The sequence below is a fragment of the Sinohyriopsis cumingii genome, chromosome 8, assembly GCF_028554795.1.
Source record: "Sinohyriopsis cumingii isolate HCF-2022 chromosome 8, ASM2855479v2, whole genome shotgun sequence".
NCBI lineage: Eukaryota > Metazoa > Mollusca > Bivalvia > Unionida > Unionidae > Sinohyriopsis > Sinohyriopsis cumingii.
In genome coordinates this window covers 9687837-9748784 of record NC_142968.1, presented here as the reverse complement: position 1 = coordinate 9748784, position 60948 = coordinate 9687837, and the positions used below count along the sequence as shown (strand labels likewise).

The following is a 60948-nucleotide window of genomic DNA, read 5'->3' as shown; positions in this document are numbered from 1 at the left end:
CCCACCAGTTCATTTTAAAGACTGAGGCATTTTAAAGAAAGTTGACACTGTTACCTTTGATTTAAATACACAGGTTGAAAGTGTATCGTGGCGCTGTTTAGATTTGGCATCAAGAAGACGATGCCATTACTTGCTCAGACCGAAAGAAATAACCCAAAGTTGTCTCTGTGTACAGGAAATGCAAGCGTATTGGTCAGGGACACTGAAAGAAATGAACAGGACCGATATATAAGCACGTACAGCCTTGAGACCAATTGCGTTGAGTTCAGTGTGTTCGATATGTATGGTCATCTTCAGTGCCAGCTATGGAAATGGACATGCTGCTTAAGTTAATTACACCTGAGTTGTAGTATCCACTGAAATTACTCGCCCATGGGTAATAAAATTAGTGCGTGTGCTCCTGGTTACAGGTAACGTTAATATCGTTTGTTTTCAAGGATCGTAGTTCTGAATTGTTTATTTCGTTCTGGTTGTGCCCTGAACAAGCGCGCACGCACCAAAATTTACATATGGCATAATTCGGAGAAAGCGAAAGTTAGTCTGGTTTTAGGGGGTGCTTTATTTTTTATATGTTTTTTAATTTTTTTTATGTGCTAACGTTCACTCTGATTGGGTGTTTTAGTTTCTTGTTGTTATAACGTTGAATTTGATTGGGGTTTTTAGTTTTTTGTTGTTATAACGTTCACTTTGATTGGGTGTTTCAGTTTTTTGTTGTTATGACGTTCACTTTGATTGGGTGTTTTAGTTTTTTGTTGTTATAACGTTCACTTTGATTGGGTGTAATTAACAGACGCTTTAGATGACTTAATTAAAGTACCGATTATTTTCATTCAGCTTTTAAAACATACATTAACAAGTTTATATGCCCATCCTAAATTTAAATTTTATTCCGAGGAATATTACATTTACAAAATACAAATCCATTCTGAATTTCACGAACGACAACATCAAATGCTATTCATTTACACACGCTAATGTCTGTCACCTTCAACACAACAAGATGAATTGTTATAAAAACTGAAAAAGATTGGGAATCAAATTAAGTTGACTGTATACATCAATCTGCATACCGACAATAAGGCTGAATTTAAAGCTTATAAAGAAGTTTTCTTCATTTGCTTTTACAAAGGACCCGGAACTCGCCCAGTATATCCCTGCCTGCCTGCCTAGCTCCAATTTCATCGGCATAAAATAATAATAATAATAATAATAATAATAATAATAAGAAGAAGAAGAAGAAGAAGAAGAAGAAGAATGTAGCCAATAATGTGTTCAAATTGCAGTTAAAAACCAACCAACCATGTTTTCCGATTATAAAAATGCGACACTTTTACCTAATAAGGCATACAAAAGAAGTTCATTCGCGTTACGTCACACAAGAATAAGAGTTTGATATAAAAACAGTATTTTAAAGTTGCGTTCCAATTTGATTAATCTTATGGGTTTGGTCGAATTTGATTAAGTTTATGTGTTCAGTCAAATTTGATTAATCGTATGGTTTCAGTCAAATTTGATTAATCTTATGCTTTCAGTCAAATTTGATTGGTATTATTAGTTTTCTTGTAAACAATTCAAAACAAGCGCCATTTTTTGGTTTAAAAGAATAAACCATTTCAAGCTGACTTATGAATGCATTCAAGTGAATCAATAAGACTCATAGTGCGGTCCTTTGGCTGTGATTGAAAGGTTTGGCAATTAGCTAATTGAAAGGTTTGATAATTATTTAATAAGAAAGAAGTGTGATTATCATAAGTTTTATCGTAAGTTTTAAACTTTTTAATATTCAATGATTAATTTCATCCACCCATCCATCCAGATCTGTTTGCATTGAGATAAATTAGACAATATGGATCGTTCCAAGAACCCTCATAGTAAAATGAGCATAACGTTGATTTAATTTGAGTGTGGATTATTGCAGGCACGATGATAATTAACATGGTCTCTATACTGTATTTCACCTTTTGATTAGGAACAAGACAGCTAATTTTCAACTTTGATTTCGTGTCAACACAATATGCATCACTTTCTGATGTTAATATTGATTCAATGACACGAGTCAAAGATCGATTGAATAGAGAATGTTTAATCCATCATGTCTGATTAGTACCAAATCAATCAAAAGAAACTGAGTTTGCTGGGCAACACCTCGAAATGACGCTCAAAACGTCTTGGACGAGTTGAGTATAACACGTAATCAACCAAATTAGTTCTTTTTGATAATGCTGCTGCTTCAGGTATATTCAACCCTAACGAAAGAGAAGGTCCAACCGTCCAAGTTATTCTGAACTAGTTCAAAATCGCGTCCCAGAATGTTTAATTCAAACGCAGTATTGACAGGATGTCTGCATATTTTTTGTTTAACATTTAAGTTATATGCAAAAATGTGTGATCTACTGTTACCTGCGCAATCATTTATAATGGTGAAATATTTCACAAGTTACAGTTTACACAAGTGGGAGTGGGATTTCAGTTGGAAGCCAGTTCACAACGACACCTGTCAAACGTTGGGAAATAAATAAAATGAACAAATGTAATGGCATTAAACGATCTGAATTCTTAAGTTTTGTTTGCAATGAAATATTACCTTACTGGTTATATTGTCAAGTTTGCGTTGATCAAGTGTGACCCTAACTTAGCTATCATGCTGTGTAATGCAATTTCTGTCAAGACACCGGCCCGTAATGTAAATGTTTGGCTGACACCCTTGTGATACCAATTTAAGACCCCACACGATATATGGTGATCGTCCTTTAGTTTTACTGTTTACTCAAGTTAATGACCTAGATCAGACTATTATACACTATCGTTACACACAACCTAGAGATTTTAGTCACGTTTGCTTCCAACATTTTCTAAAAACGCCCAAAGAAAAATTGCTTTGAATCTTAACAAAATAGCTATTTGATGCCAGGCAAATTATCAGTCTCCCCTTTTCGTTCAATCTCTCAGCCATTGTTAAAATCTCCTGCTGGTTTAGAGTTTATTTAAAGCCGTTGGGAGTTCACATAGTTTTAATGACAACTCCTTGGTGTGAAGGTTATTAAAGTCCCTTTGTCTCGGATGTCATTTAAACCAAATTATAGCCTATAGAACCTAACACATCTGCTATTTCTTTTAAAAGACTAAATATCTGGAGGGCTTCGTGAAAAACTATCCTTCCTTTATAATGAATACCTTCTTCGCAGGCTTTTGTTCGTCAAACAATTTTAAGGTTTCTGTTAGGAGATCACCACAAGTCATTTTGCATTAGTATTGTGAAACATGGAGGTTTCTTGTTGATGTTGTTTGTTTTTAAAGAACGTATACACAGTCTAAAGCTGAGATAAATTTTGAGTAAAATTTAGAGCATGTCAGTATAAGGAAATAAAGAAGGCTTTGTGATAAATTAATAATTGTAATTGATGAAGTGCACTTGAAATGAAAATAGTACATGTATTATTTATTCTACGGCACAGTGTGCATAGTTACATTGGTTATTAAGAACGCACCAAATTGTAATTTCAAAACTACAGCTGCGTGCACTATCATGGAGCTTAAATTATACAACAACACAAAAAACAACCTCGGAAACAATCAATTTGTGCCATGTTAGGGATATTTTGAAATTCCACTTTTTATTATTTTGTAACAATTCCTGCGTGACACAGTCACTGTGCCAGATGAATGTGATGTGACCCTGCGGAGTAGCCATTTTTCTGATTCAGTCAGTGTTTTCCCTTGACTATCAAATAAAGCCGTGTGCAAATTTTATATAAGGTCACTGGAAGCGCGATAATACATTTTTAATTGTAAAACTGCTCCGCTATTTGGCAGTAACTACAACACACTGTCAGCATTTCTTACTTTTACACGAAGCATTTACAAGTGCATACTTTCTATCCAATTTTGAAAGCAGAAATACATGAACACAATGATATTAATGAAATTAGTATCAACACAATATTTATACGTCCACAGAAAATCAACTTCAAAGTTTTGTGGTTACATTTGAAAAGAAGCAGTATTAAGGCACAATGTGCCCTGCATGGATGGCATGGCCGGAAGTACTCTGTCCATCTTGCCTCATTAATTTTCGATAAAACTCCGAAAAACAAGCAGGAAATAGGATGATGCGAAAATGACGCCGACTGAGAGGCGGTACTATTAAATTAAACATCACAATTTAAAGATGTTGGATAGAATTCGAGGTCAAATTAAAACTAACATCGTTTATGTAACTATAAAAAAATATATTGATAGAGAAACGAATTACAAACTATTAAATATGCTTTGTTCGAACTTTATCTTATAGCATTGTTAGCAAAATAATTTCTGAAACTTCCAATATATATCACGATATAAAATATATTCCCTCAAAAAGTATCCAAAATAGCCACTGGTCCCCAGTTGTTAGAAGGTGATCTTACTCTATCTATTGATCTTTCCCTCATTGTCCACTGTAACACGAGTGACTGAGTGTCTCACAAGGACTGGTGCTTAACTCTCCGGAATGAAATAACAGGAATTCATAAGCCAGTTTCTTCACCTGCTTTTAACTGTAATCTCAGATATAATAGTAAATTCCAACCAAAATTTAACAACAAGAATATTTTGTTATATGTGGATTACCATAGCCTTTAGCCAAATATCAAGCCCATTTACCTGGAAATCAAAGAGTGTTGACTATCAAATTGTTTATTGAGAATACATAAACACTAGCCCAAATATTTGCACAAGTACAAGTCGATGTTGTTTATAAGCTCGATGCAGAATATAGATACATGTATTTGCCTCTGACTTGACCCTAAAATCTACGAGGTGTGGTTTTCAAACTTGAGTACAGTAGCGTTTGCACGCTGGTGGTCAGAGCAGTACCATATTCCTTCAGCACCAGTTACATATTACAAGTAATCTTTTAGCAAACTTCCATGTCGTTGCCACCATTCGTTCAACAGGTGAACGATAATGTAATTTTTTGGATGAAATTCACATCCTCGAGATCAGACAAGCACCATTTTTAATTCAGGACCTGCCACACATTTTTATGGTGTTTTTGAAGAAAGCCCTTGTCAACAGAACTAACCAGGGGCGCCCACAAAACTAATTTTTTGGGAGGGGTAAACATGTAATGGTCAGCCATTAAGTTCTACGGACGTAGTCCAAAGTATGATATGGGGTGAAATCCGAGGTGAAGGGCAAGTGCACCCCACCTTCGCCCTATGTTCGGACGCCCACTTAACTAACCCTTAGGAGAAGCGTCAATGTGAATATTTTCAAGATGACCGTCCCAGCATCCATTTAGCTTAGGGCAACATATTTCATTTTAGAACCAAGTACATATCGCAATAAGTGTCTCGTGAAAACCACATGTCGCTATTCCGATCAAGTCATGTCGTTATCTCCATCAAGCCAGAAATACTCATAATATGAGTCTGACGATAACGCGATATTGTCGGCCATACTGGGGATCATATTTGGGATTTTTATATTCAGGATCAGCTAAATATCATAAGAAGTCTTTGGGTGAAAACTCATTACAGTATGAACATCCGTTCGTATAGCGATTAGGTTCTCAAGATGGCCACCTAGATGGCCACATTAAATGTCAGGTTCATTTCGGACTATCCATGTATCATAAAGGTCTTTTAGTGAATACACTACGGAGACTATATCAGAAGCCAGACAGGTACACTTTCCATGAGGACAATCTACGATTCACAAGTCTTCTAGTGAAAATCAATAATTGATTTGAGTATGCTTTCAAAAGCAATATCGATTTTAGTCAACACTTTGTGTCCACATGACTATCCATTCAACAGATATAGCAATAATAAGATTTTCAAGATGGTGACTATTTTGGATTTTTACGGGGCGCCATTTTTATTTAGTACCAAATAGAATTCAAAATGAAATTGTATGCTAAGTTTCGTGACTTTCCTTCTCGTAGATTAGGAGATGTAGCGATAATTTACAACTGCTGACGGACGACAGACGTTGTCCCATCGCATCAACTCTGCTGATCTTCAACAAGTACAACTAAAAACAGGCATGTGATGTGATTACCGACAAACTTTAGTTACTATGGTTACTACTGGATTTTCTTTTGTAGGAACCTAGTACAACAGCTGTTTAAATAATTACGATTTTTCTACATATTTGTGGCATGACATTTAAATCTTTTTAAATTTAAATATTTTTGAATATGCGTGTATTAAAAGTACCTCAAGGTACGTGAAAATTAAATGTTGCAAAATATGTACTTGCAAACAAAGGACAGGTATCGTTTCAGCCAGGTTTTAGGTCAACAATGTTCTTTTCAAGGTTCTGATTACGTAATATAACCAAATTAAAACAAGGTTCCAGCTTTGCAATTACATAATATTACCAAACTAAAACAGGCTCCAGTTTTGCAATTACATTTTCTTCACTGAGTGTCATTCTTGTTTAGGGAGCTCAAAAAACGTATAACGTACAATGGCTACAGAGTCAGAGGCTGTCGTACAAATGTGAATATTTGACATTTAGTTCTAAAAATCGTTCGCAGTCGAAACTCGGCAAATATCACTTTTGAAAATTACTTGTAACACATCCTGTGAATTCACACATATGGAAGTATGAACCCCTTACCATCTGTTCCAAATCGAACTTGAACAATGTCACAGTATAAGATGTCTTGAAATTTCATTCAAACTTAAGATTCTGTATTCCAAAAATAATGTGTATGCAACAAAGGCAAGAATCTCGGTGCTCTTGTTAACGTTCAACATCGAAATAGTTTGCACAGCCATTCAAATGTATAAGTTTTTTCCACATTAATGCATCATAGCACATAAAATCTCCTTAGTTAATATCACCACTTGTATTATCAGTTATACACTCTGGTCTGAAAATTTAATTAGAGACTAGAATTGAAACCTTGCACAATTCCCTTTCTTTCCATTGAATTCACAACTGCACTTGTGTTTTGTTGGTGCACAACCGTATTATGTCTCAAATCTGTGAATCTGTGAATCGAACCCACACACACACTCTCACTAAGTTGCAAAATCATAGGGCCAATATGTTTTTGGTCCACTACCAAAGACATTTCACCGTGTGCTTTTGTTTGCTGTGCTCTAACAGAATAATGCGTTGTGTGTGAGTAGCAGTCATAATTTCACCAATCTATAAACGCCCTCCAGGACGATGAATGCACTCACACGTTAAATCTTAAAATAATGCGTGCAATGTCGCTTTCAGCCACCTTTAGATCACGAAGCTGATCCAGAGGCATCGTTACATGAGAGAACAATTTCAGCCGCAGAAAACTGTGTTCAACACAAACAGATACAAGTTTTCCTTTGGTCATGTCTAGTCCTTGTAAAGCCATTCAGAAATAAATAGCACGCTTTCATATAGTATGTTTCAAAAAAGCGCGATGCATGGTTTAATTTTGCGGGCTTCACAGCTTTTCCAATTTGAAAGTTTGCACTTTTGGTGCATGCCAAAAATCTAATTTCAGATCACATCAAGCTGTCGTCTCAAACTGCTGAATTCTGTAAGCATGATGCAATAGTTTAGCATTGTTTGTGTTATGCAAGGGATATCTAACCCCTGCAATATGAGTCTGTCCCCCATTTTGTAGCTGAAGCACAGATTGGTTGCCCTGAGGTCTTGGTCCCTGTGGTGGGCCTCCATTTTGAAGATGAGCCAGGTTTGTTGTTTGGTACGCAGTATCGTGACTAGTACTAGGCGAAGACTGGTTTGCCGTATGAAGTGAACTGCCAGCGGAACTTGGTGCTTGAAGTCGGGAGTTCGTCGGCGTAGTCTGCGAACCTGTCTGAGTGGACCCATTGGTTGTCTGCAGCTGATGTCCTGATGCAGACCCTTGGGACTGATGGTGACTTGTTGAACCCTGGGACTGATGACGACCTATTGACCCGTGAGACTGGTGATGCCCATTATTCAGAACTTGCATTTGGTGGCTGGAAGAAGATACCTGATGATGGTGTTGACCTGCTTGTGAATTAAGAGCCTGTATGGCCTGGCTAGCTCCGGACGCTACACTTTGTGTCTGGTGGAGTCCGCCATTTCCAGAGTGTGCCATATGATGATTGGAAGATGTCGAAGTCAGATGATGGCCACCTCCTGCAATCAGTCCATGAAGCTGGTGAGGCGGTTGATAAGGTGGAGGAGGGTAGTCTTCGAAAATATAGGATGGAAACCTTGACCTATGTTCTCTTGGAACTGTTGATATATTAACCCCTCGCGGTGCATGTCCAGCAAGAGCTAGTTGGGTGTTAATGCTCTCATAGCTTCGTCTATCTGGTATAACTTCATAGTAATTTTCAGAGCTTGAACGACTGTATTGGCAGTCAGAGTGCTCCCGATCTGAGAGGGACGGGTTCACGTAGAATATATCTTGAGTCATGGTTGCTTGGCTCGAAGTTACAGAACCAGTCGTTTTTTGTTTGCTATTTCGTTTTCTGTTCAGATAATACAAGATCCCGAAAACAATCGCAACAATGATAGAAACACCAGCTATAATACCCAGAGCAATGGCAGCGTAAGTCATAGTGTCGTGTTGTGAAGATGAGTCTGATTTAGTTGTGAGAGGTGGAACATATACGTTTGCAAGAGGGTCGGTTTCACATTCGCCGTAATAACCACTTATATTAAAAAAATAATTTAAACTGAGTGGCGTGGATGAATCACATTTACTTGCAACAATGTACCACATACGAGGGCCACTTGACTTGAATGTCCTTTCACCAATACATACATACAGAGGTTCGTCTGATTCTGTCCAAACTTTGCAACCGACCGTTCCGTTGGTGGGAGACAAAGGTATTACTTGATTGTTATTTGCGGGCAAAATGGCCCGCCTTTCCTCACATGACATTTCTGGCTTCAGCTTGTCTATCTGACCGTCGTAGTAAATTAACAAACTAGGGCAGCACTCCGATACTGGGTAGGATATCTGGTATTGTATTTTGGCTAAATTTTCATGGAATGTCTTCTGCATTAAGAAGCCATACCAGTTCAAATGTGTGAAGATCTTGCCTTTGATGATGCATGGCTCTTCTCCCGAAGACTGAGACACTATCAGCACATTCCATAAAAGGAAGGCAAAAATCCAGCTTAGAAAGTCGAATTGTTGTCTGTGAACGCCTAGACCCGAAACCATGTTTGCACTGCTAAAACCCAGTGTCACTAGCAGATTATTCACTGTTTCCGCCGATAGTTAATGTCAGTATAATTGTGACAGTGCTTAAGCTTTGAGCGCCTCGTTTGGTCGCAGTGATAAACGTTGAATCGTAGACCGTAAATACTACACAAAGTTGGCGCTTAAGTCAAACAGGCTTATGTCTTACAACAATAAAATCAATAGCGATATCGTTCTCATCCAGCATTCGAATCGTCAGAAATTACTGCAAATCTAGGGAGCTTATTTATCACCGAAGCCTTGCAAATGAATCCACAGAATTGCCGGACTTTATTTCCTTAGGCTAATTTGGGGCGCCTCTCTTGATATTTATGCGAATAATGTTGACTGCTTAAACCAAAGGGTTTAGAGATGTCGGCTGATCATAGATCTCCCGTCTTCATGAACTTGCCAGGTTTCAGTCTGAAAATAAAGATGAAACATGTCCTTAGTACGATGCATACGGAAATCAAACGATAAGACACCAAGAAGCATGAATCAGTTTGCGTACTCGATAAAGATGAATTTTTGACGTAGCATGAGCATATCGATAAAGATGAATTTTGACGTAGCATGAACATATCGATAAAGAAGAATTTTGACGTAGCATGAACATATCGATAAAGATGAATTTTGACGTAGCATGAACATATCGATAAAGGTGAATTTTGACGTAGTATGAACATATTTGTGTGACTGATCAAGATGAATTTCGATGTAGCATGAGGTCGAACATGTTATTAATATATAACAACAGAATGCTTGGTCTGACTGCCCTGTATGTATGTATGTATGTATGTATGTATGTATGTATGTATGCATGAATACATGTATGTATGCATGCATGTATGTATGTATGTATGTATGTATGTATGTATGTATGTATGTATGTATGTATGTATGCATGAATACATGCATGTATGTATGCATGCATGTATATGTATGCATGTATGTAAGTAAGAATGTATGTATGTATGTATGTATGTATGCATGTATGTATGTATGTATATATGTATGTATGTAAGAATGTATATATGTATGTATGTATGTATGTATGTATGTATGTATGTATGCATGAATACATGTATGTATGCATGCATGTATGTGGATGGATGGATGGATGGATGGATGAATGTATATATGCATGTATGTATGTATGTATGCATGAATACATGTATGTATGCATGCATGTATGTGGATGGATGGATGAATGTATGCATGTATGTATGTATGTATGTATGTATGTATGTATGTATGTATGCATGAATACATGCATGTATGTATGCATGCATGTATATGTATGTATGTATGTATGTATGTATGTATGTAAGAATGTATGTATGTATGTATGTATGTATGTATGTATGTATGCATGAATACATGTATGTATGTATTCATGCATGTATGTGGATGGATGGATGGATGGATGGATGGATGAATGTATGTATGTATGTATGTATGTATGTATGTATGTATGTATGTATGTATGTATGTATGCATGCATGCATATATGTGGATAGATGGATGGATGGGAAGATAATAATGTGTGCCTGATTGCTGCAAAAACTTCCTGCTACTTTATTCAGTGTATTTCAATCTTTGACAAGACAATTGAATTGCAGCCATTCAGCTTGTGATAGTCAGACAGTTAAATTATTTTTCCACTCCTACTGTCGATGTTCTATAGGTTAGGGTCTAATAAAACCGACTTTTAATTAGATTTATACGAGTAATCACAGACGGTTCGTCACAGAAATCCCGAGCAATCGATGGAGCCAAAGTAGTGTTAAAGGAAAATTAATTGAATTCTTAGACAATGCATTGGCAAACCGACAGCAATGCAGTTATTCATAAAATCTGATGATCTTTCTTTTATTTTCTGATATTAACAGAGATATTTAGATCTGTTTGTCTGCCTTAAAGGAGGGCATGTTAGAAAAGCGACGAGGCAAACGATCTATGAAAATACTGAAAGCAGTAATTCACACACAGGGACTTAGTATAATGAATGTTACACGAGGGCCATTTCAGTTGCACGAAGCAGCACATTCAGAAGACTCTGACGATACGCGTATCCTGGGACTATTTCAAGAAGTTTTATGTACAATAAGCCAGCTGAAATTCATCGTTAGCAAGGTAATTACTGACACTAAGAAATGCCTGGAACCTGCAGAGTATTAATACATGGCGAGCATTACGCTTTTGACGTTTTAGCCCAAAATTTCCGGTCACCTGGTATTATCAACTTTCCAACCCAGTCTGCACGAGGTCCTTTCGTTTATTTTGACAACACGAAACAATTTAGCGGACAAAACCTTGGTGTCCACGGTGTATTTGTAAAATGTCACTCTCACCGCTTAAACAAAACACAAGGGAACATCGATTTTAGTGTACAAGTCCCAAGATACAAGTTCATAGATTATACGTCCTGTCCTGAGAAATTTCCTAGCAGTGGAGCAGCAAGGAATTATGCGCCCTCCCCCAGCTCCCAAAACTTAATTCTAGGGCCCCCTCCTAATAAAAATAGGGTGTTTCATGGGACGTTTAGCCGCCCTACCACCCCTCGACCAGCAGTTGTTGAGATTACCTGGGCTGTTGCTACGTAACTGTGTCCAAGAAATCGACTCGTTACCCATGGGATACGTGAACACCTGATGACTGCTACACCTGCATATCGAAAATTACAAACACTGGATGGACAAACTGATTTAGCTCTGCCATTGGCATGTAGTTTGCTAGAGAGATGACGTGATGTCAACCATAATGATTCACTATGCTCAAAAACACGAAAATTAATCTGACTTCAGGGATTCGAACATGATCGTTTTACTCGAGTCTGATATGATGTTGTTATCAACGGATGAATCATCAGAGTGGGATGCTAAAGCAAGAAGGAACCGCTGCTATTTTCACGAAGCAGCAACACGAACTACTTATCCAAGTGATAGAAAGAGAGGATAAATATATCTGAAAATTTGTGCATAACTCTCGACAGAAATCTGTGCATTGACAATGCAAACTAAATGGATCAAATGCAAATGTAATAGATGACTACCGGTTAGACCTGCGAAATGGATCAAATACAAATCCAATTGATGATTATTGGTTACACCTCCGAAATGCAAATTTAATTGATGATTACTGGCTTCAGGTGCGAAATAGATCAAATGCGAATGTAAATGATGATTAGTGGCGACATGTGCGAAGTGGATCAAATGCAAATGTAAATGATGATTACTGGCGAAACGTGCGAAATAGATCAAATGCAAATGTAAATGATGATTACTGGCGACACGTGCGATGTGGATCAAATGCAAATGTAATTGATGATTTCTGGTTACACCACCGAAATGAATCAAATACAAATGCAATTGATGATTACTGTTGCACATAAAGAAAAGACATTTTCTTGACAAACAAAACCATGACCACAAAGCAACGTCGTTACCTTCTTCTTGTTTTTCACGTGTTCGTGAAATTTATGAAAACAAATTTTTCGTTTTCTATTTTAGCAACAAGCTGATTATGTTTTGGAATGAATAATAAATCTTTCTCTCCATCTACCAAGCATGCGCATAAAATATTGTACGAATATTACCACTAATTTGATATATTATTTTCACTATAATGACGCAAGGTTTTCGTTCACAGTTTATACTAATTAAGGGAATCTGTCTCATAAAAATAAAAACAAAAGCGAAAGATAAATAAATAAAATAAATTATACACGTCATTTTCTCAAGAGGTCCACTATCTTCTTTTACAACGCGATATTAAACTTTGGAACAATTGCACATTGATATCGATCAAACACAAACACAGAATGGCCCCCAAGCGATTGAAGGCGTAAAGGACACACGGTACTAATGATATGGAAAAATGGAAAGCAGCCTGGAAGTGGGTGAACATGAAATAGAGTATATAATGGTTTAGCTGAACAGGATTGGTTAATAATGTAAGTTATGTTTTAGGAAAAAGAATCTTTTGAGAGTTGATCCTAGTTGTAAGTGGAAAAAGAAAATACAGACTGTTTTATTGATGAAATTTCAGTCCTTTAGCAGTCTTGAGTTTTGAACACTCATTACTAAAATTAGCACCTTGGTGCTAAATTGAAAGCACATGTTTCAAACACATGCAGGGCCAGAATATGCCGCGGCTCATATCCTTTCCTTTACACAGAAGCTGACATCCAGGTTTCATCTATACTGATAAATATAGATTTGATCATGAGCACTAAAAAAATTTAAAAGTTATTGAATTTTTAATATCATGGGGTTTGCAGAGGTTTACTATGGGAACTGAATTAGTACCGTGAGTCCTAAAGCGCCTTTCGGTTGCAAAACAAAGTATTTCACAAAACGAAATGAACGTGCTACTTGATGCACATATAATTAAACCCCGTTTATAGCAGTTATTCAAAATTTCAACTGCAAATATATATATATATATTCTGACAAAAAAGTATATCAATTAAACAATGTCGGGACGGCCATTTCGGATCAATGCTGCGGTGGCGCGTGGGTTTGAAGCACCCGCGTGCATTATTTTTTTTTTCCGCCGTACTTTGCTACTGATAACAGTCTTTGTTTTAGTTACCAAATTGCCTCATCCACCCCCACCCCCAACATGACGAAGAATTGTTCTCGTTACACAATGGTGACGGTGAGGTACTGCGAAAATCTCAACAGCACACACACACACACACACACATACACATTTATATATATATATATATATATATATATATATATATATATATATATATATATATATATATATATATATATATATATATATATATATATATATATATATATATATATATATTTACGACGGCGCCCTCAGCTACACATCCGGGGGCACTGGGTCAATGCCATGACTTTATGGAATAGCAAGTGTAAATGGAATTTGAAATGTATAACAAAGATGTGTCATGTGAAATACATAGCATATCCCCAAGATTAACTGTCCGTGTATTAAAGGGACTCGATTCAACAGCTGTCCACATACTAAAGGGACTTGATTCAAGAGATGGAATGCTGCTGATTGCACGGTAATATAAGATGTGTTGCTTTATCTTCCATTCAAGATACAGTGTAAATTGGATCAAAAACTACTGAAATAAAAAATGATGGACCATACGGGTCCGTCGAGGAACGTAGCCCGGTATGGCAAGTTAGCGGGTTTTGAAATTAAATTCTAAATATGCATTGAAGTGGGTGAGACTGCATTTAAACAAATTCGTAACAAAAACTTTACACAGTGTTCTATAACTCGACCCAGTGAGCCACAAGACAGATACAAAAGCCATGAAACAACAATAAGAAGAAAGGAAATACTTGATAATAGAAAATAACAAATATGAAGTGAGTTAAGTAAGTATTATAAATAAAAAAAAAAAAATAAACGTGTCTTAACACCACTGCCCCATCCAATAGCGTGACTCAAGTGAGAACAGCAGTATCGAGAAAAAGGGAAGTTTGGGATCATGTAATATTCCAAATTTGACATGAATTGAGTAAACGCTTATTAAAACATGGAGATGTAATTCAAACTTATTAGCTGGTTTTACACTTTAACTCCGTGGCCCCGCTGGTTGATTTGACACAGGTGCAGAAGTGGTAGAATTGACCCAGGCGTAGATGTGGTCAAGGGAGGATGATAAATATATGTTAATACACTCTCAGTATAAAGTGAACTGGGTAAAGTAATTTTAAAAATATATGTGACAGAAAATAACAACAAACAAAAAAACAACAAAAGGTAAAATATTTAAGAAATAATATAATGCATGTACTGCGTGATCCCGTGACCTCAACCGGAGACACAGAGTAGTAAAATTTATACTACTTGGGTTATAGAAATATATGTTAAGAAACGTTGTGATTAAAATAAGTCTCCAGAATACTTTTTGACCACGTGGCCCAACTCAAATGCACTACTGAGAGACGGGGAGCACGTGATTTTTTATTTCAAATTTGTAAAGTGAATTGGGTAAGAGATTATCGAAACAATTCACGAAAAAACTGCAGCCAAAATGTGTCCTTAACGTAATTCTTGACTCCACTGCCCCCTGTCAGGATCAGAAATAGGGGACAAAAGTGGTACTGATTGAAGGGGAGCACGTGATGATAGTATATTCCACTTACGAAGGAAATCAGGGATTCGGGTAAGGGATTAATGAGAAACAATTTTTGGGAAAGAAGCGAGATAAAACCCTTTAACCAAAATGTGTCACTAATTTAATTGGTGTTTCCATGACCCCATACAAAGGCAAAATTAGGGGAAACGAGTGATAACGAGAGAAGGAGAGTATGCGATGTTGTTATATTCCTAATGTCAAATGAATTGGTGTAGGGGCTATGAACATGTAGGTACTGAAAGAACTGTAGCCAGAAATATAACCATAATGGGTCCCCGTTACAAGTTTTGTCGCCATCACCCCCCACCAACTCCCAGGGGACGATTATGTCAGCAAGAGTCGCAATGATATTATTTTCTAAATATAAAGTTAATCCGGTAAGAGTTTACTTAAAAAAAAGTTTTGGAGATTACCCCCACCACCTGCCCACCACCACCCAAAACTGTCTTCCTGTTAAATTTGATGGCTCCGCCAGAGTGTGCGTAGGACTGAAGATCCGGGGTAGAAGATGAACAGAAAATATTCGAAAATAAGAATTTTACTGAATGAGCAATGCAAGAGCTGGAAATATTGTTTCAAAACCAAAATGTATCCAGTATAATCATTGAACTTACGGCAATTATCAGAGACAGAACCCATGGGTAAAACTGGTACGGACAGAACCATGGGTAAAACTGGTACGGACAGAACCATGGGTAAAACTGGTACGGACAGAACCATGGGTAAAACTGGTACGGACAGAACCATGGGTAAAACTGGTACGGAGAGAACAAATTGATAAAACTGGTACGGACAGAACATAAGTGTGTGATTATATTACGCTTCAGTTATGAAGAAAATCAGATAAGGAGTTACTGAATTACAAGTGCTGGGGGAAAATGAGAGTGCTGGAAAAATCAGGAAATAAAACAATATCTAAAGCTGGCTACAGACAGACAGACATAAATAACACAAACTCTAGATGCCCCCATCTCAAAGAACAAAATAAATCAATGCAAATTCTTCCATAAACGTGACAACGTATGCAAAAACCAACCAGGCTCAAAGAATGCATGCATAATTCATACGTTTTCGTCTAGGAAATGGTTTTCATTTGAATACTTTCTTGCCTCTAGGCCCTTCCACACATGCAAATATCGGCATTTTCACATGGTATTGACATTTGCAACAAACCAGTCCGCATTATAAAATCTACAGTGCTATATTCTTTGATCATGAATTATTGACCACTTATTTTTTAAACTTTATTCATTTTAACACCACTTTTGTGTTATTTATTAATTTCAATAATACGGAGAAAATATATGATGACAAGCATTGGAAACGGTGAAGGTATTAATTGTAGCCTAACATTTCATGTTAGGTAAGCTCCTACAACCATAAAACAAAAATTGTTAATAGATAAAATAATAGATAGAAGAAGAAAAAAGACAAAAAATATGACAGGGAAAAGTATTCAATGATGATACAAAACAATTGCTCTATGAAATGATTTTAGAAGGAATAAAAACTAATAGACTTAATCTACAAGGATTGCAATGAAATCTCCATTCGAGATCATTTTAAAACGAAACGTTCTTGCAATAATTAGCAATACTGAAGAAAACATACAATCAGAGTGTTATGATCACCCCGTCGACTTAGTTTTATGCTGGAAAACAAAGAATTGATGCTGTAGATATAACTAGAGCGCCCCCAATCGGCCTCGTTTCGCATTCGCTGATTTATGACTACTGTAAATGTAATCCTGGCAAAGAAGTCGAATAGAAATACAAGTATCTCTAACAATAGAAAAACTGTAGGAAACACTAAAATTTAACTTTCACAAATCATACTGAAAGATAACTCTAACATTTGGTAACAATAACAACAACAACAATACTACTACTACTACTACTACTACTACTACTACTAATAATAATAATAATAATAATGATAATAATAATAATAATAATAAGAAGAAGAAGAAGAAGAAGAAGAAGAAGAAGAAGAAAAAGAAAAAGAAGAACGTCTATCTATGAGGCGAGAGGAACAACACTGGGCATGCAAAATTTTGACCTTCAGGCCAGACTCTCAGATGTTTGAACTGCGGAATCAAATACATTTCAAGTCCAAGCCAGCCCATCCCTGCTTGGACTCAATTGGCAGAAAGTCAAGGGAGAAATGGCCAAGCGATGATTAACGAGTTTAGTGCCAAGTTGAATGCAAATATGGCACTTCTGGTTACTTGTTAGTTGTGAAGTCCACAATTTGATCAATGTACTGGACAGCACAGTGTGGCTAACATACTGGACAGCACATTTTGGCCAACATATTGGACAGCACAATGTGGCTAACATACTGGAAAGAACATTTGGGCCAGAATATTGGACAGCACAGTGTGGCTAACATACTGGAAAGTACATTTTGGCCAGAATATTGGACAGTACAGTTAGGTCAGCATATTGGACAGCACAATGTGGCTAACATACTGGACAGTACAGTTAGGTCAGCATACTGGACAGTACAGTTAGGTCAGCATATTGGACAGCACAGTGTGGCTAACATACTGGACAGTACAGTGTGGCTAACATACTGGACAGTACAGTTAGGTCAGCATATTGTATAATATACTTTGGGCAATTTAGGTACGCCTTTATATTCATAGTACATCAGATTTGTATCCCATATTTGCATCTTTTCTAGAAATAATAACAATCATCATTATGACACAGATGTAAAAAATAATAATAATAAGAATGACAGACGAAACAAAACAAGGGTTCAGTTGGATTCTTCTGCGTCCATTTTCGAACTGACGGTACCTTTCCACATTTAATTATGAATTCTATTCTTCATAACTTTTACAACAAGTGTTAGGACTATTATGTTTATTTATTTTCACTTTCATCGTCAACATTATTATCAAATTCGTGATAGTATATTACTTTTGCGATTGCTATACGCACCATACACTTTGTGTACAAAAATTGCCAATCAGTCTTATAGTTTTTATAAATAAAGTATCTTCAACGCGAATTCAATTTCGAAGCTCTATACATACAGAGTGAAACAACCGGAACAATTAAAGAGTCCAGTTACATACAGTACAGTTAGAGGGTTATCATTATGCCCTGGAAACGCTTAAAATGCAACAGCTTTTGAGGGTTTGCCCCTCCCCCTCTTCCAGGAAGATCTCGTCCCACAGACCACTCACCTACTATTTTACTCACCCTTACCCCTTCCGAAATGTCTGGATATGCCACTAACATTTGTAAAGGGTGTAAAACTTGAAAAGTGTCTTCAATTAAACTTTGACAACAAAAACCTACATGAATTTCCATGCAAAACTGTTGTTTTTGTTTATTACGTCCAACTCACTTCATCTCGCTTAGTGGGAAATACGGCTTATCTTCTTTTTGTCATTTCATCAGCCCCATGTTGGTAGAGCATCCCAATAGTAATCCCAGTTCAGATGCCTCGGTATGTCGTTGGGAAATACACTTAGATATCATTTCCATGCCATGATATATCCAGTCATTTTTAAAAGAACTATTTATTAAAACTAATTAAAACTCTTTGCTTATATGTATCAATGTAAACTCGCCTCCTTCGCTAAAGATTGATGTCATTTTTTCAAACAATGGAGAGGTGTTAAAAATATCTGAATCAAAAACTTCCTATTGATAAATATAGAGATGAAAATCTCTCTCTCTCTCTCTCTCTCTCTCTCTCTCTCTCTAGGGGCCCCGAGTGGCAGAGTAGTCTAAAGCGCTCTCCGTTAAGGATCACTGCCATCTCACCTCTCTCTGCGTGGGTTCGAGTCTCGGACTCGGCCAATGTGGGAATGTGAGAGAGCTTGCCAGTAGCTTCTCGTGGGTCGGTGGTTCTTTCCGGGTTTTCCGGGTTCTTCCTCCACCATTAATACTGGCCGCCATGTATAGCCTATCGTGTGCTGAAAAATGGCGTTAAAACCTACAACAACAACTACTCCCTCTCTCTCTCTCTCTCTCTCTCTCTCAATACTTAAATAAAGTGATACATATATTTACCTTCTCATCAAAGAAAACAGATTGAAACATCATAAATACCTTGCCCATCGTGCCGTATTCTAAACCCAAAGGCAAACAGGATGTATGTGATGAACAATATATGTTATTTTCCAGTCATTGTTGCTTACATCACACGATCGGGTATAAAAAAAAAAAAACCCCCACATATACCGCTTTTATCTCGGCACCTTTACAGGTGAGTAATGAGGGGAAAATGTATGGTATCTGTTACATGTACATATGACCAGGTACAAGCTGCGTTACAGACATTTTAAATAATAGAAGTAGTCCGCAGGCTATTATATTTTGTGATCTATATCGCACCAATAGTGTATTCAGAAATGTTGCCGTAAGGCTTACATTTAGAAGCTAATCTTCAATGTGTCATAGGGTTGGGTTAAGCAAATCTTATTTTAACGACTGGTAGCCAGCTCGTGTTCTTAATTTGTATATATTTTAGAATCCAAATTTTCCTGAATCGTCGATGAACGACGTTATATCAGCAGATCATACGATAAAGGCACCAATATTCAGCCAGTGTTATTTCAGCACATGTCCGAATGCAATGCGTACTAGGCTTGGTCGAAAGTCAAATTTAGCCGCACTAAAATCTAAGCTACGCTGTAGAAATCTTTGATATCATTTTCTCCTAAATACAAGCTTACATTGATATATTAAGTTAAGGACCAAACCAGAACCGGCGAAGAACACCCATTATGTTTAATACATTATGTACACTCAGCCCAATACAACACATTATTATTATTATTATTATTATTATTATTATTTCACATGGCAAGTCTGGATACATCCAAATGACAACTTCCCTGAACGGCAATGTACTCCATATACATACCTTACGTGTTTATATGAAAATTTCATACGTGCGATTGAACATTAGGTTGTCTATGGTGTACCGTTGATATGGCTGAGCAATCCTGTTTAGAAGGTTCAGTTCACACCTTTATATTACTTACTAAAAGTAGAACTCCAAACATGACGCATGGGTGATGTTGTAAAAATAGAATATGACTCCCAGGGTCTCTCAAAACTGCACCGAGTCTCCTTCTAAGAGCTAATTGCCCAAGAACCTATTTAAAAATCGCAGTAGTACATACACATTTTCAGAACAAGAAAATTATCAGATGGTGGTAAAGTGAGTCTTCAAAACCCACTTGCACTCGGCTTGTGTGACAGAAACACACTTTCTGAAGCACTGATGTATTATTCATAAAACTGAAAAACAAGCGATAGGACTATTCTGTTTATTTGTTCTGAATTTCATCATCACTATTATTATCACATTCGTTTATAGAGACGATGCGTCATAACTCTCTACATTGTTGGTGACAGGCGAAGGAATATCACCTCAACAGGCAACTTCCGATTTAGTTCTGCGTATGTCATGGTCAATTCTAACTTTCAAGACGGTATATTTTTCAAATCTACATACTGAATACAAAAACGAGGAAACCAACAAACTGAAAAATTTAAGAAAGCATTACGACAAGGATTTTAAAAATAACCCACAAAAAACAACACTTGCTGTTTCAAACTAGTAAGATCTCGACATATTTTAAAGCGATTCCCTTGTAACATATTCACTTACACAAAATGAAACGAAACGGTCAGCAGGGTGTTACCCTTGTTTTGTTCTTAAGAAATGATCGGTACAACAGACTCCTGATTTTATTTCTTTTTTTAGATGATTCATGGTTTAAGAACTTACCGGTAAATTAGATATCATGAAAATAATTAAAGGGTATCATATTTTAGACAGAACTTAGTCAGTTTAATCGTTTCACTCTTTCATCTTTATTCTATAAGAAATTGAAACGTATCATATTTAAGACAGAACTTTGTCAGTTTAATCGTTTCAGTCTTTTTTATTTTGTACTTCTCCTTTGTTCTTTTAAAGCCGACTTTTTCATGTCACAAAAACACTGTCCAAAAGAGGATTTATTTAAATAAAAAAATGAATGAAGCGTTCCAGACATTGTCTTGAATTTAAATAATTTACTCTAATGCTTAATATTTTTATGAATAAATAAATATGTGAAAGTCTTTATCTTCATCATAAAAATTAATTGCTGCGGTCAGATTCTGCACGTCATCAGATAACGAACGTAACAAATGTTAATTCAGTCGCCGGACACGTGAACGAGAAAATATCTTATCCCAGCTTGTGTCTTCTCCATAATTAATAAAGACCTTCATATTCGTAAAACAAATTGAAGTATGTTCTGTCGACATGTTTATGTCTGTCAGTTTTTCTTTATCATCACGCAATGGCTGCCAAATAAAGATTGATATTCTACATGAGAACTTGTCTCGAAAAAATAATAACGCTAGCATTTTGGATCGTCTTTTTATTGCTCCGAATGTACACCGCATATAGCCGCTTAACATTCCATGAGGAACTTTCTCCTTAATGCATCACACCCTTCAAAATGATTGACATTGTTTTGGAACAAGAAGTGACACAGCATAACCCCCTGTCTTAGCCTTCTTATTTTCTTAAACATTTTGACTGACATTATATTGGCATTTCCAGCCAAGCGTACAATATTCAGGTAATTTTATGGCAGCAATAACTTCTTCTTCTTCCCTTTAGGATTTACATTTGAAGACGTCACCATTGTTTTATTGGTAAAAAAGGCAAGTGAAAGCCATTGTGCCTTCAATCAGGATATCGAAATTACCATATTGTAAATTTAGATTACGCAAAATATTGACTGATAAAGGTATAATCAATGCTAAAACTAAAAATATATAACTATTTAAATTGATAGTAATACATTGTTAATAATAAACTGATAATACTAAATTAATAATATTACAGACATAAACGTTCTCTTGTTTAAGTCTTCTATATTAACGAAAACGCATTTTATTCCTGCACCCACCCAAAACCCGTTTCACTGATGCAGCTGTGATCAGAATATATTATGCATTTCCTTTTGCGAGATAAGGCAAGTATGTTGCTAACTAGATTTTGAATATAAAAAATGCATAAGTGATTAATCGTTTCAAAAAATTATACCATAAGTTTTCCATGTATGCCATGCTCATCATTAGATGTGTATATATGAAGCAATTAGCACATATGGTCAAGCAGCATCTAAAAACCGTGTTCTGATTGGTTGTTGGTGTACTATTTACTTCTACTGTTAAGTACTTAGGGTTAACAATGGTAATACGTAATAAAACATTTTAGAACCATCTTGAATATTCTAGTTTTCACTCTTGTCATACTTTCTTTTACATTTTCTTGCTTCTCCTTTCTGAAACAACATTTTAAAAAAATAATGAAAGAAAATATACAGCCACCCCCACCTCAAACATTGTTGTTTATAGAAATGTTCCCTCCCCCTTCCGTTTAATAGATGTTGTGATTTTGGGATCCCTACTTGAATGGACAGAAGAAGGCAGCACCGCACCCCACCCCCCACCCCGCTTACCACCCAAGTGAAAAGTATTATACTAGATATATAAATGTACCTGTGACTCTGTGACGGAGAACTAGCAATATTATTTCCCTATTTATTACTTTACAACACTACTTTCAGCACTATAATGACAGGCAGTGGGAGACACAATGTCGGTATTGTCATAAATTATGTATTGTAATGGCTATTAGTTTCGGATTTTAGCCAAGGTACGGGATTGACCATTCATGTACACAATATGATGTTTTGACCTGTCCTTTCATTGCAAAGTGTTGACAATGAGATTTCATGATTCATCTGTGGCATCCACCTTCCGTACTTTGGTAAAAATAACTTTCTGACATTTGTACAGACATTACCTTTGTCGAAGTTTAAACTGAGGACACCCTCCTGCAATACGTCGACTAGGCATTTTCAACGACTGAAGATCTACCAACTGACGTCATTCACATAAAATAATCTCTAGCGACCATATTGATGGACAACTGATAACGTTTACTTTCAATGTGTTATTTTGAAACATATATCAACAGGCACAAAGTGTAGACTATCTGAAAGTGTATATATTAGTAACTTGTGGCTGACTCGGCTTCTGTATGCCTTGCTAAAAATGGCAGATTTTGGTACATCACCTGCCTGTTTCTGCACCATACAGGAAGCATTATGAGCGATGAGACGAAATTCATCAGCATTTGACCTTAAGTAAACTGTCAATAATTATTTAGACCTGCGTATCTAAACATTAAATACAGTATATAAAAAATATATTGAATGACTATCCCCATAAAACTTTCTCTTCAATCAAACCGTCTTTCAAAAGAGGTCAAACTATAATTTCAACTAAATGATATGTAGGTCAAGAACTCGGTCTTGCAGGAAAACTACTGATTGCGACAGACCTACTTTATTAAATACGAAAATTGGAGTAAAATTGTGTTCTTATCCAAGGTTTTACCTATTAGCAATCTTGTCGGGATATATTCTCCGTTTCTTTTGTCAGTTGGAGACTTTTTCGATGAACATGATGCAGCCATATTTGAAAGCTGTTCATCTGTTCAATTAGTAATTTTCGGAACCTACGAGTTTGTTCGGTCCGTTCCAGTTAGGACACAACATGGCAATCTGTAGAATGAGACCCCAAATTTTGATAAATGTGATAAAGTTTGGATTTGTTTTGAATATAAACATACCTCAAGTGAAAAAGTACACGTCCGAGCAGAATGTTTGCTACGCAAAGAATTCAGTATAGTTATCATGCCGTAGTGAAAAGTGATAGGTTCTCGGAATAATTTATACAGATATGAACAGTCCGTCTTGTATCTTCATAACAATTTAAACAGATGTGATAGCCTTTCATTGCACAGATGTGACAGCCTTTCAAACTGGTGCAGCATGTATCTTCATAATAATTTCCACAGATCTGGCAGCCCTTCAAACTGGTCACTTGGGTATCTTCATAATAATTTCCACAGATCTGACATCCTTTCAAACCGGTTCCTCGTGTATCTTCGTAATAATTTCCACAGATCTGACAGCCTTTCAAAGTGGTCACTCGTGTATCTTCATAATAATTTCCACAGATCTGACAGCCTTTCAAACCGGTTCCTCATGTATCTTCATAATAATTTCCACAGATCTGACATCCTTTCAAACCGGTTCCTCGTGTATCTTCGTAATAATTTCAACAGATCTGACAGCCTTTCAAAGTGGTCACTCGTGTATCTTCATAATAATTTCCACAGATCTGACAGCCTTTCAAACCAGTTCCTCATGTATTTCCATTATCCGTATTTGTCTTCATTATTTACTACACTCTTTAAAATTACTGTTGTTGTTGTTAGTGGTGTAACTAGTGGTATTGGTGTGTGTGTGTGTGTGTGTGTGTGTGTGTGTGTGTGTGTGTACTTCTTGCAGTTCTAAAATGAACTTTGCGACCACAGCAGCAAATTGGTGGACCAATGTATCAGCGATAGAACAGATGTAACAAGATGACTTTAAAACATTAAGTATCATGGCAAATTTGTAGTCCAGATTATTAACGTTGACAGTAATTTTTGACGTCATGTTTCACTGTAGAAGAATCTATCACTACGAGAATATCTCTCTCTCTCTCTCTCTCTCTCTCTCTCTCTCTCTGCAAAGGAACACGTATTCGGGTACTGTTTCCAGGTTCTGTCCACACAATGCAGAAGAAAAGTAAATGAGGCGAGACCTTTTTTGTTTGGATAATAAATTCGTTTTGGTGATGATTGTAACGCGAGGAATGAGGCGTTCTTCACAGTAAATTACTGCTTACATGCTACGAAATACCACAGACTATCATATGTCGTGTTAATGCGAAATGGTTTGTACAACGAAAGTATAGGACAAAGGATACGTAAGAAAAACAGTCCCGGACCAGAGCGCCCCCTGTCTAACCACACGCGTAAGATTTAGGTGTCTTGTAGCTCTTATGTCAGGATAAAAATTCAGTTTACTGGCTAACTGTAGAGAGTTGTTGTTGTTGTTGTTGTAGGATTTAACGCCATTTTCAGCACACTATAGGCTATACATAGCGGCCAGTATTAATGGTGGAGGAAGAACCTGGGAAAACCCCGGAAACAACCACCGACCCACGAGAAGCTACTGGCAAGCTTTCTCACATACCCATATTGGCTGAATCCAAGACTCGAACCCATGCAGCGAGAGGTGAGATGGCAATGATCCGTAACGGAGAGAGCTTTAGACCACTCGGCCACTTGGGGCCCCAACTGTAGAGAGAGAGAGAGAGAGAGAGAGAGAGAGAGAGTATCAACATACGCCGAATAAAACGGAAAGTACTATCGCTGGATTCTACAGAAGAATGTTTGATAATACATAAATACTTTTTACACATACGAAAAATAGCATTATCACACAGGTTAGAGATTTTTATTTCGTACTGTACGGAGATTTGAACCCGGGTCCACGGCACCCATCGCCTTTCATGCAAGAGCCGACTTTTAATATATATATATATATATATATATATATATATATATATATATATATATATATATATATATATATATATATATATATATATATATCCAATAGAGGAAAACAGACATAACAACACTGGACACACAAGACACACGCACACGCCCGTGCACTAGCACGCACGCTCTCAAACCCCACCCCACTCCTATTTATTTGTGCTTCCCATTTTCACGATTGAGCGTCGCTACTGCAAGCTGCGGACTGTATGCTGACCAAGAAGTAAGTATAAGATGACACATGCACAAGGTCAGTGTAATCCTAGGAGTTATCGTTAGATTTCCTTAAGAAGGAGTTTGCATTATTTTACATAACGTGTTGACAGGCTCGTGTCTGCACTGTCTTCGTATATACAATTACAACACCATTCAGGACACCTTGACGATAACGCCAAAATTTAAATCCTTTATTCGGAACAGATGCGATGATCAGTTACCTTCCACGGCTTTCTCGTGAATTTTTAAAAAGATATCAACCACAATTCCTTGAATATGAAGAAGCCGGATATCATAACTCGTTTCTAATTAGGACGGATTAGTATGACTTGTTTTTTTTTTTAAACATGGAAACTTTGATTATTCGGAGTGTACAAAAATATCCAAAGCTTGCATACGAAAGGAACGACTGAAAGTATGCAGCGCTATTTCTAAACATATCCAACAACGAAGACATGAAATCTTTAAATGAAATGATTCATCTATATAACTCTATTCTTTATCGTCTAGTGTCCATACAACTCTATTCTTTATCGTCTAGTGTCTATACAACTCTATACTTTTATCGTCTAGTGTCTATACAACTATATTCTGTTATCGTCTAGTGTCAATATAACTCAGTCTATTAGCGTCTAGTGTCTTTTGGCATGAGGAGTCTTTTGGCGTCTAGTGTCAAACGTAATTACTACCTGGTGAAATACTCTTTGTCCCTTAAATTTAATATAAAACAAAATTACGTATTTATAGAAAACTTTCGCAATTACTGGTTGACCTCAAATGAATGGCGAGGTAAAACACCAAGTAGAGGAGTTTATTACGCTCCTCTAACATCGCTGAAATTTCGTATATCTTTGAACTAATACCCAACATCACGTGACCACATATCAAACTTAGTAACGTGCTGAGCTTATTGGTTAAAAGTATAAAATGTCTTCAATGGCCATTATTGTAAGCTGCCGCTAGTTCACCTGGCAAGATGAAAAAACAAAAACAAACAAAAACAACAAAAAAACCCACAACCAATATATTAATATAAAATAACACGCAATCGATTCGTGCTTTTGGTAGTCAGATTACTTTAATATAAAAAGATTCGAACTTTAATTACTCGAACAAAAATACTCGTATACCATTTTTATCTTTTCGAGTAGTATCGCCTCTACAAGCTAGAGAAACTCGAAACTGTCAAAACCTCCTTGTAAACCGTTGGTCCCGCAGCGGTTCGAGTTCTCGAAATTCTATGTTCGCTTGTTGTAGTTTTTTTATATATATTGTTTTGTTTCGTTTGGTTTCTTTGGGGGTGGAGTCGGTATACCGCTGTATTTAAGCTTGTATGACGATCTATGCATGAATATATATATATTCATTCATTCTCGAACCTTGATAAAGTAACATTTTATTAAAACGATTCAGTTCAGCATGAAATAATTAAACATGTCTTGCGTTTCTCCAAGTGACATTAGGTTAAATACCAGATTAATGTCAGAGATTTGTGTACATTCCAGGAAACCAAATAAATCTATCAGCATATGTGTGCAATATGTAACATTTTATGTCCGCCAATACTATATCGGCAAAGACTATTACATAGCCTATTTATTGAAATCCCAACACGAGGCTTACATAACTCGGACTTAATTTATCTTCTTTTCTGAAGAGTTTGTAAAAAGAGTCGAAATAGGTGTCGCCGGAGCGGAATGGGTATTATAAAAATTACAAAATACCGGTAGGTAAATGAACAGTATGTAGCATAATATTACATAAACACGCTTTGAGATGTCTGTAGTCTAGGGAATTACTGCATTTTCCTTCACAATAAAGTTGTATAATAGGCTTTGAAAATTACTCAAACGTTGTGCCCATGAAATGAGTTTGAAAAGCTTTTATTCTATAGCACACATTATATTCATGTCGCATGTATCTGTCAGGGACTAAAATGGTAGTTACAGTATCTATGCGCTTTCCAGTTTTAGTAGAGAAGCACAGATCAGATTGCCAAGGTAACACACACACACACACACACACACACACACACACACACATATATATATATATATATATATATATATATATATATATATATATATATATATATATATATATATATATATATATATATATATATATATATATATATATCAATAACCTTTGGAATACACGTGAACCTTGAAGATACAAGCTGCTGTGAGTAATTTTATGTAAGTGAGCTAGCAAACTTAACAACCATAGGTAATACATCTTAACTTAGCACTGTCCCTTTTAGTGTTTTAATCGATTATATATATATATATATATATATATATATATATATATATATATATATATATATATATATATATATATATATATATATATATATATATATATATAGAGAGAGAGAGAGAGAGAGAGAGAGAGAGAGAGAGAGAGAAAGAGAGAGAGAGAACTGCTACACTGATAACTCTTGATAATTCATTATTATTATTATCATTATTATCATTATTATTAGTAGTAGTAGTATAACTTAAGAATAATAGGTGGAGTAAATTAACACGATTTCTTGTCTTCTGTCAGATCTCTTGATAATATCAGCTAAATTATACTCTTGTCGCCCGAGTGGTGAACATTTCTTTGCTCCTGTAGATGACACCGACTGATTTTCCAAGTCAAACTAGCAACTGAATTAGCGCTTCTCATTAAGTTAGTCATCAACATCTTATCATTAAGTTATTATTATACCTTCAATACATAGCATAACTTATTAAGTGTATTAAACATAACAAAAAATTCGACTTACAGTCAGAAAACTCGTATAGTCTTTGATAAAGAATGTTACAGAAGTGAAATGAAATAATTACTAAATCCAGTAATATATATATATATATATATATATATATATATATATATATATATATATATATATATATATATATATATATAGTGTTATCAATATGTATTTATGAATTACGTAGACATCAGTATTTTATCTGGCTACTGAGATGGGGTTTTGTACTGTACAGTATCGTCATTTTCGTCGGCAAAGCATTTGTAAAGTATCGTCAATTTCGTCGTCGTTGCATTACATAAAGATAAAGCCAAACAACATTGCATGTGTTAGACTAGGTGTACATCCTCAATAACAGAATGCACAAAAAACAATTTCAATTAGTTTATGCCAATAATTGCATGTTAAGGACATTATACCTAACAGAGGGCATCAGTGTGGATGTTTCTGTCATTCTGACATATACAGTGTTATAGGTACACGTTAATAATGCCGGTGTTTTTGTATTTCTGTTACAACGGTTACTTCTGTGCAATGGAGGTAACCAACAAGAAATGATGTTGTTAGATATTATAATAAATAATTAAAAACATTCATTGCCATGATATACATTGTTCAGCTTGATTTAAATACATGCCGGTGCATTTAGAAAATTCGATATGAAGATTAACGGTTCTGACATGCGTGGCTCCAGGCATTAACCCCAACCACTGGTTGCCCTTATCTGACCTGTACGCACCGGCAAGCCAAAACTGGCAGGGAGCTATGGTAGATCATAAACTATCCTTGGGATTTCAGCAATAATACGGATATCTCCTTTCGAGTTTCCGATGTGAATCGCCTTAAAAATGTATACTTCAAATACCACAATGACACTCAATAAACTTAGCTATGGTCGTATGGTACTACAGGAAACTGCATATCACTAATGTGTTGGCGTATACAAACAACGTACATTAACTTAGCCTTTGCGGATGTATTGATGCAACTCCCCCCTCCTCTCTCTCTCTCTCTCTCTCTCTCTCTCTCTCTCTCTCACGCTGCGCGGGAAAGGGATGTTTTATCACAAAATTATACTCAACGAATACGTCAAACGTTAAAGTATTTTGAAGTATATATAACAGCTAAGGACACCCGACTGAGAAATAAGAAACAATATTTTTTACGTTCAAAGACGTTAGAAGTTCTGATAGAGACTTAAAAGTTAGTGCAAATAACCGTTTGAACGGTTGGTGAACATAATCATTCAGTTTATAGTCGAAGCAAAATTATATTAAAATTGAAACCATTTACTCACCTTGTATGAAATTAGACACATAACCCTGTCAAGGCAAGGAAACTCAAACATCACACGATATCAGCATAACTCACTTTCTTATGTCCAAACAGCTGAATGCTTTTCCAGGCACGTATCAAATCATATCCAAGATTTCAAGCATACCATGTAAGGGTGGAAATAGTAAATGATATTTGTAACATTTAGTGGTAGGACATTTAACGTTTTCTAAATACCTCTATTGTTGACTGAATACTTCCTTAGCCCTTTCGCTGTGTTTTCACATGTCTATGCATTTATCTCGTTTGACTGGGAATGCCCGGGGCTCTTACTAAAACTGAAAGACGATTCGGCTGACACCGTGCCGCCCCGAATCAATACGAACACAGGAAAGCAGGCATGACATCCATTTGTTCACGCAGTGGAGCGAGATTACTCGAGACTGGGGCGCTAAAGGAGTGAGCCTGCTGAGAAATTGCTTCGTACATTGTATGCCAAACAAGAGGTTTAATGTGAATAGCGATTGGACAAAAGAGGGAGCTAAATTATCACAGCGATCAAGGACTTTCCACAGTTGCCTGAGAACCCTTAAGGGTTATAATGTTTACATTGTGTTTCAATTGTTGGTAACGTTAGGAAAGGATCTAGTCGATAAGCCGTTGTGTGAAATTAGATGGATAATGTATATGTTTTTACTCCAATAAATGTCAAGTAAAAAAGGTCGCCGATCCATTAAATAACTATTGTTAACATGCATGTATTACAGGCTTAATTGAATATTTGTATTCATCTGGATTATGTAAACAAACCAATTTATTGTTCAATCATTTATGCGAGAAAATTCTGAACAATATCGTGTGATTTGTAACAGACCTGTTTGAAGCTACGTCAAGGGATTAATGTATTTCAATTATGTATTGAGAAGCAAAATGCACATGGCATTTTTAACATAAAATGAAAATCTTGCTGTAAAAATCCCAAAGTGTTGAAAATATACAGAAGTTAACAGTTTAATCACTATCTTGAATTTAGCATTCGTCTTCCCGTTCTTTTTAGTATTTGGGCCTCTAAAATACTTTGAAATTATCTCCATCATTTGCAGTACCGGAGGTGAAATTATTGTCTGCATTTTGCCCTTGAGCTGAATGTCGCATTATTGATATACGGGCAGTTAAATATCAACTTGCAGCTAGAATTCTTATTATATTTCAACCTTCATAAATATAATGCATCTACCGTATGGACAGGTTTAATAGTCCAATCTAACTTCAAACAACACATACCCTGATCTGCCGTCGCCTAATTTGCCAGCAGATCAGAGTATGTGTTGTTTGTTCTGATGATTACTTTTTTAAAAAAAAACTGCATACAGCCAAAACTGCTGTTACATTATACTACTGTCTGGGGTTTGCAGTTCGATCCGACTTCTACGCGAGTACATACAGTTTATGCTTTATGAGTTGGTGTTGGGACATGATCTATTGATTAGAATATCAGGCAGAGTATAAATTATGATAACTGATACGATGAAATGTCAAAATATAAAGATTTTAGTATGCGTTCACCTCTTTATACATTCATTCTGATGTGATCATGCATATTTCCGTGGTATTTTCCTCTTACACTCCCGCTACAAATCTCCAATATTCAGGGTAACATCAAAATAATAACTAACATTAATGTATATTTAATTTTTATTAAGTGCTTCAACTTTGTCCGTGATTGAGGTTAGGCCTATATGACTAATATCATGTTATGCTTTCCTCATCTTAATCTCATGATTATAAACGGTAAGCAAGTTCATTAAAATTTAAGTTCAAGGCCTAAACTTGTATTTGATGGAATTTTTCCACATCGTGGGCATTTTATTGTGAATTAGGTGAAGTGAAACAGTATGTACAGGGCTTGTAAACAGTATATACAAGGCTTATAAACAGTATATACAGGGCTTGTAAACAGTATATACAGGGCTTGTAAACAGAATATACAGGGCTTGTAAACAGTATATACAGGGATTGTAAACAGTATGTACAGGGCTTGTAACCAGTACGTACAAGGCTTGTAACCAGTATATACATGGCTTGTAAACAGTATGTACAGGGCATGTAACCAGCATATACATGGCTTGTAAACAGTATGTACAGGTCATGTAACCAGTATGTACGAGGCTTGTAAACAGTATATACAGGGCTTGTAAACAGTATATACAGGGCTTGTAAACAGTATGTACAGGGCTTGTAAACAGCGTGTACAGGGCTTGTAAACAGTATGTACAGGGCTTATAAACAGAGTCTTCAGTCCTGTTTCAAACGGTCTTTGGGAAGCTATGATCAAAGTATTTAGTTTTGCTCAAAGATAATTTGAGAGGAATAATTTATATAAATTATTAATGTTTACTTGCCATTATAAGAAAATAAATTTGTTGGTTGAAATTTACTAAGACATGTTGGTTTCTTTTCTGACTGTAACATTATTCTAATGGATGACATGGAAAGAGTTAAAATGACCACATAGTCTACTGTCTTCATTCTAATGGATGACATGGAAAGAGTTAAAATGACCACATAGTCTACTGTCTTCATTCTAATGGATGACATGGAAAGAGTTAAAATGACCACATAGTCTATTGTCTTCATTCTGATGGATGACATGGAAAGAGTTAAAATGACCACATAGTCTACTGTCTTCATTCTAATGGATGACATGAAAAGAGTTAAAATGACCACATAGTCTACTGTCTTCATTCTAATGGATGACATGGAAAGAGTTAAAATGACCACATAGTCTACTGTCTTCATTTTGATGGATGACATGGAAAGAGTTAAAATGACCACATAGTCTAATGTCTTCATTCTAATGGAGGACAAGGAAAAAGTTAAAATGAGCACATAGTCTACTGTCTTCTTTCTGATGGATGACATGGAAAGAGTTAAAATGACTACATAGTCTACTGTTTTCATTCTGATGGATGACATGGAAAGAGTTAAAATGACCACATATTCTAATGTCTTCATTCTAATGGATGACATGGAAAGAGTTAAAATGACCACATAGTCTACTGTCTTCATTCTAATGGATGACATAGAAAGAGTTAAAATGACCACATAGTCTACTGTCTTCATTCTAATGGAGGACAAGGAAAGAGTTACAATGACCACATAGTCTACTGTCTTCATTCTAATGGATGACATGGAAAGAGTTAAAATGACCACATAGTCTATTGTCTTCATTCTGATGGATGACATGGAAAGAGTTAAAATGACCACATAGTCTACTGTCTTCATTTTGATGGATGACATGGAAAGAGTTAAAATGACCACATAGTCTAATGTCTTCATTCTAATGGAGGACAAGGAAAAAGTTAAAATGAGCACATAGTCTACTGTCTTCTTTCTGATGGATGACATGGAAAGAGTTAAAATGACTACATAGTCTACTGTTTTCATTCTGATGGATGACATGGAAAGAGTTAAAATGACCACATATTCTAATGTCTTCATTCTAATGGATGACATGGAAAGAGTTAAAATGACCACATAGTCTACTGTCTTCATTCTAATGGATGACATAGAAAGAGTTAAAATGACCACATAGTCTACTGTCTTCATTCTAATGGAGGACAAGGAAAGAGTTACAATGACCACATAGTCTACTGTCTTCATTCTAATGGATGACATGGAAAGAGTTAAAATGACCACATAGTCTACTGTCTTCATTCTAATGGAGGACAAGGAAAGAGTTAAAATGACCACATAGCCTACTGTCTTCATTCTAATGGAGGACATGGAAAGAGTTAAAATGACCACATAGTCTACTGTCTTCATTCTAATGGATGACGTGGAAAGAGTTAAAATGACCACATAGTCTACTGTCTTCATTTTGATGGATGACATGGAAAGAGTTAAAATGACCACATAGTCTAATGTCTTCATTCTAATGGAGGACAAGGAAAAAGTTAAAATGACCACATAGTCTACTGTCTTCTTTCTGATGGATGACATGGAAAGAGTTAAAATGACTACATAGTCTACTGTTTTCATTCTGATGGATGACATGGAAAGAGTTAAAATGACCACATATTCTAATGTCTTCATTCTAATGGATGACATGGAAAGAGTTAAAATGACCACATAGTCTACTGTCTTCATTCTAATGGATGACATGGAAAGAGCTAAAATGACCACATAGTCTACTGTCTTCATTCTAATGGAGGACAAGGAAAGAGTTAAAATGACCACATAGTCTACTGTCTTCATTCTAATGGATGACATGGAAAGAGTTAAAATGACCACATAGTCTATTGTCTTCGTTCTGATGGATGACATGGAAAGAGTTAAAATGACCACATAGTCTACTGTCTTCATTCTAATGGAGGACAAGGAAAGAATTAAAATGACCACATAGCCTACTGTCTTCATTCTAATGGAGGACATGGAAAGAGTTAAAATGACCACATAGTCTACTGTCTTCATTCTAATGGATGACATGGAAAGAGTTAAAATGACCACATAGTCTACTGTCTTCATTTTGATGGATGACATGGAAAGAGTTAAAATGACCACATAGTCTAATGTCTTCATTCTAATGGAGGACAAGGAAAAAGTTAAAATGAGCACATAGTCTACTGTCTTCTTTCTGATGGATGACATGGAAAGAGTTAAAATGACTACATAGTCTACTGTTTTCATTCTGATGGATGACATGGAAAGAGTTAAAATGACCACATATTCTAATGTCTTCATTCTAATGGATGACATGGAAAGAGTTAAAATGACCACATAGTCTACTGTCTTCATTCTAATGGATGACATGGAAAGAGTTAAAATGACCACATGGTCTACTGTCTTCATTCTAATGGAGGACAAGGAAAGAGTTAAAATGACCACATAGTCTACTGTCTTCATTCTAATGGATGACATGGAAAGAGTTAAAATGACCACATAGTCTATTGTCTTCATTCTGATGGATGACATGGAAAGAGTTAAAATGACCACATAGTCTACTGTCTTCATTCTAATGGAGGACAAGGAAAGAGTTAAAATGACCACATAGCCTACTGTCTTCATTCTAATGGAGGACATGGAAAGAATTAAAATGACCACATAGTCTACTGTCTTCATTCTAATGGATGACATGAAAAGAGTTAAAATGACCACATAGTCTACTGTCTTCATTTTGATGGATGACATGGAAAGAGTTAAAATGACCACATAGTCTAATGTCTTCATTCTAATGGAGGACAAGGAAAAAGTTAAAATGAGCACATAGTCTACTGTCTTCTTTCTGATGGATGACATGGAAAGAGTTAAAATGACCACATAGTCTACCGTCTTCTTTCTGATGGATGACATGGAAAGAGTTAAAATGAGCACATAGTCTACTGTTTTCATTCTGATGGATGACATGGAAAGAGTTAAAATGACCACATATTCTAATGTCTTCATTCTAATGGATGACATGGAAAGAGTTAAAATGACCACATAGTATACTGTCTTCATTCTGATGGAGGACATGGAAAGAGTTAAAATGACCACATAGTCTACTGTCTTCATTCTAATGGAGGACAAGGAAAGAGTTAAAATGACCACATAGTATACTATCTTCATTCTGATGGAGGACATGGAAAGAGTTAAAATGACCACATAGTCTACTGTCTTCATTCTAATGGAGGACAAGGAAAGAGTTAAAATGACCACATAGTCTACTGTCTTCATTCTAATGGAGGTTCAGAACATCAGACTTATACGACTTCCAGGATAAATTTTCAAGCATTCGTCTTACCAAAAGAGTGATAAGAGATATATTTATATGTATGCGTGGTTGCGTGTGTATGACTGTAAACGCGAATATGTGTGTGTGTGTGTGTGTGTGTGTGTGTGAGTGAGTGTGCGCGCGCGCGCGTACGCTAGGTTAAGTAATTTGTATGTAATTTTTCTTTTCATCTACCTTCTTTCTGTCAGAAAAAGAAAAAAGAATATTCCTCTTGTTGAATGAAGTTACCAAAAGAAGACATCATATTTCTATTATTCATCAAACTAAGAGGAATGCTATACATTCTCGGAAAATACAGCAAAACAATTTCAGCAGGATGTTACGTTCTCATCTAAATCGTTAGTCCCTTTGTAATTGAACAAGATTGTCTCGGAGGATCAAAGTTAAAATAAGGAAGCCTCATTGAGCGGAATATGCTGGTTATTAATTATGTACCACGTGGCACACATCCCCTTCACAACGGCGGTTGAACTCGTATCCTTTCATTTAAAAGCTAATGATAACATGACAAAGAGGTGAATTACGATTCAGCTTTTTGTTACATTTTTAAGCAAACCAGACGGTTGCCATTAGTGTTCTACTGATAATTTTCCCTTCAGGAATGACATTTTGCTCAGGCTCAGGTGCTTTCTAACACGAACTAATCGCCATCATGGCCAATTTTCACAGCTACAACGTGTCCCAGGACCGTCTGACACAATGCCGCGCATTAGGAGCATCATCACGGTCATTGCACATTGTATTGCTGAGCGTGATTAGGTAGTTCATTGCCAATGCGACAATGCCATAGACACGAATTATAGACTTCGAATCACACGACTGTAGGGGTAGGGTGAGTCGGGTTGGTTTTCTATCTCAGTGTTGTTGGGGGTTCGTATGGTATTGGTGCTTGCTAAAGCGAGCAAGAATCAGTTATACGAGAACACGATGAGTTAGACATCTTTGTGCTAATTGGACGAACGCCAATATGACAAGTTACATGTATTCATCATTGAGATATTGAGTCGCGACATAATATTATATTAGAATTAAGATATTAAGCGAATGACATAATGTTATATTTGGCATTGAGATTGCGTCAATGACATAATACTATATTTGGCATTGAGATATTGCGTAATTGACATAATGTTATACTTGACAATGACATATTACGTCAGTGATATAATATTATACTTGGCATTGAAATATTGTGTCGATGATATATTGAAATGTTGCGTCAATGATATAATATCATGTTTGGCATTGAGATATTGTGTGAATAACATAATATTATACATGAGTCTGAAATATTGCGTCAGTGATATAATATTATATTTGGCATTGAGCTATTGCGTCAATGACATAATATTATAATTGGCATTGAGATATTGTGTCAATGATATAATACTATATTTGGCGTTGAAATATTGCGTCAGTGACATAATATTATAACTGACATTGAAATATTGCGTCAATGATGTAATATTATATTTTGCATTCAAATATTGCGTCAGTGATATAATATTATATTTTGCATTGAGATATTGAGTCAATTACATAATAATCTATTTAGCACTGAGATATTGCGTCAATGGCATAATATTATTTGGCACTGAGATATTGCGTCAATCACTGTTATATTTAGCATGGAGATATTGAGTCACTGATATATTGCGTAGCCAGATAAACTAACGTGTTCGCTATTATTTTATATTTTCTTCTCATAATTACTGAAAAGCTCGCTTCCTATCGAATAAATAAAATCAGTTTGATAAAGGGAAGCTACGTATTGATTAAACACAATCAAATTCAGATATGGAACATTTCAATCAGAGAAAAAATCTTTTCTAATGTTTTCATGAAAATATATACACCGCAGTACAATTGGGCCAAGATCAAATATTTACCTACCAACCCGACACAATGAATGCACCGAAACCGTCGCAAAATGAGAATTTGAGTTTTGTATTTCACACAATAAAATTGGCAAGTTACATAAATATTTACTAATCCAACAATTGGTTTTAGTTGCCCAGTCTGTTTGGTTATATTAACGTTAGTCCCCTGGATTTTACGGAATGATTTTGAATCTTGTAAAATAACATTTTTTAAAGCATAAAGAAATGTTATGAAGAGAACGACAACTCCATTGGATCATAATAAACCCTGGCAAAATATTTGTACATGCTTTACACCTGAAATTCCTTCGTGCTTATTACTTCTATCCGAAAATGTTTAGATTACTCTTCTACGAAGAAACCAATAATAACATATTCATTTTCCAGCCTCCTCGTCTGGAAAATACTGAAACAGCATTGAAGTACGCTGGCAATTGGCATGTAACAGTTCAACCAAAGATAGCCAGTCTACTCAGCTCAGTCCACTGGAATGAGACTATTGTATACACGCATACAGGGAACACATGCAGCCTATCTTTGTTCGAAACCCCCAGCGAGCAGGTGAACAAGCTCTTCAGTAAACAACGTGGTCTCCAAATAACAGGCAGACAATCCTTTAACTTTCTGCCATTGGTGAAATCTCAGTCTCCGTGGAGCATTAATAAAAATCCATTACTCTCTAATCAGCTCTTTATTGTTATGGAAATATAATCTGATTTCAAAGCATTCAGTACAGAGTGGGCTGCAGGTGAAAGAGTACACTGATCTGACCTTCACATTGGTTCACGACCTTTAACTTTGGTATGTACATACGAGTGAATGAGAAAAACGTACGTATGTAATTGAATTTAACTACAGATCAGCCGAATCATGATATTTACTGTTGAGGAAAACCTAGGTGGCAAAAATGACAAAGGCAAACACATTGCTAAATCCACAAAAAAACAAATCTCTCCAAGTAAAAATTAATTTGCACCGAAGACCACGAAACACTACTCTACCTCACCTCACCAATTCGGGGTCAATATTTTGTCTTCATTAACCGCACTCTTTTAAAAAAATCGAAGACCCTCTCAGTTTAAACTTTACAATGGAGCGCATCCCAGCGTAATTATGTTACCTCAATTATTCGTCTTTTACGACTTGAAATGGTTGTTTCACGCATATTTTACATTTGTTCTGCTGCAACTCTGGACACACAAAATATGGGGAGGTTGGTTGGGTAAGGGGGGGAGGGGTCGGTGGAAAAGAGCGAAAGACTAATATAAAAAACAAATACAATCATATTACATAATTCGTGTGTTTTTATATACTTAGTAATGCTGATATAATTATAAGAGGGAATCTCTCTCTCTCTCTCTCTCTCTCTCTCTCTCTCTCTCTCTCTCTCTATATATATATATATATATATAGATATATTGAATCTTTGATTATGGTTTACAAAACAGTAACGATCTCATCTAATCTTATTCTGAAAAAGAATAACATAATAGTATACGTATGTATTGTGGTATAATATATATTAGCAATGAACTAGTAACAGAATGCAAGTGGCATCTATCTCGCAAAACGTATTCATAAACACCCTATCTGTTCATTTGAACGTCCTAGCAAAGTGGAAATATTATTTCCAATACGAACAATACCCATAGGCAGATCCCTAAGAAACCATCACCCTACAGCGCAAACCTAAATATTCCACTGCAGTGTTAGTCTGGTGGATTTTTTTTTTTTTTTTTTTTTTTTTTTTTGCTGATGGTAAAAACATTTGAGTTAAATGAATGAAATTAAACCAAGAGAAAAAAGTCAAGGAAAGTGAATACCCCATTTCTGTCCATCATTTTTGAACCCGTTCACTAGATCAGAAATAAATTGAATAAAGCTACCCTCTCCATAATTAAAACTGGCAAATATACGTGCTTACACACCGATTAATTGAACGTCCGATTGGAAAAAAATTGTTAATAAATATGCAATATTCACTTTCAATTCGTATCTAAAATAAACTGCAAATCCATGATGGTAGGAAAATCCAGTTACCCCGGACGTGATGTGGTTAATAAAGGTCGAGCCAGAGGCCAAACTGAAGCTGTCCAATACAAAAACCAATAATTGAAAAATGGCCTTGCGACTTAAGCCGATATTCTGGCCATATTCAATTATGTAGTATTTAATAGTGCCTCGATGTTTGTGCATTAATGCCGCTTAACTTTGGAGCACCGCAACCGATTTGCCAAATGGTAGAGAAATTTAATTAATTTGACATTCATCTTTCCGATTAAAGTTCAATAATCCTGCATCTGGATTATTTCAAAATAAATGTGTGGAGATAAGGACTGGGAATTTTACTACTTGTAGCCTGCAATTAACCTGTGGCTGAAATGGAAGTGTTCAAGTATAAAGTTCAGTTGATTTAGGATTTTGGAATGCTATTGATTTCTGGTGTATTTTGTTGCCATATTTACAGCAAATGAGGTTTGTATAATTTTTTATTGCCAATCTTCAGATGATCATCATCAACAAAACAAAATTAAACGAATATATTTGCATGTGTTACTATAGTGCTTGCATATAATAGTCACACATAGTCATTCATGTTAAATATGTATGAATGAGTGTGACAATACCTGGTTATGTGCATGGTCTTGTATTTTTATTTTGTGTATTTTTTAGTTATTTTTTAATTTTTTTATACTTTTTTTAACATAGCCGATTATAAAAACTGAGGACCACATGGCAGATGGGTCAGTCATGACCAGATGTGTTATCCTTGTTAAAGACAGTTTGTTATTAATATTATTATTATTATTATTATTATTATTATTATTATTATTATTCTATTATTATTATTATTATTATTATTATTATTATTTATTATTATTATTATTATTATTATTATTATTATTATTATTGCATTGAAGAGATGAATGACACAGATAGTATTACCCTCAAAAAGTCAGGTAAGATGGAATTAAGATGGATTACGATGAGCATTTCAAGTTCGAGCTTGACCTGGGTTGAAGAAGAGATCAACCTTGATAACCAGAAGTGTTTGTTATCTCATTTATTTATTCTATATTTTCTCAATGTTGATATATTTGGATGTTATTTAACTTGTAGAAAGAGAGAAGTTTAACTGATATACATGATGATGTTTGTAAATGCGTCCTCTTCAAACCTTAAAAAAGGACAGAATGAAAGAGAGTGGGGCACAACAGTAAAGATTTGATGTTAAGTTATGCACCACGAATTTCAAACATTTTTTAACAAAACTTTCACTTTAATTAAAAGACAAAAAAGACGAAATAATATAAATATATTGAATTTCAAATTATGATCTTTACAGAACGATTAGGTTTTTGATACGTAATAAAAGTTTAATTTTAACATCATTAATAGTTTCCTCTAATGAATCCACGTTTCTAATCAGCATCTTAATAGAGTTCCCTCTCGTCAATTAATGTTTCCAGTCAGCATAATTATTAGTTTCCTCTAATCAATCCATGTTTCCAATCAGCATCATTAATAGTTTCCTCAAATCAATCCATGTTTCCAATCAGCATCATTAATAGTTTCCTCTAATCAATCCATGTTTCCAATCAGCGTTATTAATAGACTTTCCTCTAATCAATTAGTGTTACCAATTAACATCATTGATAGTTTCCTCTAATCAATCCATGTTTCCAATCAGCATTATTAATAGAGTTCCGTCTTTTCAATTCATTTTTCTTTATTGAAAGTTTTGATATAATACAAATACACTATGTCATTGTAAATATTGATTCGATGAGACTTTCGTGAGCATGAAAAACTTAAATAAACACGAAAAGGTCCATTATCGTACAGCCTTTTATTTATGTCCCACACCCAGGTCTAAAGCGTAACCTGTACCAGCTATTTTATGTTTGGGAAAGTCAAGCCGCCAATCAAAAAATTAATGTCTAAATGTATACAAATCTCTAAATTACCACAAAAATTGTACTGGAGTATATGCGTGGTGTATAAGAAATACCAAGAAGATAAAGGATGTACAATTTAAAATGAGGGTAATACGGTAACTTTATATTTACTGGTAATGTTTGGTTAGTCAATATTTGTTGTCGTGAGAATGCGCATTCAGATCTATTGAAAAATATAATTGATCAAGCGCCAAAGAAGGGCAAATAGAAAAATACTCCATAATGGAGCAAGTAAATTCTGATCTACCTAATACATGACGCGTATCAGATGAAAAATGATAAACCAAACAATATCAAAATGTGACAAAGGAAAAGGAAGTTTGCGTGAAGGACAAATCGAGAATAAACGCGGCGTTTCTACGCTGATACATGGATATGAATTACTACATGGTTTATTTTTAGGTTTTATAATGTGTGTGCGTCTGTATGTGGGTATGTTAATAAAATCATTTCTTTCTGTTTATACAATCATGAATTTTCTGAATTGCTCATATTAAATACACCTCGATGCATTCAAAATTGTAATACAAGCACATTAAAGGCTATTAAACAAATGAAAATGACAAATATAAATTAACATTGTTCTTTTTAACGATTTGAGCCCTATACAGCTTCATAAAGATCAGCCGAGATTCCCAACAACAGCGAAATATATGTTGGGGAGAATTTAGTAAGATGGCAGATAATGAGGAGTCTGATAAACATACCACTCTAAATTCGAGAATTTTGGAAATGGTCTTTCATATCAGCAGAAAGCGAAACAACATTTCGTGAAGAACTTTGCACAGTTTCGTACATAAACAGAATTTGTACTGTTTGAGTTTGATATCCGATCCATGCATACGAAAATTGATCTCTCATGCTCCTATTAAGAGAGAGGGAACATATTATTTATTAGGTAGGGCCTATGCATTTATGTGTTCAACCAAACAATTCGGTAAAATGAAGTGAAATCGATATATATATATATATATATATATATATATATATATATATATATATATACAAATTTACTTGACGATAACATAGAGAAGAATAAATATTAACTACACACATTGCACCTCAAGCAAAAACAAAAACAATCTTTTAACCCAAAAGGACGCCGAACCACACAAGCTATTGGCTAGCTTCTGCGCTTGTTGAGCAGATAAAATGTTGGGTGCATTAGGCCACGCGGATATCCTGTGGCTCCTACTGGGTCACAAAGCAGGTACATTTATGACAAGTGGTGATCGTTTTTTAAGATACGCGCTGCTATTTATGATTTTGTTGTCGTTTTGTGTTTGTATATTTCACGAAAAGTTCTAATTTGGAGATGCCTCAATGAATGAAGCGCGTTCTTTCAGCCATCTTCAAATTCATTTTATCAAATATCTTCCGTGTTCAGTGTTTGTAATGAAATGAGAGACCGAACTTCATCACAGGGTTATTTAGGATTCAGAATTTTCTTCCGGGTCTCGCTTTGAATAAATTCTGTTTTGTTTTAAATAGAGTCCTAAAACTGTGCAACTCATTAAAACAAAATTTCGGTTTCTCACTAAAGCTATTGGTAATTCTCTATTGCACTGACACGCGATTCGATAGGCATATATGAGGTTTGATAGGCATATAAGCGACTTGATATACATATACGCAATTCGATAGGCATATAAGCGACTTGATATACATATACGCGATTTGATAGGCATATAAGCGACTTGATATACATATATGAGGTTTGATAGGCATATAAGCGACTTGATATACATATATGAAGTTTGATAGGCATATAAGCGACTTGATATACATATATGAGGTTTGATAGGCATATAAGCGACTTGATATACATATATGAGGTTTGATAGGCATATAAGCGACTTGATATACATATATGAGGTTTGATAGGCATATAAGCGACTTGATATACATATATGAAGTTTGATAGGCATATAAGCGACTTGATATACATATATGAAGTTTGATAGGCATATAAGCGACTTGATATACATATACCCGACTTGATAGGCATATAAACGACTTGATCCCCATATGTCGGTCCCTCGTTTTACTACATGACGATTCTTTATCTGCTTTACCAAAAACTGAAAAGACGCTGAAAAGACGCCTTCTGCAAAGAAGCTCATTATAGACCACCTGTATTGCTTGTACAATGACTCCATTCTGCGTTTTATTTCATCTATATGTTTTGTCCAATATATATATATATATATATATATATATATATATATATATATATATATATATATATATATATATATATATATATATATATATATATATATATATATATATATATATGTGTGTGTGTGTGTGTGTGTGTGTGTGTGTGTTTTATACTTGATTCATATCGATCCCTTTGGTTATATTGAGCTTCGCTTCCAATCTCAAATTGCTGTAACTTTTAATTTATGAAAATACGAGCACTGCTATTATATACCTCCAAACTCATAAATATGCCATACTGGGAGTAGGTACATTTAGATAGTATTTATGTACCATACTGGGAGTAGGTACATTTAGATAGTATTTATGTACCATACTGGGAGTAGGTACATTTAGATAGTATTTATGTACCATACTGGGAGTAGGTACATTTAGATAGAATTTATGTACCATACTGGGAGTAGGTACATTTAGATAGAATTTATGTACCATACTGGGAGTAGGTACATTTAGATAGAATTTATGTACCATACTGGGAGTAGGTACATTTAGATAGTATTTATGTACCATACTGGGAGTAGGCACATTTAGATAGAATTTATGTACCATACTGGGAGTAGGTAGATTTAGATAGAATTTATGTACCATACTGGGAGTAAGTACATTTAGATAGAATTTATGTACCATACTGGGAGTAGGTATATTTAGATAGAATTTATGTACCATAATGGTAGTAGGTACATTTAGATAGTATTTATGTACCATACTGGTAGTAGGTATATTTAGATAGTATTTATGTTGTTGTTGTTGTTGTTTTTGTTGTGGGGTTTAACGCCATTTTTCAGCACGATAGGCTATACATGGCGGCCAGTATTAATGGTGGAGGAAGAACCCGGAAAACCCCGGAAAGAACCACCGACCCACGAGAAACTACTGGCAAGTTTTCTCACATGCCCACATTGGCTGAATCTTAGACTCGAACCGCCGCAGACAGAGGTGAGATGGCAGTGATCCGTAACGAAGAGCGCTTTAGACCACTCGGCCACTCGGGGCCCCTAGTATTTATGTACCATACTGGGAGTAGGTATGTGTAAATAATAACAGGTACGTTAGATATTTTTATTGAAACATATGTTGACTATAAAAATAGCTTTAGTGGTTATCATTTAGTAATGAAATTAACCTATATGGTCTCTGTTTGATCTGTCAAGTGAACCTGTGTATTTTACTCGGGAAAAAGAACATTTCTTCATATCCAAAGTACACATGTACACTTGCAATGAATTTAAAATGGACATTTCACTTAATTCGAATTTAAATAAACGTACCTGAAATGTGTTCTATTGTACGTCTCAGACCTGGTCTCCATTTATAGGTGTACTAAAAATGAAGTGAGTAAGTGGAGTTAATATTGCAAGTAAACCGCAAGCATGTGGGGAAGTATACCTGTAGTACTCGCTTCTAGCGTGGTGTATAGATTTATGATATGATTTGTACAATTTTTACCCCTGTCGAGAGAGTATGAATAGCTTGGTGTTAATAATATATTTACCGGTGTGTAAACTGCACCTGATGCATCAGGGTCTATGCTATTCACTCGAAATTGCAAATAGAAGGTACAAAATAGACCATGATTTGCCCACAGACTATTATGCCACGCGACGGTAGATATCAGCCTATGCTGTTCTTACGTAGGCAAGTACGGTAATTCCAACACGAGCTGTGGACACAGTGTGGAATTTGGAGTACCAGTCTGACACTGATTACATAGAGTTGATTTGGGTGTAAACCAGTCTATGACTAATGTCTTGAGGGCTATAAAAAGCTTAAATCAATTTCTATCATATGCGTTAACTTCACTTCCTATAAGAAAATCAATCGTGGATTTCAGTGAAGTTTCGGATACATATACAGAATGTATGTTTTCCTTTGTTATTCAAACGCTTTCTTCCACAGGGACACTAAAGCTTCTAAATTTCACCACGAGCGAAGACAAAATTTATATTTTTGCCGTAAATTATCTGCTTGTTCATTTATTTTTATATGGAGAGTCTAGTATATTTAGTTACCTGGTATAACGCAGACTTTGATATATACAGAAATGGGTAATAAATGCATCAATAATTAGTCAAAGTGCAAATGATTCACGGGAAAAAAATCTATAACAATATTGCAATATATAATATACTTCATTTAACCTGGCACTTTCTAGTCCCTCTACAGAGTAACTCGCTTTTGTATATATGTCATCACCTGGCAACGCCTGTATATCTTATTTATTTTTCCCATGACGTATTAGCGGGGCAAAACACGTGGTATAGGTGTGGACAGGCCCGGACCTAGGGCAAGGCGAACGAGGCAACCGCCTTGGGCCCCGCTCTTTCAGGCAATGCAGTTTTTTGCTTGTGGCCCCTCGCTCATCGCTTGCTGTCTTGGGCCCTGCACATCCTAGGACCGGGCCTTGGTGCGCACAGGTAATGGACTCACTTAACCTTACTGTTTCGGTAAAGTGTGTATTTTACGAATCTAGTCGCTGAAGATGGACTTTGTTTATTTACATTTTTCGCTAGGAAGAACGGTGGAAGAGAAGAATAAAGACTCGAAGTATCTCTCTTACATCCCTCATGTGTGTGTTTATTCTTCTTTTGCATCCCACACCCATACCTATTGCAGCCACTTAAAATTAATGTCCCACCCTATTACCTCTCCTCTTTCAAATGCATTGCATGTTCCCCTTGAGTTCCTCTCCTCTTCCAAATACACTGCATGTTCCCCTTGAGTTCTTCTCCTCTTTCAAACGCATTGTATATTCCCCTTGAGTTCTTCTCCTCTTTCCAGCGCGATATATGTTCCCCTTGAGTTCTTCTCCTCTTTCGAATGCATTGCATGTTCCCCTTGAGTCCTTCTCCTCTTTCAAACGCATTGCATGTTCCCCTTGAGTTCTTCTCCTCTTTCAAACGCATTGTATGTTCCCCTTGAGTTCCTCTCCTCTTTCAAACGCACTGCATGTTCCCCTTGAGTTCCTCTCCTCTTTCAAACACATTGTATGTTCCCTTTGAGTTCAGTGCCGGATTAAACCCTGTGGAGACCCTTATGCATTCGAAATCTTGGGGACCTCGCAAATTATCTCCTAATACGTTCATCAATATTATTTTGATCCGTTGTCGCGGGGACCCTAAAAGGCATGGGGCCCATAGGCCGGTGCCTACTCTGCCTATTTGGCAATCCAGCGCTGCTTGAGTTATTCTCTTCTTTCCAACGCATTGTGTGTTCCCCTTGAGTTCTTCTCCTCTCTTCAACGCATCGTGTGTTCCCCTTGAGTTCTTCTCCTCTGTCCAACGCATCGAATGTTCCACTTGAGTTCTTCTCCTCTTTCCAACGCATTGTATGTTTCAGTTCTTCTCCTATTCCTGTTATTATGACTTTGTTAGTAAAACTAGCAGTATCAAAGAGTGAGAACCAACACATTTTGTAAAATTCAACAAATAATTTATTTCTCTAGAATATTAAGTGAAAAATGTACGAAGAACTTACGATATTAAGAAATAAATCCCAAATAGTCATAGAATTTCGAATGCCAGCCAAGTGATCAAAGTTTTGAATACAATTTCGTGGTAATTTAAAATAGATCTAACGCTGGAAGTGTTGATCAGCCTGTGGAAGCCTACGCAGTAGTGATGTGCCAATAGTCTTTTCTTGAATCACAATAACATCATCAAAAGATATGTCCTTATTCGAAATTTCACTAAAAATCCATGTCTCTTTTTCCAAGAATGTTCTTTATGAGCATGTTTTTCCAGAAGAGTAACTTGAATTAAATTTGAATAAATAAGTTCCAGCCCAAATGAAACACTTGACACAACATTAATAAATTTGAATAAATAAGTTCCAGCCCAAATGAAACACTGGACACAACATTAATAAAATTGATTCTGCTCAGATCTTATAGCACGAATAAATAACTCCTACAAAAACAAGATCATATTATCCTCTACTTGACCTCAGGTCAAAATTAAGATTTTCTAAACTGTTGCCTACATGAAAATTTAATTATGAAAGGTACCAATGTTATCAAAAGATAAAGTTGTAGTTATAATTAGAAGTCTATTACTAAAATTATAATATAAAATGCAGTAAACAACAGGTTGCTCCGGCAATTCATGTGGAATTTCCAATGTTCTAGACTCCGACTGAGATAAACATGTTTGCGAAATAAAATCATAGTTATAATCAGAAGGTCTGTTACTAACATTATAATCAATAACATTGTAAACACAATGTTTTTGACTCAGGCAAAGATAATAATACTAACAGTTAACCCATACTCGTAGGGAAAATGTTAGCTATGTATTAGTTGCTTACAAAATTTTAAAAAATTTGAAGCATTAAGGTCAGGTAGAAAATGAACTTGATTTTGGACGAGGTCAAGTCCAACATACAATTACATATATCATATAATGGGGGGAAAAAAAAGAAATACAAACTAACAAGCAAACAAGATTAACTATACATGACACAGGTAAAGATTTTATTTAAATAAAAGTTAGATGCGAATCCACTATTTTAAATAGAAGTTGGGTCAAACTATGATTATCACTAAAGCGAGCTTATCAGTGACAGATATAACAAGTCAAAGTACCCGGTATCCAAAAGGGACACAATTATAATAATTATTTTCTAATAATCCTTACTGCTATTCTTAATCGATTATACCTGTCAAGCATAAACATTGAATGGATTTTGATAAAAACTGTGATATCCAAGACGGGTGTCTAGAACTATCAATCATGGAGCTAAATGTCAAAAATATCGGTGACTGACGCTGTAATAAACACCTACTCATATAGCACTTATTATGGTACAAAAACAGGGATATTTCCTTTATTTTCCCACGGAAGTCAATGTGTGCATTTTCCAAAAGCAACATTACTGTTGTGATACGGTCTCGTTCAGTGTTTTCTCCGTTACTAACCATTCAACATTATGTAGCTAAGATAAGCTACAAATCTGATAACCAGTCTAACATTTCATCGTATTTGCGAAGTAAATTGTTTAGACAATCTGGAAATGTTATCTCACTCACCATCGCCAAGAGAAAAGAAACTGTTTTAGATTACAGAGTTGTTTGCTTTATCGTTTTGTCCATCAAATGAGATCTGAAGTTGCTACATGGGGGAGCCACAAATGCACGTTTATCTACCCATGCAAACAAACGATTGGATCAAAAATTAGATTTACGGTCGTTCCCAACCTGTTGGTAGCGGACCCCATGGGGACCACGGGGTTGTTCCATGGAAGCATAAAAATACAACTTTTAGCATATAGGGACCATGCGAAATGTTTTCCAAGTTAAGCATTGGTCCTCATACTCGAACCACTTCATTAGAAGATGCGACTAGCAATTATTATTATTATTATTATTATTATTATTATTATTATTATTGACCGCTTCGGTGACCTAGTGGTTGGAGCGTCCGCCTCGGAAGTCTGAGGTCGTGGGTTCGAACCCCGGATGAGTCATACCAAAGACTTACAAAAATGGTACTAACAGTTGCCTCGCTAGGCGCTCGGCTTTAAGAGGTTAGTGTTAGGACTGGTCGGCCTGGTATCAGGATAATGTGACTGGGTGGGATATCATGCTACATGCCTGCGGCATGATGCCCCAGTGCTAGACATCACTATAAACTGCCACACTACAGACATCGTAGCGTTATGACTGAAAAATTGTTAAAGCTACGTTAAAAATCCTAATCACACATACACACATTATTATTATTATTATTATTATTATTATTATTATTATTATATAGTGGTAGTATTGTAGTTATTAATATTGTTATCATTATCATTATTATTGCTATTATTATTATTGTTCATGTTGTTTCTGTTATTATTTTTATTATTTTTATTATTATTATTATCATTATTATTATTATTATTAACTATCTAAGCATAAAAATGACATTATTTCACTATCTGATTGCTGTTCAAATAAAAATCCGTAAATATGTTGTATGGAAGGTTTCACTGTTGCGGTTGATACGGTTTTGTCCTCTTTACCCCATTAATCCTAATAATTATTTCTAAATATGACTTGCAACTGGAGAGTACATAAAAACTACAAATATAAGAATTTCGGAGTCTTTACATAACCAACTCTCTAAGTCGCAAAAATATATGAGAATGATTTTTGCGGGTTGCCACGTGGTTTGTGTCAAGGGAAATCTTCAACACTTATACGTTCCTGTGTTTTTCAAAACTTCTCGCTTCCAGTTAGACTTTAATTGGCTTATGGACTACATGCAAGATTGACTCACCTCTGAAATCGAAGAGCTTGACAACTTGCACAAATAATACACTTCCGAAACTGTCGATTTGATAAGAAAAGTACTTATTGTATATTCAAAATGGAAACATAACTACGATGGTTTTAAAATTCTAATTCTAATTTCAAACTTTGAGACTACTTAAGCGGTATATATACCATATTCTTCCTCGAGTTTTCTTTCATTCTAATTTGGTGCCAGTTCCATGGATTTATGGATTTATTTTTCATGCGCATCATATAACCACATGTATCTGACTTCAAAGAGAAGAACTCTAATCCCAACCGTGTTAAGAACTCTAATCCCAACCGTTTTACTGGTGTTATCTTGATTCTGATTGGCTTATAAGACTTTTGTTTTCTTACCATCCCGTCTCTTTGGTCACAAAAGACCATTTCTGACGACGCCTTGTCTTTCTTCAACATGTTTTGACTATACATCTGGTAACTTTCCAAACAGTGCAAAGGTAAATATTAGAATATATAAAGGGAAGTGTACGGTAATACCATAATACATTAATTCTATTTATCAAGTTGGGAAAATGAGGGGAAATTCAGATAAGAAAAGATATATATATAGAAACTGCAATTTATATTTGGAAATGGCACATTTACAAAACAGTTTCCCAAATTTGTAGCTAATCAACCTAGAGGTTTTGATTCCGTTTCATTTTTATTGTTTCTTCTTTCCTTCCTTTCCTCATTACTTGGAATATATATATAAGATTTAGACTGCTAGTCATATTTCCGCGAAGTATACAAATCTTGTATTGTAGTTACTAGCAGTTCCTTGAAAAGAATTCAACAAGAAATCACTCTTTTGTCACGAGTACCTTGAAAGGGATTCATTAAGGTAGCACTCATCTTGTCACGGATACCTTGAAAGGAATTCATTATGGTAGCGCTGCCCTTGTTCTGGGTACATTGAAAGGAATTCAAAGGGTAGCACTCACCTTGTCCTTGCTACCTTGAAAGGGAATTCATTAAGGTAGCACTCCCCATGTTATAGGTACCTAAAATGAATTCATTAAGGTAGCATCCCCTTTGTCGTGGTTACCTAGAAAGGAATTCAGTAAGGTAGCGCTCTCTTACTGCCTTTATTTTTTTCACGTTGCCTGCCTGCGATTACGTAAGTCAAGAACAAAGGAACTAGTTAAAAGCCATGTACATATGTTAGACCCCGCGGCTATAGTGGTCCCGTTCGTAATTGTTACGAGATACAGCTTTGTTGGGTGTCAAAAATCACACGTGGACGTTGAAAGCCATGTTCAAGAACAAAGGACCCTTACTGGCGTCGTAAATCTTGCCACGTTGACAGACGGCCGAAGCATTGCCTGCTGAGTTGAATAGAACAAGGTAAAATCGATATCCAATCGGAACTGAGAGAGGGTGTGGTCGCCGAATTTAACTGAGTAATTTAGACTAGAAACTTCAGTAATTGTGAAACATCGTGCTGGAAAGTTAAAGCAATAACACCGGGAAAACTTAGGAAATTCTAAAGAAAAACAAAGCTTCGTAAAGGAAGCTTTTAGGGGTCATACTTCCGGTGTGGTTAGTCCCGAGTCTCTAGGAGAGAGACGGAATATAGACTAATGGAGAAGTTTATTGTGAATCAAAGGCTAGTCGGAGAGCAGAGTCAAGGATGAGTAGGAAAATGAATAAAGGAGGAGGAATTGGAGAAGGATCAGCCGAGGAGAAAGAATTAGGAGGGAAGTCGAAAGTAGAGAAGAAATTGGCGTGATAGAAGAGATACAGATGAGCAGAAAACAAGGACAGGTGGAAAAGCGATCTCACGCTATAAATCAAAGGATGCAATAGGCTATCACTTGGTTGAGAGGAAGAAGAGTGATTGGGAAATAATTATCATTTGAATATTGAATTGTATTACGTTGTTATTTTGTTAAATTTCACCTTTTGTGTTCTCAATAATTTAAATGTCGGCATTGCTGACTTGGGGCTCGGAGCCTTACCTCTCTCTGTCATTAATTTCTCTCCCTACAAAATCGGGCCCGGAGTGGGACTTCTATGGTAATTTAAATAATATATTTGGAGCACCCCTCCCCAACCCTACCAAACCCCACAATTTTCTGTGGTATCCCTGCCCTTCTTTGGTGTCATGGGTTTATGCCCTGTAATATCTGGATAACATGGTTTGTTTTTTAAGGAGTTCTTGTTTTCATTTTGAAGTGAAAAAATGATAAGAAATAAATGGATATTGTGTGAGAATTACCTTTAATATGAACAACAATTTGAATTTAAATGTGTATAGTATACATCAAACCTGTTACAGAAATAATCTCTGTACATACAAGTCAGTTACAAAACGTCCCTTCCAGGCAAAATTTATTGTCCATTTAACCATATAAAGGTCAGTTACAAAGATTAGTCTCTGGACATAACTTGTTGTTCATTTACATGTATATGAAAATCAGTTACAACAAACCACTTCTGGGCACAACTTAGTAAATATCCATATTCCTGTATAAAGGTCAGTTTCAAAGTATCTTACAGCCACAACTGTGTGTCCATTCACCTGTATATAAGGTCAGTTACAAAGTTCTTATAGACACAATTTAGCGTCGATTCACCTGTATATAAAGGTCATTTACAAAGTCTCTTATAGACACAACTTAAAGGTCAGTTGGAAGAAGATATGTCTGGACACAACATTGTAATCATTTAACTTTATATCAAAGTCAGTTACAATATTCGGGACATCGCCTTTTCTTCTCTTTCCTATATATTTGGAGTTTCATAATAGGCTCGATACGCACTCCTACATATGCAAGAAAGGATCGGTGCGGTCAGCCAATTTGCCGTAGGTTGCGTGGTGTCGTGGCCTGCGTCCCGTGGCGTTGGAGAAGAGGATTCTAGTTGTCGGGCAGAGAAAAGGCTGTGTTGTTGCCAGTCTGATCCATGTAATTAATTGATCTAGATGGGTTGTCATTACTTGATCAAGACGGGTTGTCATTACTTGATCTAGACGAGTTGTAATTACTTGATCTAGACGGGTTGTCATTACTTGATCTATACGGGTTGTCATTACTTGATCTCGATGGGTTGTCATTACTTGATCTAGACGGGTTGTCAGAAGGGCCCGATCGGATCGTGTAATTGTGACTTGAGAACACAGTGGAAAAGCCTTAATTGTTTTCTTTGTCACCGAGACGGGTGCGGAACACGGGTGATGAAGTTTTTGTCTTCCGTTATAGAAAAAAAAAACAACAAAAGACCTAAATCGAATAGTGTGAAGTCTAGCCTGAAAAGGATACTCAACAAATCAACTTTTGATTGGGAAAATGTCTCTTCTACCCCTCACAGTTGGAAAGAACGACACATCAGCAAACACACGTTCGTCCTGGATAAAGTGTTTTGTTTGTTAAGTATATCTGAAAATAGCCCCACACCAAATGAACCTGCTTTGCATCAAAGCTCATGTAGTTTGGGCACTCACCACAAGCATTGATCTGAGCGAAACTGTTACCTAACTGTCATTATCCAGGCCGTGGGTTGGAGATCTTAGAGCACCTCTCCAACATTTATCTCAGACATCTTTCATCCTTAAAGGATCAACTCGATTTGGTGGGATCTATAGCCGTGGTTCAACAACCTACCTTCCCTGGTCGTTGGACAGCTTCATGAGGACGATGCTTTATGATTTGCACTGGGTTAGCGGGAGTGCACTTGTTTTCCTTTCAATGTCGCTCCTCGACATATGGGGTCAGGTTATCTAGAAGATGTCTCACATACCTTGTAGGGCCAGAGATTGTCTCTCTGGAGTAAGGGATGTATCTCCTTCAATTTCTACCTTTTACCCTAAGGAAGAGTCAGATTTGGAAGGGGATCGGGTGTTTTCTGGATAATAAAAAAAAAAAAAAAACGTACAAAAACAAACGTACAGTCACTTTCACTTCCAATTTAGCCATCGATTTATACTTGAGTACGTTTATTGGGTATTATACAGAGTTTGAGTAAATATACACATAGATTTTTGTTTTGGTGCCTCTCGAGGAGAGTCAAGATCCTTTTAAAATTGTATAACAACCCCCCCCCCCAACTACCCTGTTAGGTATTATTATCTGGTAATATGTTTCTTGTATAATACTTACCAGATCATATTACACATATGCTCTTCCAGCCTTCCGCCCCAGTAGTAATATCAATGGGAGATCACTCTATATAACTACCACCTATCTAGGCAGAAAACATTTAGATTTTTAGCAAAAACAATTTGCTGGGGGGTGGGCTGAATATGCAAGGTAATAATAATAGTTTCTTTCGCTGGATTTGGCATTATATATTGTCTCAAACACGCACACCACTAATCGATTCCATCGTGCACATATTGAAGGAAAACAGAGTGATTAAGAGACCACTCCTTTTGTGTTAGTTCTTCTTTCTGGACAACGACTCAGCTAATGCATTTAGCCAGGCTGGAATATGACGAACTTGTACTTGGATTTATCGTTGAAGACACCATTTTAGATAATTTCAAACAAGAATGAGAAGGTATGGGGAGTTGGTTACTCCTAGCCGATTCAGATAACTTAAGTCACCACAGCGTAGTTGTCGGACAGCATAGTTGTCGGACAGAATGGGAACTTCATTCTCATTAAGATTCTCCTGTCACCAATGAAAAGCTTTTGAAATGGCTTTCATCTCCAGAATATTGTTATGCAGATGATCATCCTCTGTCCTCAGGAGCGTGGATTGTCCCTTATAAGCATGGAATTGCTAGAGCACTGCAGGGTCTGGCTGGAGTTCAAAGTTCAACGAGTGTTCAAAGGTTACATAAGCCCTATTACTTATAGAGTCCAGCTGTAAACCTCAGTTTGACAATCTGTTTCGTTCAGTCGATTTATGGAGATGCCAATCAAGGCATTTCCACAGATCTCTTTTAACTCATGCAAAGGTATCATGTTATCGAGGGGTTTTTGTGGTTGCAGTGAGCCAGTTTGAGATAGTCTCAGAGATAATCTTAAATCTCAGAATGTTTGACAGGTACAAATAAAAAAAGATAGGCCGCATGGTCATCAACACTATTACTTTACATTTTGGCATTTGACTTTAACACTTGAAAAAGTTTAAATTTAGGCCTGGTTATTGAATATTCTAACACGATCCATAATCCTTTGCGGTGCTTCGGATTTATAAAGATGGCCATCACAAAGATCGCTGCATATGCTAATTGCCAGGATGTCAACGTTTCTTACTCCAGAGACGTACCGAAATGAAATCATAAAATGAAGTCCAACAAGTGAAACATGAGAAAGGCACATTTTTCGATAAGAAAATTCACCACATCCCCTTTTTAAGAACGACTGAAGCGGATCAAAAAGAGTTTTGTTGCTTTGTTGTTTTTAACGACACGTTTAGAAAATTTATGGCTGTATCATGGCAAGGATATGGGAACTAGTTGTCTTCCCCAGAAACACGCCAAGGAAACTGACAAGGGCAGGCCTGGGAGGGTGTTTCAACCAGCTACCCTTTGAGCACAAGTCAGACGTTGACTTCATAGGAAATACCTGCTCTGAACCATAGTGCTCTAAACCAAATAAAGAAAGGAGTTAAGAATCTGCCAGATGTAGAAGGGAGCTGATGAGTCTTCAAGCTCTTTATTAAGTTTGTAGTCCTGAGAGTATGGAAACTTGAAGAACCCCTGATACCACACGCGTAAAACCTCGCAGAAATCACATACTAGTACTTCAATTACTTCCTTAACTATATTTGAAACCACGATACAATGAAATTACTTAGGTTTAAAGGTAAATATTTACGAAGTTAGCTATCTTTTTAAAGTACTGAGTCAATAGCTGCATACCTAAAATAAATCTTTCTACGAGAAATTATAAAGTTTCTGTAAAACAATTCACAACCTATAACAAGTTTTTTGGATATACTGATAAGGCCGCTTGAGGTGTGCATTCATAGGGCCGCTTGAGCTGTGCATTAATAAGACCTCTGGAGGTGTGCATTAATAGGGCCGCTAGAGGTGAGCATTAATAAGGCCACTCGAGGTGTGCATTAATAAGGCCGCTTGAGGTGTGTATTAATAAAGCCTCTTAAGGTGTGAGTGGATAGATAGAACATGAACATAGAACTGAGCATAACTATTGAGAAGAAATAAAACAATACGAGCCCCCTTTAGACAAGAGAATAACAATTTAATCAATGACATAAACTAAAGTGTCAGCTTCAATTCAAGTAAATTTACGTTTACAGAATTTCAGTAGCAGTGTTCTCTTATTGATTCATTTCACCACGATAACGAGAGTGGTGAAACGAGCACAATGTCCACGCCAAATCTGCATCACCTAGCGTTGCTTTCTGTCTTTCCCTCCTTGTAGCCACGTCTTCCCACCTTCACGTGTATATGTTTGATCTGCCTGGGTTGGCAAAACCAAGATACATGTAGTTTTCTGTGTTAGTCTGGGTCCTATACAATATTATTAGACCATCGGTGTGGATTCAGACACGAGACAAGCACAATTTATCATCTAGTCGAATTTCAAACACTCAACAATAAAGCGTTCATAACGAAACACATTGGAGCCATCACCACATAGAACTACTAAATAAGGAAACACATTAGAGTCATCACCACATAGAACTACTAGATAAGGAAACACTTTAGAGCCATCACCACATAGAACTACTAAATAAGGAATTACGTATTTGTCCTAGATATAATGGGCCGCCTATTCAGTATTATATCGATCTTTTTGAAAGACAGAACTGTCAGCATTACGGTAGATTCCAAGGTTACAAGAAGGTGTTACATATGATAAAGGTGAAAATGTATGCATGTGTGTCTAAGATTGACCAACATATATGTCTCAACACAGTGTTAGACAATTAAGACGGATTAATATTTCCTAAATCGAAAACGGTTTGTATGTACTTCTGTTGATTACATAAAATTCATGATGACCCAGTATTGTGTCTAAACGGTTTTCTGTTCCTACCGTGGAGGAAACCAAACATTTATGACTTATCCTTGACCGGAAACTAACTTTCCTTCTATATATCAGATAGGTCATGGTCTAATGACATAAAGTCAGAGCTTTAATAAGAGTCGTGTCAAAAACAGGTTAGTGAAATACAGACTGGAGAACAGACCATAAGGTCTTAATGAACGGTACACAGTTATTTAATAGGATCTAAACTAGACTGTGACTCGATTGTGTCAGGATCAGCTTGTAGATCATGCCTGCAGGTGTTTGAGCCGATACAAAGTCAGGGTCTTAGACTTTGTCTTTTGGCATTAAGGACTGTCCCTTCAGAACGAATCTTTGTTGGGGTAAATAAACCATGACTTTATCTCAGACAGGCGACATTTGTTCTCCATTATCATATCAAACCATTCATCTAATCCACCTAATCCAGCTTACGATGTCGTCGTCTTTTAGTCTAAATACCAAACCTTGTATAATCAGAAACCAATTTTCATTCCACCTTTAGGCATACAAATTCGATCCAGAAATAACAAAAACGAATCTTACCATTGCTGCAAAATTGTATACTCTCAAATTACCACTCTGGTTATTACCCCTGCCCCCAACCCATCCAACATCAATAACAAAGTGTTCTCTAGAAATTCATTCGTTTTTTTCAGAGTATATACAACGAAATCAGATTAAAACCCAAATTCGGTACACCTCCAGATACTCATTTTGTATAAGGACTTCCTCTTCAAAAACCCTATGTGGTTATACAAATAGACAATCACTTAATATCAGACAAAATTTATTTGAAGTCTGATATTTACATTTTCGGAACTTGGCTTTTGGTGAATACTATAAATGCAGGATTGTAGTTTAGTTCAAAATATACAAGCATACATATTCTATTTTTCTTACTGTTCTTTCTTTTCAAGGTCATGTTTGGACCAAGTTTGACCTTGCCTTTATCATATATGTTCGACCATGTGACCGTCAGTCCCAGACCACGTTGCCCTGTACTTTAAGAGTTACGGAAGTTACCATTCTTTTCGACTCTACTTGTAAACTCGTTTTCTGAACTGGGGTTCATCACTTTTTAAATTTACTAATATATCTTATACAAACTACATACTGATTTCTGTAACAAATTAGATAAGTTCTGCACCACCCGATGTCTTTCTCGACCACCCAAAGAGTTTAGTAAGTCCAATGGATGGAATATTAAAAGTTGATCACCTAAGAGACTTGAAAATGAGTTTTCATTTTAGATTCGAGCTAGCTGAAGTTATCGTGATAACTATCGAAACGAGATTACAGGCAATCTGCAATATAATGGACTCACATTTCTCCTCTTAGCAGAGGGCTTTGTCACCAAATAAACCGGCCATCACAACAGGTCGGGTGACTGGAGTTGAATAATACCTGTATTAAATGGTATTAAGTCCATCAATAAATCAGCCATTTATAACGTTTATCACGTTCTGATATTGCTACGCGGTTTTGAAACACCCGGATATTAATCCACGACTGTGTAAACTGAATGAAAAACAAGAATCGGCTTTAATTTCTTCAAAATCTGTTCGATTTGTTCGTCCTAACGCACATTGTTTCGGTTCGCTCGTTTCCACTATATGTGTAGGCATTTTCAATGAAACGTTCATTGCAATTGACAACCACTGTCAAAGACAGAATAATTCATTTTCGTATTTAAGAAAAAGCATGTGTTGATAATCAGTTCATCTAGGTCATACACAAAAAATACCGTATGACTAAGGTGATTGGGAGAAGACCATTTGACATTTACAAATGTGTTCACTGAAAGTCGGGAATCGGGTTGACCAAAAACATCCAGAGAAACAACGTATGTGAAATACAAATACACTTCAATGTACTAAAAGAAAATATTATTTTTATTTCTTGTTATTTCCCTCGACATAACTTAATAATCAGAAATATTACCTTTAGACAGGTGTTAAATTATGAATAATCTTGGATTCATCACGTCTTGGTGATTGACTTGACGTCACTCATCTCGAACGCTTAATGTGTACGAAAAATTGATTTATGCTGGGTAGTTAACAACCATATAATTATATTTATCTGACCTATTCTACCTGACACATTAGACTAATTTGAGATCATTTGCACGTCAAACCATTGAAGTAATGGCTCAGAGATACTAATAAATTTGCTCTATACTAAATGTCCCATTTTATGTATTTTTTGGCTGGCTTTTTTATTTTATTTAAGTTAATTGTACAAATTACAAAATTTGTACAAAATACTTTCGACGGCGCATATGTGGGTGTGATGTTAACGAAACTATAGAACACGTTGGGAAGTCTTGGATGGATGACCACATGACCAATTGCGGATGGGATCGGAAGTGCGGATCCGTTACTATTTTAATGACTAAAGTGATATGGAGGTTTTTGTATTATTCAGATTGTCGAACCTTAATGGTCTATTATCATTTAAAATTTATAATTATAATTTCTGAGTCACAGTAATTTTTTTTTTTTTTTTTTTTTGGGGGGGTGGGGTGTATGTCTTCATGCATTTGGAACATTAAAATAATGCTGCTTTTTTAATACCTAGACAACTGGAGTAAAGTCCCTTGCCCAGTGACACACCACAGTAGCTGATCTGGGCTGATCCGATGGTACGATTCGAAAACGCAGTCTTTTGATTGCAAGTCCTGCACGCTACCCACTTATCACCGCGTGTCCTCGCGTCTTAGGGCGCATTTAGCTAATTCTACATCCTGATCCATCTAGTGTCCATGTAGTGCATGCCGGAGTGTGTGTGTGTGTGTGTCGGGGGGGGGGGGGGGCACCGATGGGTATGTACGTGCCTACGTACACGCGCATGTATGCATACATGTCTGTATGCGTGATTATATGTATGTGGGGACTGTTCTGCTAAGGCTGGTAAGCAGTGGGTGGGTTAGGAGCTATGTAACTAATAAAATACTATCATGTTCACTCGTCTTTCACCTACGCGTGCTTTCTCTTTCCTCTTTCGCGCATTGATCTTTTATCTACAGTAACAAAATATTTGGTAATAATTGTACGTTTTTGTTTTTACTTGTGTGACAATGCACGGCACCAGATATATTATGAAATTCTTTAACGATGAAGGTAACATTTTCCTGACATTGAATACATGGACATATAATTTGCAAACCTATCTACTTCAGATGACAAAAAAGTACCGTATATTGTCAAATGTGGGCACACCACTTTAGGGACTCTCTGGTGAGGCAGATGTATATTTACACGTACATTTTTCTACATGTAATTATCGTTTAATTTAATAAACGCTATTTTAGGCCACTCCACTCGAAATGATCTCTCAAGATAAAACAGATACAGCCCTAAATGTGTATATATGTGTGGTAGATACTTATTTCTTCATGCCGTCTGCTACCGAACAAGGAACAATTGTTTAGATTTATATCGATTCGCTTGAAATCCTCGATAAGAGATACAATACATTTACCTTAGACAAAACAACAAAGAATCTGGAGTCGTTCGCGTAGGGTAAGGTGAGATAGACTGATAAAGCGCGAACGAGATTTTTCGATAAATGCGGAGCTAGATATTCTGATATCATTGGCACGCGGTGTATTAGCTTTTTTTCTCGCCCATATTTAATGGGTAATTTTTAAATGGTTAAATGCTTGATCGTATCAGTCTGATAGTTATAATAAACGGAGCACTAACTTTAGGTATATCAAATAAAATGAGGTTCGTGTAGCAAAGATCAACTAGGCGAACAACAGACCACGGTTCGTGGGATCGGAATTGTTACTTTACGTCCTTGGTATCCTATCCTGTAAAGAGAGCTTAGA

The 60948-nt window shown here is 36.1% G+C and overlaps 1 protein-coding gene across 5 annotated transcripts; it reads right to left on the bottom strand.

The window, feature by feature from the left end:
• Positions 1 to 614: 614 nt before the first annotated feature.
• Positions 615 to 30495, bottom strand: LOC149792955 (uncharacterized). Of its 5 annotated transcripts, none has more exons than XM_089966821.1 (2): positions 30077 to 30484; positions 615 to 9586 (listed from the first exon to the last, which is right to left on the bottom strand). In XM_089966821.1, the coding sequence occupies exon 2, from the start codon at positions 9143 to 9145 to the stop codon at positions 7487 to 7489; it is 1659 nt and encodes a 552-aa protein (XP_089822947.1). In that variant the 5' UTR covers positions 9146 to 9586; positions 30077 to 30484; the 3' UTR covers positions 615 to 7486. The 5 variants fall into 5 exon arrangements, 4 of the variants coding, with proteins under 4 accessions (XP_089822947.1, XP_089822948.1, XP_089822949.1 ...); XM_089966822.1 differs by having other exon boundaries at positions 30292 to 30484; XM_089966823.1 differs by lacking the exon at positions 30077 to 30484 and adding an exon at positions 19337 to 19486.
• Between the last annotated feature and the right edge of the window lie 30453 nt (positions 30496 to 60948).

What these genes read in the sequence shown, in the direction of transcription:
- LOC149792955 (XM_089966821.1), bottom strand. Translation starts at nt 9,145, where the DNA reads ATGGTTTCGGGTCTAGGCGTTCACAGACAACAATTCGACTTTCTAAGC.